Below are 72,089 nucleotides of genomic sequence, written 5' to 3'. Positions count from 1 at the left end.
AGATAATGGTCTACGCCAATTCTTAACCGCTTCAATTTTCTTAGGATCAACCATAATCCATTCACCGGACATAATGTGACCAAGGAAGGCCACCTCCCTTAACCAAAACTCACATTTGTTAAACTTTGCAAATAGTTGTTTGTCTCTTAGAGTTTGCAACACAATCCTCAAGTGACTTGCATGATTCTCCTCATTTCGAGAGTAAATTAAAATGTCATTGATGAATACAATAACAAACATATCTAGTTATTGCTTGAACACCCTATTCATTAAGTCCATGAAAGCCGCAGGAGCATTGGTCAAACCAAATGACATGACTAGAAATTCATAATGGCCATACCTTGTTCAAAATGCCTTTTTAAGAATGTCATACTCCCTCACCCTTAATTGGTGATAACTGGAATAAAGGTCTATCTTGGAGAAGTAACTTTCCCCTTGCAATTGATCAAACAAGTCATCTTTTCTCAGAATTGGATACTTATTATTGATGGTTACCTTATTCAATTGTCGATAATCAATGCACATACGTAGTGAACCATCCTTCTTCCTAACAAATAATATAGGAGCACCCCATAGAGAAATACTTGGCCTCATGAACCCCTTGTCTAACAAGTCCTTCAATTGATACTTCAACTCTTTTAACTCTTTCGGAGCCATCCGGTAAGGAGGGATAGAAATAGGTTGAGTATCCGAAAGATGGTCTATACCAAAATCGATCTCCCTTTTGGGAGAAACACTGGTAAATCATCAGGAAACACATCTAGAAACTCATTTACAATGAGGACCGACTTTAGGATAGGGGCTTAGGAATTCTCATCACTAACCCTCACAAGATGATAAATACAACCCTTGGAAATCATCTTCCGAGCTTTAAGGCACGAAATGAATTGAGCTTTAAACACGGAGTTACTACCCTTCCATTCTATGACCGACTCATTTAGGAATTGAAACTTAACCACTCGGGTTCTACAATCAATAGAAGCAAAACATGCATATAGTCAATCCATTCCAAGGATAACATCAAAATTGGTCATCTCAAGCTCAACTAGGTCACATAGGGTAAATTTATGGAAAACTATACTCAGACAACTTTTATAGATTCTTTTGCCACAATCGACTCACCAATAGGAGTATAAATTATCACGACCCAACCCCGTAGGCCCGCCCAACCCCGTAGGCCCGCCGATTTTTTAGTGTTAGGCCATTTCTAGCAAAGTCTAAAGGACATATTCGTCCAACCTGAACCCCTGTATACATGTCTATCAGGTGTGGCCAAATCAAACTATAAATAACATGATACCATACATCAGAACCCTATTGGGTGATAAAATTTTCATAAACATGTAGCCTCTTTAATTTGTATCACATCATGAAAGGGAACGCAAGCCGACAAGGCTGTCATAACATAATAACACGTATGATACATCATATAGACCCAGTTGAACCAAACTGACGTACACAACCCACAAATACATGTTTGCAGACCTCTAAAAATATTAATGACAATATATGGTGGGATAGGGCCCCCGTCATACCCCTGAATAAGCAAATATATACATCTAATACTGAGTAACAAAAACTCAGCTCCGGTTTAATAGAGCTTCTTCCACACTGGCTGAGCGGAATCCTAAGCTGGCAGACTCCCAAAACCTGTATCTGTAGCTACGGGCATGAACGCAGCCCCCCAAAGAAAGGAGGGTCAGTACGACATATGTACTGAGTATGTAAAGTACAAAACATCATAAGGAAATTACAGTTACCACAGGGTGCAGGGGACAAGTATAAAATTTAACAGAGTATTATACCTGCACCTTACAAAATAAGGTCATGTATTTCATTATCACATACCGTATCCGGCCCACTTGGGGACTCGGTGTAATAAATGCATCATTTTATCATCATAGGCATATGCATACTATTAGCGCTGTGGAATATACAACCCGATCCATATATATAACAGGTTAGTGCCGAGGAGCATTCGGCCCTATCCATATATATAACAAGTTAGTGCTGAGGAGCGTTCGGACCGATCCATATATATAACACATTAGTACTGAGGAACGTACATCCCAATCCCTAAAGATATAATACGTTAGTGCCGAGGAACGTACGGCCCGATCCCTATACATATAACATGTTAGTGCCGAGGAATGTACAGCTCGATCCTTATACATATAATAATACATATACGTGCATGTAAGCCTTGGTAATATATCAGACATCTCCCGAATATCATCATAAGATATGTCAAGGAGCCTCTAGGTATAGGAGTTACACATCTAATCATTATTCAACATATAGAAGGCTTGAGGAATAGGAGTTTAACCACTTTAAGAATCCTGACCTCAAGAAGTGAATACGAGTCATGAGTTATATCCGGAACCTATAAATGGAATCACCTCTAAGTCATACCATATATTGGTTCACTTACCTTAAACTATTTCAAGAGAAGGAAGGGATAGGCTTCACGTGTACTACTTTTTGTCATATAGAAGACTTACAAGTCCATAACTCAACTATCGCAAGAGTTCTAATATCGAGAAGTGAATAAGATTGACGAACCCTACACGGGGTTCTATGAATGGAATTATTCCCACAGTACATACCCAATCCACTTAAGACTAAGACATGCCAAAAGAAAAGAAAGATAAGCTTAACATACTTATGCCTAAAACATGCCAAGAGAAAGCTTCACATACCTCTAATGGGTTACTCTTTGTCACATTTGCCTCATCGTTCTTTGAACCTATTCAATATGGAAGAAATACGAATATCAACAACCCTTGACTTTTCAGCATCTTAAGTTGCACCCAAGTATTCATAGAACTCATTTTCTCACTCGTCTTCTCAACTAGTTCTTTAGTTAGTTAAAGCGTTAATGAAAATCGAGCAGCACCTCTCCTATAACATGCCCTATCCAGATTTCTAATTACACTCCTAATCACTATAGCAAACCAACAACAACAACCTGCAGCATATATACAAGCAATTCACATCAACATTATATAATACAAACTCCAATGACTCACTCAAAATTACGATATCCAAAGTAGGGTTTCTAGTCTCTATTTTGTAAAACCTTTAACCGTACGAAGTAAAGGGTCGTGTGGCTGCAATCAGAAGCTCCCACACCTATTTTAGAATACTTTTTAGCCCTACAACACACCACCACACCACCTACAGCCGCAGCACCACAGCACAACACCTTACTCGACTTCAATTTAACTATAACGACTTCCATTTTAGATTGTTTCCAACATCAAGCATCTTTATAAGATTTTCATATTTAAAGCACACACAAGACATGTAATACACTTCATAATAACACCATAACCTCCAATTTGAAAGGAAAATCCTTACCTTACCCAAAATTGGCCAAAACTCGCCTCGAAAATCTCTTGACGTACTGAAATGAAGTGGACTATTTGTGTCACTTATTTGCTGCCCCAAATTGTGATTTTATGCTATTAAACACTGTTATATAACCTTGGTATACCTTAAATAATTAATTCACGGAACAAAAGTCGGAGGCTTACCTTTTGGAGACCAAACCCATAGCCTCTCTCCTTTGCTCTTTAGGTGCTTCTCTCAACTTCCTTCTTATTTTTCTAAGTATAAAGCTGGATAAATGACTCTGTAGTCATCATACGATACATATATACATCTCCACATGATTGAGTAACATCTTAGATAATTAATTCACAGAGAGAAAATTGGAAAGTTACCTTAGTTTCCTCTAAGATGTGGCTGCCTTTTTTTTCTCCAACGTTTTCTCTCTTTTGTTGGCTAAAGTTTTGGATAAAGAATGAGGGTCTTCTTCACATAACATACATATATATGTTGGCTTAGGAGGTGACATATGTCATACCCTTAGGATGACTCGTGTCCAGCCCTTATTGGGCCAATACATCTATGCAGCCAATTAGGGGTTGCCATATGGAAGTGGGGTCCACCCCCACCCCAAGAAGGAAGGTGAGTCAGCTGCTTGCTTCAGCTTCTGCCACGTGTCACTCCCTCCTTGCTTCCATGTTTCATTCTCTCCTCTTCCTCGTGGGTTCGTAATCTCATCTTATTTTAAGAACTGATGTAACCCTTGCTACATAAGATCGACTTGCATTCAAGTAGTTTAACTTTGTAAGACTTCTAAGTTAATAGCTTACATAGATAAATCGAGTCCTACGACTCATTACTTGGCCTCCAACTCCTTCTGACTTCTCATGACCCTATTTCCAACCTTCCCTACTATGGGGTAGTCATTCTCCCTTCCTTAGAGTTGTGTGATAGTGTAGTAGATTATCCGACTCACTTGATAACTTCTAAGAAGCTTAAGAGACATTCCGGGCTCAAGTGTGTGGGGTTTAACATAAATGGAGAAAGGTTCTAGCAATATCTCAGGATTAACATCAAATCCCATGGACATAAGGGGAAACAAAAGATAAATTTGCACCTGAATCAAGCAAAGCATAAACATCATAGTGAAAGATTCGTAACATATCAGTAACAACATCAGGTGTCTCCTCCACCTCTTGCCTACTATGGAGGACATAGAACCTATTATTACGTTGACCACTCTTTGGTTGCCATTGGACACCTTGAGCAACTTGTCCTTAAGGATGACCATCTTTCACCTTGCATTCCCTATCATGATGACCCGGCTTACCACACAGATAGCACATATTCGATGTGGCTAGATATTCACCCTTGTGGTTCCTAATACTTATTGCATACGGGAGTAACTTGGCCTATAGGAACACCTCCTTGAGGTTTAGGGTTGGCACCCTATCTTTGTCAAATCTTGGAGTAGTAGCACTAGAAAACTCTTGGCCGGAATACTTTTGGTAAAAACGAGGACGTCCATTATTTTTGGACTTAGCATGGGAGAATTCACTATCACCGGTCCTTGGCCTCTTAGACTCTCTATTCTTCACCTTTATCTTCTCACTTTACTTTCTCCGCATAGGTCATGAGTCTAGATATATCCATCTCTCGAATCAACATCATTATTTTGCATTCCGTTACAACCATGTCCGACACACCCTATACAAAATTGCTCATATGAGCTCTTGAGTCGGTGATCATGAATGGAGTATATTTTGACAATTGAGAAAACTTGAGGGAATACTCCCTCACACTCATACCACCTTGCTTAAGGTTGATAAAATCTTGAACTTTGGCCTCCCTCAACTCTAATTGGAAGAAGCGATCAAGAAATACCCTTTTGAACTCATCCCGAGTCATGGTCTCTACCTCTCTAAGCCTATCACTTTTCCATTGATCAAACCAAATTTGAGAAATACCCCTTAATTGGTACGTAGCCAACTCTGCCCTTTCAACTGGGCTAATTACCATGATCACAACAATCTTATGAATGCTATCAATAAACGCTTAGGGATCCTCATCAACTTTAGAACCCCAAAACTCCGGAGGATTCATCCTCATGAAATCTGGAACTCTTTTTGCCGTTATACTAGCATTCGGATTCATGGGAGCAACCACCTCACGATTTACTTGAGCCGTAACGGCTTGAGAAAGCACTTGAAAGGTCATTCAGAACTCGGCATTAGAAACTTTATCATCCATAGGGTCATTAGGAGCTTGTTGCTCCTCTTCAACCACGTTCCTTCTAATGGGGTATCTTCATGGAGGCATATTCTGAAAATTGCAAAGAACAAGCATTAGAGGGAAAAGACTAAACCACTCTACTGCACGACACAGATCACGAAAGAAGTGAGACTATTTCCTTAGACGTTTCGTAGCCTCCTTGTGCTCTAATACCAAGTTTGTCATGATCCGACCTAGGGCCTAGTAGTAACACGACGATCGGAATGTGAGGGATCCCAAGCATAAGCGATATTAGCTACATCACACATATAAGGTAAAGAACAACATAAACATGAGCAGAACTAAATCAACTCTATAAACGTCCAACCGGACTACACCATAATATCGTCTAAACATGCCTCTAGTTTATTCTTTGACGGGGGCTTAGGACAAGCTCCTATCTCACCTTAACAATAGAAAAAACTGTAAACAATAGTAACATGAATAAAAATCTTATCCTCGGTAGAATGAGGACTCACCAATTTCTTTGAAATCTAAAGCAAATCTCTAGCCACGAGTGGGGTGATCGTGAGTGTTGTTCGTCCCTACATTATGAGACAATGTAGGCAAAATATACATTAGTACATCTAAATGTACTAAGTATGTGAGGTATGCATGAACAATTAAATAACGTAATCAATATGTCATAGAATGCATGACCAATCATAAGGAACATGAGCATAGTTTAAAAGCAACTTAAATCACAAGAAACTCTTGGTCAATGCATATCATAAAACTTTATCATAAAATCATAACTTGACATCTCATAATTTCAACTTCAACTTGTATAGGATAGGACCTTTAACCGACAACTATGACCATGCGAGCTATTACATGGAATCCAATGACTCTTGCATTGAAACAAGTCGATGACTCCTGCATCAAAACAGGGGAGGCTACCTTTCTAGGCCATACTCCAAAAATAACTCAACTCAACTTTGCTATATGTGAATTCAGTAGCTAAGCTATAAAGGCAACCGACATAGGCATCATAATTTGGGACTTTAGATTGCTACTAGGATTCCTTTGGTAACTAACTGCATTATCGGACCAAACCCTACCTAGAAGCCCTCTTAGTTCTTAGTCAATATCCCAATATAAACTAATAAAAATGATCATAACATAGTAGAGAAAGATAGTAACTGCCTATCAATCCATCTTTAAAACATAATAGGAATAGCTCATCTCTTGAGTGATTCATAGGAATCCATAACTTCGTGAGAATTGTCCTTATCACCATCTATAGAAAGATAGTAACGGCCTATCAATCCATCTTTAAACATCTTTTGATCTTAACGTTGATCATCATCATAACTAACTTTAGAATCATAAATCACAATTTTAACTCATATTCACTGTTGATAAGTTCGAGGTGTGTATTTCAGGCGGCCCATTGATAACTATTTTGGATTATTACCTTGATATTGATGAGCTAGAGGTTATTCTGGGTGTTGTAATATTTTTGGGATTATTGTTACATCTTTGCTTAGTTATATATATACTTTCTCTCTCGGTATTCTATGAGTTGAGGCAATGGTGATTATTTGTGTTATTGGTTTATTTAGCCTTAGTATTATCACCCTGTACCCCGATACACTGGTAGTTGTAGTTTATGACTCATTTATGTTATTGTTAGTATCACCATGTTGCTTATATATATATATATATATATATATATATATATATATATATATATATATATATATATATATATATATATGAAAGGGCAGCCCGGTGCACTAAAGCTCTCGCTATGCGCAGGGTTTGGGGAAGAGTATCAAAACACGGGTACCTAGTAGGCATCTTAGGCCGACCCCATGTTTTGATACTCATACTATACTTCTACATCTTTTTGATGCAGCTCCCAATTCGAGCCACCTCCAGCACGCACCTAATCATCCGTAGTTGTGTAAAGTCTGACTTGTGGTGAGCTCCCGGCATTCAGAGACGTACCGCTTTCCCTCTTTTGTATTGACTCACATTTATATTTTTGGACAGCCAGCTCTGTATTATAAATATTTTGTCAGCTTCTGTACTTAGTAGCTCCTGTATAGGTGACACCAGGTCCGGGGTTTGGTCTAGTGTTAGTTCATCATTTTTTGTCACTTTCAAACCTTTTTGTATATTTATTATCGTATTTACATATCTATACCTTGGACCGATTTCTTTTGTTATATTGTTCTTACTTTCGTCTTCTTATGTTATTACTTATTATTTTAAATTGATGTTTGACTTTCGCTTTTGAGTTGGGTTTGTCCAACCTACTCAGCGGTTATATTAGGCTCTATCATGGCCCAAATTCGGGTCATGACATTAGTCTAGCATCTGATTCATAAAAAGCAGCAGAAAATGGTCCTTCAAAGTCCACATATTTAACTTTCTATAGTCCATGCACACCCGCCATCCTGTGACATACCTAAGAGGAATCAACTCATTTTTTGCATTTGTGACCACAATCATACCTCCCTTCTTAGGAACACACTATACTGGACTTACCCAATTGTTGTCAGAACTAGGATACAGTACACCATATCTAGCCATTTGATGATCTTCTTTTTCACCACCTCTTGCATAGGTGGGTTTAGTCTTCGCTGGTGCTTTATACACTGGTTGCAATCTTCTTCTAGATGAATCTTGTGTATGCAAATTCCAGGAGGTATACCAATGATGTCAACAATTGTCCAACCAATCGCTCTCTTAAATATGTTCAGCACAGACATAAGTATACGTTCTCATTCTCTTCAAAACATTCACTATCTCTTCATACTTTTCAATGAATTCATCATCAAAGTTCATGATAACATCAACTAGAGTCTCAAATTCAAATCTCTCTCCTCCAAAGATACCTCAATAACTTCTTCCTCAGCTACATCAATCATCGATACAACACTAATATCATGTGGTTGTTTCATAGATTAATACACATTGAATTTTACCTCCTTGTTATTCAACCTAAATTTAAGCTTATCACTTTCCATATCTACTAGAGCTCTGCCTATGAACCAAATAGCCTTCCAAAATTATGGAAACTTTGAAATCCACCTTGCAATCTAGAATCACAAAGTCTACAAAAAATAAAACTTTTCATTCTTATCAATATATCATAAATAATACTTGCTGGCCTCTTAACTGATCGATCAGTCATCAACAACTGCATCATAGTTGGTTTGAGGGCTCCTAAGCCCAATTGTCTATAAATGGCAAGTGGTATAAGGTTAATATTAGCCCCCAAGTCACACAGCGCCTTGTCAAAATTAAATGCACTAATGATGCAAGGAATAGTGAAAGCGCCCAAGTCTTCCTTCTTCTGAACTAAGGATTTTATAACAATAGTACTATAATGATGTAGGTTATAAACTAACTCAAAATATTGTCCTCTATTTTGTTACCAAGTCTTTCAAATGAACTTGGAATAACCTGTATCTGCTCTAAAGCCTAAACCAGTGGAATATTTACTGAAAGTTGTTTAAACATTGAGATAGATTTCAGAAACTTACCATCTTCGGCTTTTTTTTCAACCTTTATGAGAATGGAGGTGGTGGTCTAGGAATCGGGGTTAAAGGTTATACATCCTCTATTTATGGCCCATGTGAACCTCCTCTGGTATGACCTCCATCCTTTTTGGCTATCTTGAATCAGCAAAGACCTTGTCCAGCCTCATCATCAGCCCTAGATTTAGATTAAGAATTAACATCCTTTGCCTACTCAATACTTATAGGTACTGGTTTTACAAGTATTTTTCACCTACGCATTGTGATAGACATACACTGGCCATTATTCCTTGAGTACTGAACAATATCACTGGGCAATGTCCATTTTTCCTCTGGTTCAAAGCTAGGGGCAATTGCCCAATCTAATGCTCTAACTCCTTGATAAATGTGGAGTGTGAATCTACCAGTTCACTCATGTTTGAGAGATCATCCTTCATCTCCTTAAGTCTCACTTACTGCAACACCTTAGCTAGCATATCCTCAACTCTGGAGCTATTAACCCTATTTTATATCCTAACATAATCTCCATAAGTCACATAAACTCCACTGTCATTACTCTTAAAGTTTTCATTATTCTTTTAATTGCCTTGATCACGGTACCCAAACATATCATAGTAGTTATCTTTTTGGTAGTTCAGACCCTGATTTTCGGAAATCCCCCTGATTATTAAATACTTTACTCCTTCATCATAGTCAAATTTTAGCCCACCCTGCCTAAAAGATGTTTGGTTGTCCATTTGTGTCTTCATGTGTGTTATATCCTTATGTCGCACCTATTCTCTCCCGCACTATTCAGCCGATAAGCAAATTCCATAGCTATTTTCCATGACCTCAGAATCTTGAGTATATCAGGCCCTGTTGGTCTTTGTCACTCAATCAAATATAGATAATGTATTTGTATAAGTATTCTATATGACTGACCCCCCCCCCCCCGGCCACTTTGTCAGCTTAGATGCAGAGTTCAGTGATCTGTAGAAGGTTTCCATCAGATATTCATCAAACAACTTGTGATTTGGACATTGCTTCAACTTCTTATTGAACCTTAATCATGTCATATGCAGTGCCTCGGTAGGAAGTTTCCTAAAGTTATTGATCTCATCTCTCAACTACAATATTTTAGACAGTGGGAAAAACCTCTGAAGGAAAGCTTTCTTCAGCTCTCTCTAAGTAGTGATTGAGTCATGTGGCATGTCATTCAGCCACATTGTTGCCTCTCTAGATAGAGACAAGTAGAACAACCTCAAATGAATAGATGTTTGACTAACTCCAGGGACCTAGAATAACTTGCAGGTACCAACATAGTTCATCAAGTGAAGGTTTGGGTCATCTACAGTTACTCCTCTAAACAATCCTTTCAAGTTCAATAGTTGGATCATGGTACATGTGATGTTAAACTAGCTCCCTGAGCTAAAGGTGAGGGAATAATATTCTAGTGGCTCCAGCCCCATGTTGACACCCAATTTTGACCCTCCACAATGCAAATTAGCTATCGAGTTTCTTTGAATTTCAAACATTTTTTGAAATAATTAACTTTTATAAAAACAAAGATATTTTCATGTTATTATTAACTATTTTATTTTTTTTTATAAATTTTAGTATAATATACATATCTCTATAAGCTATATCTTTGATTAATATTTGTATAGTTATTCGAAAATCCTCTCAAAAAGATTTCATTTTTAACTAAATATAATGTTAGTTAGGTTAGTTTAATTATAGTTTGCATTTGTGAAAATTTTTGTTTTTCTTAAAAAAAAACTCAAACTCCCACATCGAAAATTGTATGAAAATTTGAAGTTTTTGGAGCCTATATAAAGGCTCATATTCTTATTAAGAAGAGAGAAGAAGTAGGAGGTTTTTTTAGCCACCCCAAAGTTAGAAATTTTCTTAACTTGGCTAGGATTTTGGACTCTTGTCCCTAGCCTAAAAGTTGTGAAAATTTCTAGCTTTCAATCTATATTTTTCTTCAAGGAAAATAGGAGATTGAAGTCGAAATTTAGGCTAAAAACAGTGTTTTTATAACGTCGAACCCACGAAGGTTCGAGTCTAAATTTTTAATCTTTTTCTTTGTTTGTTTTGTAGATTGGAGTTCCATCAAGCTCTTGGGTGGTGGTGAAGTTGTCTTCCGCTCACCGTCTTCAGTCTTGTTGCCCGAAAAGAGGTAAAAAAAATTCTCAACTTTATTTTATTTAATTATTTATGTTTTATATTTAGTTGATTTGTAGTCTTATTTTTTTTAGTTGGCATGTATTAATAATAATTAGATTAATGATATAATTTTTTTATAGTTAGCATGTGTTAGAATTAATTAGTTATCATGTGTTAGGATTATTTTATGAAAGATCTTAGGTTTGTTCATTATTTTTTTCAAATAGTTTCCTTTGACAATATAGATTTTTATGTTTTTAATTTTTTCTTTTAACATGATTTAGATAACAAAAATATGCTTAAAGTTATTATTCAATTAGAACTTTCATGGCCTAATTGATTTGATTTTTTCTTTAAAATTGAGCTAGTATAGCGTATACATCAAATCCGTATTCCTTAGTTACTTGAATATATTTCTTCTTTCCTTTCTTTTGTCCACATATATGCATGTTGTTAGTCACTTCTAAGATGCTTATCCATTTGATAACTTAAAATATCATGATATGTTTCTTGGTTTAGCTTAAAATAAGTAAATGCTTATGTAATTTTATTTTGGTGCATGTGATATCAATTTGAGTACATCTTTGGATCTCATCGTTGCACATCGTTGAGTTTTGAGTCTCCCATCATCTTGTTTGAATTGCTGAAAAGTTGATAAATGAAAAAAGAAGGTAATATTCATGATTTATATATTGATATTGGGTTGTATACATGGAATACAGGTGAAAATAATATCGTATACACTGATATACAATATCTATATAGTCTGATATACAAGAAAACAATATTGTATACACTGTATATATACATTCCAATATACAATGTATATACATTCCGATATACAGTGTGTATACAGCTGCGATATATAGTAAAATTATGCTTAAGGCCCAAAACGCAGATGGCCCAATAGCTTAGTCCAGACGTACAGAAACTAAGTATCGGGCAATATTTTCATGTGTTATTTATTTATTTATTTATATTAATTCGGATTGTAATAATTTATTCACTTATGTTATTTATGCTTGCTTAGATATTAATTTTAATTTGTTCTAACTTAATTAGATTCCCTTAAAGATAAACCAATTCATGTTAATTTATTCTTTAGATGATTTTCCACCTTTACTTAGGCATTTGGTAAACTTTACTCTTTTTTATACATGTATATTATTTTTAATATTTAAGTTTGATCTTTTTTTTCAAAAAAAATATTTTAAAGTCTTCGTTTCCTTTTAAATTAATATTTTTAAAACTTAGTCAAATAATTTTCAAATCGTCGGATAACCGCGCGTTTAGCGGCCACTTTGAATGCTTAACACCTTCTCAAAGTGAAAATAAGAACCTCGTACATTTTTCTCTGAATTTTTAAGACTTAAATCTGTTAGGGTCTTTTAAATTAAGTCTTCTTAATTTCTTTAAAAAATTAAGTGGTGACTCCTCTTTTTTCTAAAATTGATTTTCTCTCTATAAAGTTGAAATTAATTTTAAACCGTCTTTTCCGACATAACAGAAATAGCGACTACACTGGAGAATTTAATAGGTTCTAACCATTAGACTTGATTGTTTATTTGACTAGCTATTTCAGTTTGTAATAATTAGTTATTCTTGATTTCCATAATTGTACAATTATGTGTTTAATTTACATATTAAATTGTCATTTGCATTTCATGGCATCTTTCTATTGAATGTATAGTATATTAAAAAATAGTTTTGTGGAACCGCAGCTGGGCTTTTTATACTTGACCCTTTTTTGGAACGATCGATAATTTATTGATACGTCATGCGTCCAATGGTTGTGGTAAGTTTCAGTCTGAGTTGTCCGCTTGAGTTACCAGTTTTGCAAAAGCCACTCTTAGTCAACCTAACGAAGAGCATTACCAAAATCTTGATTTAGCGCATTGGCCTAAGACGACTCAATACCCAAGGCGTATTGGGCTCATTAGAAAGACCACCTTGAGTCCAAAAGGGCCCTCAACCTAAATGGACGATCATACCTATATGTTTAAATTTAAAGGTTTTAGGCGTCGTTTGAACAACCATTGTCCCTCGGGGTTGGAAGTTTATTTTAATAGATTAGTCTAGTCAAAGAAGGATCTTCACAAGTTGTTACTTCATCCAAAAGGCGTTGGCATTCGAAGATGTCAAGAATGAAAGATTTTCCACGAATCCTTAGTTTAGGATTGTACCCCTGCGTGGGATCGATTATTTATATTCCATTTTCCTATTATATATCTCCATTCAGTTTATTTATAAATCTTGTATAAATATGGTTTTGGGGGAAATGGAATGTTTCAAATAACGTTACACATCTTTCAAATCATTAGGTCTATCATTGGCGCAATAAGGTCACATATTTGTTTATGTGCTATATGCTATAAAAATTTTTTGTGAATATGTTGCTTCATTTGGATACATACTAGTGCACTCTTTTACAATTTTTTCTAGAGCCTCATAGGCATAAATATCGAGTCACTATCGATAGTGCATCCATATACTCCATGAGTCTTTAGTTTCCCAATAAAATTTGAACTTTACTCTTAAATCATAAACCTTGCTCTCTGATATCCAAAAAAAGGGTTGATATTTCATTAAAAAAAATCAAGCTGGTCGAACTACGTAGAACTTGAATTCTTCTTTGTGAGATTTATCGGTAACCTTTCAAGGCTCGGTCCTATCTTTGAAGTTTTCAGTTTTTTATCATTCTTTCAAAGAAATTGAGAACTTCTTATGCATCTAAGAAGAATGAGGGTACAAAAGTTGAAGCGCAAGAAATTCGTAATTCAACACAAGTCAGCCTTTCTCACGCATCAATCGTAAAATTAAAATGGATCAATTTCAGTCTATTTAGTCTTTCTTCACCCATTGATTAGTTTGTCTTCAAACAAAGCAATATTTATATGTTTAGTTATTTGTGTGATATTTTATATTAATTATTAAAAACACGGACTAATACTTTGGCTTTTGAGTTATTCTTCTTTCTCAAGGAGAGACTGATTTATGTCGGAAATCAAACTTGCTTACTTCTCAAAGATCGGGGATTCAACAAAGTTGATTCTTTTTTCCTTTGTAGAGGTTGTTATCAAAGGAGAGACGACATTATTTCAAGAGAGGAAATCACGGCAATCCCAAATCGACGACAACATTCAACCACAAACTTTAACCCTAATCTCTTTCAATTCTTTAATCTAAGAAAAATCATAAGCCTTTCTCTTATGGACCTTGTAGGGATAAATAGTTCATGAAAAATAACGATGACCTTAAATTTCACAAGACACCAATACACAGCCTGGAAGATAAATTGGGGGAGTCTTTGACTATGAAGTCTTACTCTTATATTTTTTACTTATTTTTTAATAGCCCCACTTTCACACTTTTCTCATATCTTTGCAGAAAAACTATACCCGACTATTACAATAGTCGGAGATGGTTATAACAATGTAAGGTTCTCGTGGATATTTGAAAGAACTCAAGTCATAAGAGACAATCTCAAAAAAAAGAAACACAACAACAAGTGATTCCTTCAGGATATTGGAAGAACACATCAATGTATAATCTATGAGGAATATCTGAAAAATAATACAATGATAGTTGTCCTCACTGATGGTTGAGAGGACACAAAACGTGTTGGTATAAATAGGCAAAAGACACTCCCCGACTGAAGATGTCAACGAGCACTAAACTTACGAGACGTCACTCTGAGTTTGTCTAAATCTTTAAATTATTTTATATATCATATCTGCAAGAACTACGCACACCTGATTCTCATCTCGGTGAGATATGTAGGCAGCCCTTCTTGGGTTCGATATTTCCTTTTTTAACTAAAAAATAAATAAATAGAAAATAAATATAATAATAAATTGTGTACATATTTTAAGAGTCATATCTTCTTGATTAGGACGAATATAGTTAGGAGCATGCGAAATATTCTGTATGATGAAAAACTTGGCTTTGTGGTAAATCATAATTTCTGTTGATATCTTTCATTTGTACTTTTGTGATGCTTAAAAATTCTCTTGCAGTCATTCAAGGTAAGAATAAAACCAACCTCATGGCTTCATGTGCATTGTGTGGTGAGATTTAGACTAAAACTCAATTGCATCGCACTGTTGATCTAGAACTTGGCCTGAATATTTGTTGAAGTGAAATCCTGAGTTATGTTTGGTTTGAGAAAGGATTGTAGGCCTTTTTTGACCTGATTGTGCCTTTCAAAGCCTACCAAATAACATTAATCCTTAGTTTTCCCACTTTGAGCCTAAAGCCTTTTCTTTGGACAACCACTTCTTAGTCATTTCCTTTCAAAGTGCTTATATGCACTATTCTTCTCTTGGCCCAACCTCCTTAAGTGCACCGAAGACATGCAAATTATAGAAGAAGATCCAACTTTGAAATTGCCGAAGGCAAAAAACGTAAAGTATCCAAAGTCAAAAAAGCAAAGATGACTTTAAAAAAAAACTCCTTCATGGTTGATGTAAGACAAAAAGGAAACTACTCCAACAAAAGAGAATAAACCTCAAAAGGAAGGGGTGAAAAGAGAAAAATCTCCAAAAATAAAGACTAAAAAGAAGTCGAAATCTAAGAAGGAGATAACAAAGAGGATCGGACGCCAAAAGGCGTAACAATCATCAAAAATACAAATTCAGTGTGACGCTCAAACAGAGATTAGTCACTTTTATCCCAAATAAATATCCTACCCGTCCCTAAGCCTACATTACAAGCTAATAAATAAGCCCTACATTATCTCATTCCAAATATTCTCACATTAGTGGAAACTTACATGCAGGCCAAGCATATGGTATCACAGTTGCATGCGTTGAACTTTCTTGAGAGTGTGAGTGCACTTTGCAAAATGTCCTCAAATCAAACACTTCAGATATGTGCGAAATAAGACTTTCTTTATTGTGAGGGCACTTGAAACATGAGGATTGGTATAATTCTAAACCTTTATTTGAAGAAAGATGAAAAATCTTCTCGACATTTAAGTATGTTTGAGGTACTACTTGAAGTTGTAGGAATTACCTTGAAGTCAATCTCAGTTATAAGAAAGGAAATGATAAATATTTCTATGCAATCCTAATTATTGGTATCAATTGTAGTCAAACTTTGACTATCTCCTTAAATTCTCTAAAAAAAATGCATTTTTCCTTTGAAATTGGATGGTTTACTTTAAATAATGTGACATTAGGCTAATCTCATCGGAGTGAGATGCCTATTTGACTTCATTGGATTGTCCATCTCAAATGGACGGCATATCTCTTGTTTATAAGCTATAAATATTGCAAGGAATACAATTTTCCATATCATTATGCTCATATTACACATGTGTCTACTAATTATCTTGTCTCAAATTTTGCAGCATTCATCATCTAGAGGATTTGGAACTACATTTGACCTGATTTCTGCACCAACAGGATATGTAGGCGCCACAATAGTTCGGTCATGTTCCCCGTAAGATTTTTATTTCTCTCTTACAATGAAAACTAGGATATAATTTTTTAGAAGATCTCAAAAATTTACAAGAAAATACTATCTCCAGCAAGTCAAGATTGGAAATCATGTTAATATATGCAACTGGGACAGAATTTTTGAGAAGATCTCAAAAATTCCACAAGAATGTCAAAATCCTTTTTCAACAGCTCGACATTTGTCAAGAGATCTAACTGGGATAGAATTTTTGAGGAAGATCTCAAAAATTCCGTCAAGAATCGTCAGAAGTTCGAAGTCAACCTCAAATGATCTCCAACATTGTTAGAATGGAGCGAACACAAATTCAAGATACCAGCCACTGAGGCCTCGTATAAACTTTTATCAAAGACATGAGTCTTGGGGCAGATATATATGATGATATAATGTCGTATACGATGGTGTGATGCCGTATATGATGGTATGATGTCATATACAATGATATGATGCTGTATATGATGATATGATACCTTATATGATGATATGATATCGTATACAATGATATGATACCTTATATGATGATATGATATCGTATACAATGATATGATGTCGTATATGATGATATGATGCCGTATACAATGATATGATGCCATATACGATGAAATGATGTTGTATATGATGATATGATGTCGTATACAATGATATGATATCATATACAATGATATGATGCTGTATACGATGATATGATACCATATACGATGATATGATGTCGTATACGATGATATGATGCATTTGTCTTATCGATGGACACACATTTATATCCTACCAATGTATCTTCATTCGTCCTACCGATGGACAGACAGTTATTTTGCCAAAATATCCTACCGAAGGATCACCTTTATTCGTCCTACCAATGGACATGCATCATATCCTGTCGATGGATTATCTTCATTCGTCCTACCAATGGACACACATTTATATCCTATCAATGGATCTTCATTCGTCCTACCGATGGACAGACAATTATTTTGTCAAAATATCCTACCAATAGATCATATTTATTCGTCCTACAATGGACATACATCATCCTACCGATGGATCACCTTCATTCGTCCTATCGATGGACTTGCAACATCATCCTACCGATGGATCACCTTCATTCGTCCTACCAATGGACATGCAACATATCCTACCAATGGATCTTCATTCGTCCTACCGATGGACAGATAATTATTTTGCCAAAATATCCTACCGATGGATCACTTTTATTCGTCTTACCAACGAACATGCATATATCCTATCAATGCATTATCATCCTACCGATTGAGCAACATTATCCTATCGATGGATACGTATTTATATCCTATCAATGGATTTTTATTTGTCCTACTGATGGACATGCATTTATTTTGCCAAGTATCCTATCAATGGATCACCATCCTACCAATAGAGCAAAATTATCCTACTAATGGATCAATGAAGATTTTCGACATGCAAAGAAGATGAAAGAAAGTGCGAACGACATCAAAGAGGATGCAGCACAATGTGGAATCTTTTCTTAGCAGCGAATTGGGACACAGTCCGAAGAGGAATATCAAACTCGTAGGGCGCAAGCTGAGAAACGACTTTCACCACAGTAAACCACATTCCTATCAAAAGGCATGTGTTTGTTTCAAGGTCCAACCATAATTCCAAAATCCGTACCAACCTCTTTTCAGAAAAATGAAGATGGAATCGGTCAAAATGGGATTTGTCAATTTTCTTTGTCGAAGATCTCTTTTATCGATCCTATCCAAAGAAAGGGACAGCTGTTGACACCCAATTTTGATCCTCCACAATGCAAATTAGCTATCGAGTTTCTTTGAATTTCAAACATTTTTTGAAATAATTAATTTTTATAAAAACAAAGATATTTTCATGTTATTCTTAACTATTTTTATTTTTTTTATAAATTTAAGTATAATATACATATTTCTATAAGCTATATCTTTGATTAATATTTGTATAGTTATTCGAAAATCCTCTCAAAAAGATTTCATTTTTAACTAAATATAATGTTAGTTAGGTTAGTTTAATTATAGTTTGCATTTGTGAAAGTTTTTGTTTTTCTTAAAAAAAAAAACTCAAACTCCCACATCGAAAATTGTATGAAAATTTGAAATTTTTGGAGCCTATATAAAGGCTCATATTCTTATTAAGAAGAGAGAAGAAGTAGGAGGTTTTTTTAGCCACCCCAAAGTTAGAAATTTTCTTAACTTGGTTAGGATTTTGGACTCTTGTCCCTAGCCTAAAAGTTGTGAAAATTTCTAGCTTTCAATCTATATTTTTCTTCAAGGAAAATAGGAGATTGAAGTCGAAATTTAGGCTAAGAACAGTGTTTTTATAACGTCGAACCCACGAAGGTTCGAGTCTAAATTTTTAATCTCTTTCTTTGTTTGTTTTGTAGATTGGAGTTCCATCAAGCTCTTGGGTGGTGGTGAAGTTGTCTTCCGCTCACGAAGGTTAGAGTCTAAATTTATTCACTTATGTTATTTATGCTTGCTTAGATATTAATTTTAATTTGTTTTAACATAATTAGATTTCCCTAAAGATAAACCAATTTATGTTAATTTATTCTTTAGATGATTTTCCACCTTTACTTAGGCATTTGGTAAATTTTACTCTTTTTTTATACATGTATATTATTTTCAATGTTTAAGTTTGATCTTTTTTTCCAAAATAAAATATTTTAAAGTCTTCGTTTTCTTTTAAATTAATATTTTTAAAACTTAGTCAAATAATTTTCAAATCGTCGGATAACCGCGCGTTAGCGGCCACTTTGAATGCTTAACACCTTCTCAAAGTGGAAATAAAAACCTCGTACCTTTTTCTCTGAATTTTTAAGATTTAAATCTGTTAGAGTCTTTTAAATTAAGTTTTCTTAATTTCTTTAAAAAATTAAGTGGCGACTCCTCTTTTTTCTAAAATTGATTTTCTATCTATAAAGTTGAAATTAATTTTAAACCGTCTTTTCCGACATAACACCCCATACAAATTGGCTTCATCATCTTCATCAATGTCAAAATCAATGGGGTCAACATGTCTTTGTTGTCCCATATCTCTTGAAACTTGACAAGGATTCATAGGAGCCACTTTATCTTCCTCACTACAGAGAACATTCTCGGGGTTGTTGTTATTACCATTGTTACCATTTTTTCTAGAAGAGCTTCAACAATCTATCTCAACCTTTGTACTTCACGCTATTGTCCATTCATGAGTAGGAAATTTCTACACGTTTAATAATATTGGTCGACCAAAATATTCATTAAATATTAAACTACTTTTATATCCTTAAGGAGTAAATATTTAATAGTTATAACTTTAATTAATTTCAAAGTTCTACATATTTGCATAATAATTAAATAATAATTATTTAAAGAAAATAGTAAATGACAATTTTGTCTATTGTAGAAAAATAGTAAATGATAATTATATATATTATAGAGTCTTTCAATAAATGCAATGTTCAATCAATAATTCAATGAGATACAAGCTTCCGTCATTAACCTCTTTTTTCTAAATTCAAGATGATTTGAAACCCAACTCTTGAATCCGGGGTCGGATCTCCATTTCAGTGTTGGATCTCGAGTGAGAAATCGAGGTAAGATTTTGAGGTGTTAGGGTTGGGTCCCAAGTTAGAAATTGATGTAAGACTTCCATCGCTTTTTTGCTCGATGCTTTTGAAAAAACGACGGATTGCGTCGCAAAAAGAGATGAACAATGTCACCTCGCCTTTTTTAAAAATAAAAAATCTCCAAAACGACGAACCACGTCGTCTAAATTTTTTAATTTTTTTAAAAAAAAACATGCCGACGGACAACATCGCTACGTTTTTAATTTTTTAATTATTTTATTTTAGAAATGCGATGGCAAGAGTTCCCATCCGTCGCTTTTGTTCTTGGTGTTCTTGAAAAAGCGACGGACTTAGGATCCCTGTCTGTCGCTCTTTTGAAAATTTTTTTTAAAAAAATCCAGAAATGTGATGGACTAAAGGACATTGTACGTCGCTTTTCTTAATTTGTTTTTTTAAAAAAAAATTAAAAAAGTGACAGACTAAAGGACCCTGTCCGTCGCTTTTTCTATAACTTTTATGACAGCAGAAACCTGCAATTTCTGCTGCCCACCTGCAAGTAAAATTCAATTCAATTCTGCTCATTCCAACATAACTAACAATAAATAAAATACGCAAAATACATAATAACAAACATATATAATTAATCACTCAAAACGAATAAATTCATAATTTACAACGATTTAAAGTATTTCAAACTTAACCAAAAAAATTAAAATGTTCATAAACTAACATAGGAACCTAAGGACTATTTGCTATGTATTCACCACTCTATTCTTCCTCGATTGTTTCATTTTCGCCATCCTCCCATTCTTCCTCCTCAGTTGTTTCATATTCATTGTCCTCTCATTCATTCTCCTCAAATAATTCTTATTCCTCGTTTACATCTTCCTCAATATTTGGCATTATAAGCTCATCATCAGAAATCTCTTCTAGTATGTGTTGAGGATGTTCTAATGTGGTTTCCAACTCAACATCAACTTGTTGTTGAACAAGTACAACATCATTTTGATATGCCACATCTAATACATTCTCAATTTCAATTTTTCCCACAAGTTTTGTCTTAATAAAAACCCACCAATTAGTCTTATCTCTGCGCAATGGATATGGAGCGTAATAGACTTGATTAGCATTTTGAGCAATGATAAAAGGATCATAACTTTCGTATTGTCTAGTGTGTTTAATTTCAATTATATTATGTTGTTGGTCCATCATTGTGCCTCTATGTGATGGGTCAAACCACTTACACCGAAACAATACTATTTTGTTTTGGGCCAACCTAAATATCTTACTTCAATAATCTCTTGAATGACACCATAATAATCAACAGTTTGGTCATTACCTTCAATATCACCTTGAACGCACACACCACTATTATTGGTTTTCTTGTACATAGAAACTTCTTCTATTTGAAACTTAAAATCATTCACACAATATTTATTCATTGTATGTACTGAAGATTCAGGCCTGAATGTGATCTCTCTCACTAATGGTGAATGTTGGACATTTGAGTATTCATCATAAACCTACAAATTAATTTTAAAATATTACAATTTACTAAAAAATGAATACATTAAATGATTATTGATTCAATATATTTTTTACACCTACATAATTCTTTAGCCATTTGAAAAAACTCGTATATATAGCTTCATTGCCCCATGTGTTTACGAACAAGATGATATTGACATGTACAACTTTGTTAGTTAGTAAACACTTATTACTATGTAAATTGATAATATAATTTAACACTTACTTAATATATGGCAGAATTTCTAGATAATTAAGAAGAATATGGATCAGAGCTGGTTGTCTTTCCGTAGTAGTGAAGCCTCATCTTTCACGCCTTTTAGATCCTCGACCACTTTGATTAAAAATTGAAATCAGTGGGAACATTGAATCACTATCACCCTCGTCATTGCGATTAGGCCTATTACTCCAACATGGCACTTCATACCCAAAGTAATAGAAATAAAAGTCATTAGTTTCTCTCGCAATATGAGCTTGAACAATTGATCCTTCGATCTTTTCTCTCTGCTTAATTGTTTGTTTGCAGCTTTTAATTTTTCTGTTATATATATATAACTTAATTACTTATATAAGAAAATCATTACCTCTCAAATTGATACATCCACCTTGTTTGAATTGGACTTCCAAGGCGAGCTTCTTGTACAAGATAAATCGGAAAATGCTACATCACATCAAAGAAATTGCATGAAAAGATCTTCTCCAGCTATGTAATAATAACATGAATATTTTTCTCCATCATGTCTAAACTACTTTCCAATAACTTTTCTGAATAGAATCTCTAAAGAAAAGACTTATCTCTGTGATTGGCTTCCATATCCTATCAGGTAGATGGCTAAAAGCGGTAGAAATCAAAGTTTCCATTAATACATTACAATCATGACTTTTCATACCTCAACTTTCCTTCATTCAGATTTACCTGCTTACCCAAATTCGAAGCATATCCCTCCGGCATCCTCAAATTTTTAATCCATTCACATATTTCACGTTTCTCATCCAATGTGAATGAAAAACTGGCTGAAGGCTTGACAATTTTACCATTTTGTAGTTCTTGCAACCACAATTCTTTTCTCTTATAGTATTTCTTTAAGTTCATTCTAGCTCTTGGGTTGTCTTTTGTCTTGCCCTTAAGATTCATTATTGTGTTAAATAAATTATCAAAATAATTTTTCTCAATGTGCATCACATCAAGATTATGTCGTAGAAGATTATCCTTTCAATACGACAACTGCCAGATTATGCTCTGTTTGGTCCAATTATGTTCAATACCCTATTCAAAAATTCTAGAAGGTGGAGCTTCTGTAACTTTAGGCAATTGAGAAACTCTCTCCCTAATTTGATGTCTTGTCAGGTATGGCGGTGGAGGGTCATTTTCAACCTTATATTTTCTGAATGCATGTTTCATCTTTCTTAACTCGTGGTACATTGGCAAGAACTAGCGATGACAATCAAACCATGAACTTTTTCTGCCATGTTTTAAGGCGAATGTCTTACTATTTTTCATGTAATGAGGAAAAGCAAACTTTTCAGCAGTCATCCAATCAGACAACATTCAGTATGTAAAAAAATTATTAATAATCCACATTAAAGAAGCACGCATAACAAAATTCTGCTTAGTTGATATATCATAAGTCATTACGCCTTCAAACCACAATTGTTTAAGCTCATCTATCAATGATGGTAGATAGACATTAATTAAACTTTTTGGATTACGACAAACCGAAATAACACAACTTAGAAAAATATATGAACTTGTCATGCATATTTCAGGAGAAAGATTGTATGGGGTAAGAAATACAGGCCAGTAAAAATAAGGTGAGACAACACTAGAGAATGGTGTGAAGACATCTCAACACAACCCCAATCTAACATTTTTTGATTCACTAGCAAAATCAAGATACATGTTATCAAAATGCTTCCATGCTTTTCCATCAGATGGTTGAGACAAGACACCCGGCGGTATTCTATATTCACGTCGCCATCTCATATGTGGGGCAGACCTCATCGATGCGTGCAACCTCTTTAATCTAGGAATAAGAGGTAAATAATGTATCGCCTTAATTGAGACCATTTTTTCTATAGGAGTCCTCTTATAATGAGCATGTCCACAAAACCTACAATTTTCTAATTCACTATCAGTCTTGTAGAACAACATGAAACTATTAATACAACAATGAATTCTATCATACGACAATCCTAACTTAGAAACTAATTTCTTTACCTGATAGAAGTTCTTAGGTATGTTAAACTCTGGATTAACTAATTTGCCCAAAAGATCAATCATTGAGTCCATAGCCGCATGAGGAACACTCCAATCTAATTTAATATTCATTAATCTAACTACAACTGACAAAGCAGAATGCGGACTCCCTTCACATAGTGGACGACTAGCCTCTTCTAATTGTTGGTAGAAGTGTGTTGCTTCTTCATTAGGAGTTTCATCAAAATATTGCTCGGGTTCCATCCACCTTGAACCCTGAAAGCATCATTGACCATTTGATGAACTCTATTATGTTGAAATGTATCATGTTGAATTCCATCATGTGGAACCCTATCATGTTCAACCATAATTTGATCATGTGCTGCAAGCACATTATATTCATCCACGGACAATAAATTATAAAATATATTATTCAATCCATCTATTTCTCCATGATCAATCCATACAAAATATCTTGGCTTAAATCCATTACCATACAAATGAACCATAACTATATCTAGCTTAAAAAATTTCAAGCACCTACACTCACGACAAGGACACCTAACCACCACCAACTTCATAATGCATGTTATACATCCACAAACGATGATCCATCTACAAAATTATGTATATTTAAGCTTAATTAGTTCATAAAAACTACAATTCATATATTAAAACACAAACTAATTTCAACAACTAAACCAAATCAAAGTCAAATGTCAACACTAGATGAACACAAATCGATCTTGCAAGAAAATCAATTTTGTCATCAATAATATCAACAAGTGTTGTCATTTATGCTAAACTAATACATTATCACTAAACCACACTCTAAAAATTCAAACATTCTAAAGTTCAACATTCTAACTTCAAAAAAAATACCCAAATTTACAAATTATTCAAAAAACCTAATTCAAACTACAACCCAAAAATCTTCATTCACTAAATCACAATTAAATATACAAACTAACAATGTTAATAACATTATAACTTCAAAAAATCTTCAATTCCAACTCAAAAAAAATCACAAACTAATTCAAGTTCTAAAGTTCAAGTTCATAACTTTGAATATCTTCCAAACATCAAAAATCATACAACTCAATATTTTTCTAAGTTCAACTTTCAAACATCCTATATTCAACTATTTTCTAAGTTCAAGATTTCTAATAACATTCTAACTTCAAAAACACTTCTATTCCAACACAAAAATACCCAATTCAGAATCTAATTTAAAAAATTCCTAATTCAAGTATCTAAGTTCAAAAATTCAACTAGTTCTAACTTCTAACTTCTAATTCACAATCATTTCAATTCCAACTCAAAAATACCCAATTCACATCTAATTAAAAAAAAATCAATTCTAATTACTAAAACCCTAAAATCAAAACTAGTACCTCATTCACAATCAAATATACAAATTAACATGTTAATAATGTAAATTCAAAAAACTAAATACAATAACCTAAAAACAAATCAAAAATTACTCAAATTGTAAAAAACCAACATAAACATACAAAATCCTAACCTTAACTTGATGTGAAAAAAGCTAGGGGTTGGTGGCAGGGGAAGGCGGCGGCGGCAGCAACTCGACGGGCGACGAAGATGGATAGCGGTGATGAGCGGGAGAGGTTGGGTCGTAGTGGTTGGAAAATTTTAGAGAGAATAAGAGAGGAGAAGAGAGAAGAAGAAAAGAGGAAAATGAAAGAAATTCTGCATCTGCTTCTGAAATATTTTACAAAAAGCGACGAACTGCGTCTCTTAGTTCATCGCTTTTTTGATCAAATTTGGTCAAATATTTTTTTAAAAAAGCGACGGACTAGGAGACATTGTCCGTCGCAAAGTTAAAATGTTTGACAATATATTTTGACATGAAGCGACGGACTAAGCGACTCAGTCTGTCGCAATCATTAAAAAAATATTTATAAATTAAAATTAATTAAAAGCGACGTTGTCTATCGCTCTTAATTAATTTATAAATAATTATTTTTAATTAAAAGCGATGGAAAGCGTCACTACTTATATTAAATAATTATTTATTAATTATGGCGCAAAAAACAGCCAAAAAGAGATGGATTAAGCGACGTTGTCCATCGTTTTTTTCAAAAAAATAAATAATAAAATATATAAACGACGGACAGGATCGCTTTGTCCGTCGCTTTTTACTTGTGAGTGTGGGATCGAGAGTTAGGGTCAAGTCTTGGTTCGAAAATAAAGTCTCGATTCAAGTGTCGAGTGTCGAGGTCAAATTTCGAGTCGGGTGTCGGAATAGAACTCTGAATTAGTCATCAAAGATTTTTTTATGATAATTGATAGAGAGTAACGTTCATAGACACTATTTTAAATATATAAATAGAATGAATTAAAGGAGAAGGGCAAATCGGTCAAATGACCGACTGACCCTAAGCTCCTCTATCCGCTTCTATAATATAATTAAATTTTATTTTTTTTTAATTTTTATTATTCTAATGTTTCCTAAAAATATATCTTTTTATTTTATATTTTATTTTTTTCTCATTCTCAATCTTTAATTCATGTGATTTTATGCAATTTTTCGTCTTATCTATTTTTTAAAAATTTTATGTTTATTTTTTTTCATTAGCATAATTTTGATAGTATTTTAATTTTTAAATTAAAGTAGAATTCATTATTGAATAAGGTTATACCAGTTTAGACTTACATTTTCCTTTACTTTTAAATCATATTTATGTACGTTATGTTGAAATTTAAAATAAGAGTATTATGTTAATTTTTTTATTTTGAATTTAGAACTTATGTTATATTATCAATGTCATTTGTTTTAGGAGTATTGACTCGATATTTCACATTGCAAGCTATTTTTTTTAGTTAGACTTGATATATTATTTTTTTGTCAAATGTTTTAATAATTTTAAGACATTATATTTATAATGTTAATCTTTTTTTCAAACATGCATTTCATGATGTTCATAGAAATATTGAACTTTTAGGTTTTATGATTAATTTAATTAAACTATACTAATTTAAAAAATATAAATCAATTCATTTTTATACTATTAATTAAGAACATATATTTATTAATTAATATATTTTCAAAACACAATATATATCTTAAATATTTAACTAAATATCATTTATAAAAGCCCTTATTTGTCTAATATTATTTTTTAATTTTAGATAATTAACTTTTATTTTAAAAATTTAATATAACCTTATATTTACATTTGTGCAACCAAACAATACACTTATAATTACATTGTGATAACTAAATAGATCATCATAATTATTATATTGTGTAATTACTATCCTAATAATTACACCAATTCTAATTATTGGGTGGCTTTCCAAACAAACCCTAAATAAATAATTTCCTTTTAACCCCAAAAAACATGAACAAGTCGGTCACAACACTCTCCAGATCTTGGGGAATCCTTCAGGACACCAGCCCCCTGAGAAGCATCCTGATGAAGTGGTGGACATCCAAATACAATAATGATGTTCATAAGCTCATGCTGCAGGTCACTCCTATTCTTGTTTGTTGGCATATATGAAAGAATAGATGTGCAAGTAAATATGGAGGAAAGAAATCTAGTGCTACTAGAGTTAAGTTCTCCATTGTAAAGGATCTATATATGCTTATAAGCACTTCTTATCCCTAAATTAAGTGGCCAAAGGACTGGAAGGAGCTGATTATTATGGTAGAGAACTGTCAACATGACATGAGAGTGATCAAAGTTAAATGGCTCAGACCCCCACCTTCCATAGTGAATACTGATGGGAGTGCATTAGATAACCCTGGGAAAATAGGAGCAGGGGGAATATTAAGAGACCACAATGGTAACTTAATATATGCCTTTGCAACCCCTTTAGGACATGGCTCCAACAACCTAGCAGAAGTGCAGGCAGCAGCTATTGGCATCATTTGGTGTCTCCAAAATGGCTACAGTAGAGTGATATTAGAGGTTGATTCAGATCTATTGACCAAGTGGCTGAACCAAGGCATCAAACCTCCATGGAGCATACACAAATACATAGCAGAATTTCAGAAGTTGGTCCAGGTTTTAGACTTCTTCCACTGCAGACATGTATTCAGAGAAGCAAACTTTCCTGCAGATACATTGTCCAAATGCAGTCATATGCTTGAACACACACAACACTTCTACAACCTTCAGCAACTACCTCAAGATACTAAAGGCTACATCAAGTTGGACAAGCTAGGGATGGCAAGTTTTAGAAGAAGAAAGCTAAAGAGGATCAAACAACCTCCTTGACTGGTTACTCTTCTATAGAGACTGATTTTAATTTCTCTATGAATAATGTAGTTTACTCTTTTTTAGTTATTTCTTATTGTAAGGGGAGAGTCTCCCTCTTTTATTGCTTTCATAGATTAACCAATTCACCATTAACGGTAAAGACTAGAGTAGCTGTTTCTTCTTTGTTTTGTTGTGCAGCCACAGGGATGACCTACAACAACTTGCAGACCTGCAACACTGGATCCAACAACAACAACTCATATACAGTTTGCAGCCTTATATGTTTGTCATCTGAGCTGCAACAACCTATAGAGCTGCAACAGGAGGGCTTCAATGAAAGCTGCAACTTTCTTGGAGGTCCTTTCTTGTTTGTGTGTTTGTTTACTTATTTGTGCAGGTACAATAAGGAGCTGATCCAGCACATAGTGTTTATAGTTCTCAACAAAAAGACCTGCAACACTATTAGCTATCAGAAACTGAAGCTGCAGTTAGGCCATCCATGTTGTATCAACATCTTCAACACTCACTCCTGGCACTCTTTAACATCCATTGGAGCTCTTTACCATCACCAACAAATTTCCAACATGCTGCATCACAAGGACTCCAGAGTGTGCAGGACTACAGCAAATACAATATTTGCAAAGTCCAAGAAGTTTCAGCTCAAACGGATAATTGGAGACGTTAGTCGAGCGACCTCGAAAAAGTTAGCCGACTTAGGTCTCAAGATGGAGCACTTCACAAATTGGAGCTTCCAGCTTGTGGAAAAGGCCTCCATATGTTGCAGGACTACAGAGAATACAGTATTTGCAAAGCCCGAGAAGTTTCAGCTCAAACGGGTAATTGGAGACGTTAGTCGAGCGAACTTGAAAAAGTTAGCCGACTTAAACCTAATTAGGGAGCAATTTGCAATTTAGAGCTTCCAGCTTGTGGAAAAGGCCTCCAAATGTTGCAGGACTACAGAAAATACAGTATTTGCAAAGATCAAGAAGTTTCAACTCAAACAAATGATTGGAGACGTTAGTCGAGCGACCTTGAAAAAGTTAGCCGATAAGCTGTCTACAGGAAGGATCTTTGATCTTTTTGCAGGTCCACAGAGATCCAAACAAAGAGAGACAACTGCCAGAGATGCAGGAGCCTCACCAGCCCTCACCAACATTCCAACCATGCCAGATTCCATCCTTTACTACCTGCAACAGCCCCATTGCATCCAAGCTACTTGGAACTCCTTGTTTGTTTATTTGTTGGTGTGCAGGCACATAAGTCAGCAGCAATGGAACCTTCCAAAATGCAAGGCACCATGAGTTAAACATCTAAGCCAGGGCTACATCACCTACAGGGTGCAATATACAACAGCAAAGGCATAGTGCAACAGGTTACACATGGGACCTTGCCTATATCCTACAACAAAAGCACCCTCCAGCAATAACTATACCAACCTGCAGCACACATTAATAGTACTAACTACAGCAGCTTGCAGATTGGTTTGGTTGTGTTTTGTATTGTTTTTGTTTCTCTGTACAGGTTCACAGAGCCTCAAACAAAGGAAGACAGCAGCCTGGTATGCTGGGACCTCATCAACACTCCATCCATACCAATTTCCATGCTTCAACATCTGCAGTAACACTCTTGCACCACAGCTGCAGCTCCAACCAAGAGAATGCATTGCTTCTCAATTTATCAACTGCCAACATCATCCATCATCCTCTCCACCAATATGCAGCACACAAGGAACAACTACAAGTCATCTTACCTCAGAGCTGCAGCACCTTCAAGGTACAACATGCAACAATCCAGTTCCAAATTCTCAACAACAACTCCAATGCTGCTGGCTACTACAGCCCAATATATTTCCTCTCCTTTCATCCTCCTTAGATGATATAACCATGCTTTTGATGAGGATGCAACCCTTACTTTGGATTTACTTGGTAAGACAAGACTAAAAAGGGCAAAGATGAAAAGAACTTTCTCATCCCATGCGAGATAGAAGTTTTGTATACTTGTTCTGCTTCAATTTAGCTATGTATGATATGTAGCGTAATTGAATAAGACTAGTGTAGGTTACTTTCTTGTTTTTCTCATGGAAGGGGAGAGTCTCCCTCATTTATGCTTTCTTAGTCGACTTGTACCGGGAGGAGTCCTCTCATAGGTTTACTGCTTTCTAGTTATAGTTAGCCCCTTTTTTGTACCGGGGATGAGTTAGCCGACCTTAGTAGGTTAGCCGACTTATGAACCAACATAGGATCGGAGGTAAGGTTTATGTCCCCTCCTTGTATTTTTCTATTTTGTTATTTATGTTAAGGCTTGGGGGTGATGCTCAACCCCTGACTGTGCACGAGAGGTGGGAGCCTCGTGTAGGGTCGGTTTCCATAAAAAAAAAAGTCGGTCACGACACGTTTTTTTCCAGAAAAGAGCCTAAAATGCCTTCAAACTATTGAAAATGGTACAAAATGCCCCTCATCCATCTATTGGGCCTAAAATGCCCTTGACATCCACCTTTACGTCTAAAAATGATCTTTTTCTTTAACGGAAAGGGGCATGAAGGGCATTTTTATACCATTTACAATAATTCGAGGGCATTTTAGGCCTTTTTTTTCCTAATTAAAATTATATTACCCTTTTTCATAATTAAAATTATGTTAAATAAATTTTGATTTATAATTAATTTTAAATAATTAAATTATAACCAATAGATGGCCGTCACGTGTTTAAAAAAAAAATATTCAAATTATTTAATTAAAATTATGTTATAGAAATTTTGATTTATAATTAATTTTAAATAATTAAATTGTAACCAAAAGATGGGCACCACGTGTTTAAAAAAATTATTTAATTAAAATTATGTTATAGAAATTTGATTTATAGTTAATTTTTGTAACCAATAAATAGCTGCCACGTATTTAAAAAATTATTTAATTAAATTTATGTTAAAGAAATTTTGATTTATAATTAATTTTAAATAATTAAATTATAACCAATAGATGAACGCCACGTATTTAAAAAAATTATTCAAATTATTTAATTAAAATTATATTAAAGAAAAAGTCATTTTTGGAACTAAAAGTGGATGATTATCATATAAAATTCTGAAAATTAATGCCCTTGTCATTCATATTTAGGTACAAAAATAACATTTTCTTTAACATAATTTTAATTAAATAATTTGAATATTTTTTTTAAGCATGTGACGACAATCTATTGATTATAATTTAATTATTTAAAATTAATTATAAATTATTTAACAAAATTTTAATCAAATAATTTAATTTTTTTAAAACACATGGCGGTCATCTATTGGTTACAATTTAATTATTTAAAATTATAAATTAAAATTTATTTAATAAAATTTTAATTAAGGAAAGAGAATATTTTTTTTATCATTTTCAATATATATATATATATATTTTGACATCAGGTGTCACCGAACCTGGTTCTCTATAAATATCCAATCTCTGTGATATCTCAACCTCCCTTTTAATCTCCTCACGCTTTTCATTATTTCTCTCTCTGGGGTCTCGTAAACCCTAACAACAGAGAAAAAGGGTGATATCCTTGGAGGTGTGCGGCCACTTATTTTATTTTATTTATTTAAGGTCTTAATTTTTTTTCCTAACACCGACATCGTCAGGTATGATTATCTTTCAAATTTTTGATTATCTTATTGTTCAGTTCTGGATTTACTTTATGATTTTTCCCCATTCAATCGCTTTTATGTTTTACCAAATCATTATGATCTAGGGTTTCAGATGAGTTTGATTGATGATTGGCATCATTTTTTCCATTTTAGGCCGTTATTTTGACAAGTATTTTATCGAGGGTTAAAGACTACTGCAGATCCTTTGAATTAGCTTTCATGCGTGTGCATATATCTTTTCTCTTAGTTTTCTGGAGAATTGGCAACATAGTTTTAGTACTGCAACTAATTTGGATTGAGATATATACTTGATTAATAGATACTTCCCTACTTGTCTAGTGTTCCCCCAGCAATGAGAGGACAAGGAAAAAATGAGAAAAAAAGACAAGTAATAGAAGCCTTAAAAGGTTCCATAGAAATTATTTTGGCTTTTTAGTTTATCTTTTGGCTGTCTGTAGACATCCAAGAGTTGTTCTAAGTTGTACCAAGTTGCAGCTGTGATATGTGTATACTAATTATTGAAGTGATTAAGTTATCTACCGTTGGGTGCTTTTACTGGCAGCTCGTTAATTGACATTTGCTTGGCTGTAGCATGCTTGCTTTGACTTGACTTACCAACTAGTACCACATTTTCGTTAGTTGTGACTCTCATTGATGAGAGAGCATAAAAGAAGCACATTCTCAACTTCTTTTTCAGCATATTTTTTCATTTCACTCCAATTCACATTTCACACTCTTTGCATTTGATGTTATACAGTTCCAGTGAGGTTATTGGAGACGGAAGTTTGAGATGGCTGCTATTTTAACTGCATCTTCTGGTCCAAGCTATGCTCCAGAAGACCCTAGCCTCCCCAAACCTTGGAAAGGCCTTGTTGATGGTACAACGGGATATATCTACTTCTGGAATCCAGAGACCAATGATACCCAATATGAGAGGCCTGTTCCCTCTTCCAATGGAGTGTCTGCTCCAGCACATAAGTCAGCTGTATTTGTAAATTCATCCATTCAAAAGCCTTCTCAAGGTCAACAACATTATGATCCAGACGGTAGGCATAGCAGAGGTAGCAATAACAAGGTTACATCCCTGAAGGGAGATCAGGTATCTTGTTACAATGTATCCCTATAAGTTTAGTCCTCCCTCTATCCATCTCCTTAAAAAAAATGAAATTGACTGTATAAAGTTTAAACATATTTGCAACAAAGGGAATATGCTAACTTTTTGTTGTTTTAAATTTTCGTATTGTATTTTCATATTCTTTTGTTCTTAAAACCATTTGACATTATTGACATTAGCTAGATTAAGTCAATGACTCAATGGATAGTCCATTTCTGTGTTTGGGATCTTTTAAAAAAATCTTCATTGATGATTATCATCAAAGAACCAAGTATTGAGTGTAATAATGAGTTTTGGAGGTTGAATTATCTACTGAAGTTGCAGACGTTTATGAGCCATTATGTTTTACCAGGAATTCATGTATATTGTATGCAATTATAGTTGTATTCACCACAATTTATGAGGAAAAAGCGCTTATGGCTACCAAAAAATGCTGCCTCAACATCTCTTGGTTTGCATTTTGTTGAAACCAATTTTCCCTCTCATTTCCTTATTTTAGTCTTCATTAAGAAATGTGCAAAAATATTCACATGTGGTTAGTATTAGGATCAGTTATTTGAGAGGAAAGGCAAGATCTGTTTCCATGTCATCAGAAAAGAAAGATCTATTCCCTGTAGTACTCTGATGGGCAATGGTGACGCCAAAAGGCTCTAGAGACTTCAGGGGGAGTACAATGATTTATTTTATTTTTTAAAAAAGATCTGTTCCTTTAAGTAGTTATCTGTGGGTGTGGTCAACACTAGACTGCTCTAGACCCTTGAACTTTAGTAATCTAATGTTTGAGTTTAGTCTCAGTTTCTGTGTTGCCCTCTAGACTTAGTTCATTATATATCTCTCTGTGCGCGCTAATACAAGTTTCATTTTCCTATTTTTTAATTTGTGTATAGAATGCGAGAAGCAGTTCTGATCATTCTTGTGATCCTGAAGGATATGATTCTCTAGGTGTAGGAACTGACATATCTCAGGAATCCTATTGCCGCCACAATGAAATCTCTGTTACGGTAAGAAGCTAATCAACTTATCTTCTAGATTGATGTGAAGAAACTGTTTCAGTTCTTTTTCAGTTTCAAAATGTTAGTTCTGATGAGGAAGTGGGATAAAAAAGAGTGTTGATTTGATCTCGTGTAGGATGATTTTTGTTTGCCATGATTTTGACAGTTGCGAAATGAGCCCATCTCATTTCTTGCATATTAGCAACTGTCTATCAAAGATGCAATATATATTCATGAAAAAATTGGAACTAATGTAGACGCACATTTAATAATATGAAGAACTGCACAAATGTATTCTAATTGCATTTGATTTTTTCATCATGTTTAATGAGATAGCACCAAATGGTCACTTGAATAATATAGACATAATAATACATATGAACAAAGAGATGAGATAAAACTCTTATTTTAGGAAATACAATTTTTAATAAAGATTTAACTTTTGAAAAGAACAACAAATAGAACTGTCAAAACAGAAGGCATAGAAACACCCCCCATTAAAATTTATAGATAATAGATTGCAAGTCTTTCAGCATCACAAAAAAGGTTTCAAAGAATTTTATATCCTAGCTAAGTTGGAACAAAAACATTGAAACACAACACTAAAAGTATAAATGTAAAATTTTTACTGAATATTACATCATCAGCAGTTAAGAGTTCACTTGACACTCATTGAACATCATAATCCTCGTCATTAGCATCTAGCCCAACTGTTTTTGGTAGATAGCTGGACAATTCATGGAATTTGACAAAAAACCACAATACTGAAAAAAAGTGAATGAACTAGATAAGAGAAACCATGTATGAGAAAGCAAATAGGGTGGAGACTAGTGTCATTGCACAGAATAGTATCCTGACGTCCAATTGACTGAACCCAATTTTAAGAAATGTGGGGTCTTCATATTTGAAAATATGAAAGAAAAACTGGACACAATTTTTGTTTTTGGACTAACTAGAGACGGTATTGGACTTTGCTATGACAAATACCCTAGTGCAATGTTCAGTTCTACATCCCAACAGCGTAATAATTTTTAAAAAGTCTTCTTATCTATATGAGCTACCACTTCCCTTTGGTGAGAGTTGTATGGGTTTGGACGACAAAGTAAAGAGAGGTTGTCTTATCTTTTCTAAATAAAGGTTGTCTTACCTCATTCTAGTTGTCAATTCTGTATGAGCTACCCCCTCTTAGCTTTTGGTGAGAGTTGTATGGGGTTGGACAAAGTGAAAGGTTATCTGATCTTATCCTAGTTGGCAATTATCTTACATTATTATCTACAATATTGCAGTGTTTGGATGACTTGTTTCTTTATATTGTCTTCACTTGGCTACAGTTGCACCAAGTCTCTGAATTATCTCTCATCTGTTTACTTTACCTATCCAAAAAATGAGTGGTCTGAACTACTTTCATTTTGGATGATGAGGTTTTAGAGTTTATTGATTCGGTTTGTGTACCTTAGAGCACCGGAAAAGCACAAAAAATGCAACTCAGACTACATTTTATCTTGGTTCATCATCTTGAAGATGAACATTTTTGGTCTCTTTTATCTAATAATGATAATGTATTTCAAGTCAAATTTATGTCTTGTGATATTCTGGTTCTGTGTGTTTGCTACCTGCTGTAGTACTCTGTTCTCTAAATTCTATTGTCAATAACTTCTTCGATAAGTCATGCTTTTTAAAAGAGTTTCATCTTCCTCTTTCATGTTAATTGTTTTTTTACTGTTATACTCTCTCCATCCCCCAACCTCGGACAAAAGGTTGTTAGTCAATACTCATGTTTACTCATAATTTTTGTTCCATTTGACAGGGAGGTGATGTTCCTGCGCCTTTGACATCATTTGAAGCGACTGGGTTTCCTTCAGAGATTGTGAGGGAGGTATGGATAAACCCATTTTAGTTTGTATTTTAAATGCTCTTCAGGAGAAATGTAATCAAAGAATTTACGGTAGAATCAAGTGTGTTCTTTCTAAATTTGAATGGTTGCTGGAGGTCCACTGTTGAGCTTCAGTACTCATCCTTTTTCCCCCTCTGTACTTCCACGCAGGTGCGATATTTGCTCCAAGGAGGAGCTAAATGTCGTACGCTGTTCAACCATCCTTTGGGGGCTTCCATATATGTGGAGCACCCTTATTTGGTGGACCAAATTTTATGAAGGCTTTCCGAATCATCCATGTTCGTGGCTGGGGCTGCTGTCGGTGATGATTCAGACTGCCACATGGTCCAAACCGAAGAAGAGGCGTCTCCTGCTCTTGTTTGCATTAGCAAGTATTGGCTGCCTACTTAAGGGGGATGATGCTTCTTCTTGTGTTGGCCATTCCAATTAGTCAAATAAGTGATAATTTGTGTATGTGCTGAATGATATTCCCAACATTTTCAGATGCATCAAGCTGGGTTTGCTGCTCCTACTCCAATTCAGGCACAATCTTGGCCTATTGCCCTTCAGGGCCGTGACATAGTAGCTATTGCAAAGACTGGGTCTGGGAAAACTCTTGGTTACTTGATTCCTGGCTTTATTCATCTAAAAAATCGCCGCAGTAATCCTCAATTAGGCCCAACTATTTTGGTACTCTCACCAACAAGAGAGTTAGCCACGCAGATACAAGCTGAAGCTGTGAAGTTTGGGAAATCCTCTAGGATATCTTGCACGGTATGTTTGAGAGAACAGGTCCTATATTTCCTTTGTTTTCTAAATCTGATCCGCAACTCTTTCTTCTTGACTTGCTCTGGTTCTTTTGCTTCTTAAATTCGGTTCTTTATCTTTGCTAGTTGATGGTAGATTTTTTCTTTTTGATGCTTGTGATTTATGAATGTCATAGTTTTGGTTCCATTACTAGATATTCTACTTTCATTTTAAATTACCGATGCTTAGGCATCAATATTACAATTAGATTTCTATTTGACTCTCTTTTTGCAATGAATCTTTTGGAAGATTGCGATTCTTGAATACCCACACTATATAATAGCAATTTGTGGTTATACACCTAAAAACTTGAACTCAGAGGTTAAATATTGCATTGCTTGTTTTGAGCTGTGAATCACGCATTTGCTAAATTCTAATGATGATTATTCCAGCTGCATATTCACCTGCACATAGAAAAGTTGAATAGTTGCTATTAAACATTGCAATTCTAATGTCAATTACAGTTGTTGATGAACTTGAATCATGAGCTTAAATTTTGCTTGAGAAACTGATTATGATTTATGTTTTTATGGTTAGTGCCTGTATGGAGGTGCTCCAAAAGGTCCTCAACTCCGAGAGCTGAGTAGGGGTGTAGATATTGTTGTTGCCACTCCTGGTCGTTTGAACGACATATTGGAAATGAGAAGACTTAGTCTTGGTCAAGTTTCTTACCTCGTGTTAGATGAAGCAGATCGTATGCTGGACATGGGATTTGAACCTCAGATAAGGAAGATTGTGAAGGAGGTGCCTATGCAGAGGCAGACATTGATGTATACAGCTACATGGCCGAAGGGGGTCCGTAAGATTGCAGCTGATCTATTGGTTAATTCAGTTCAGGTTAATATTGGTAATGTTGACGAGCTTGTTGCAAACAAGTCTATAACACAGGTGTGTTTCTTTATCATTTTCCTGTTCAGTTTTTGTTAATATCTTCAAGTTCTTCACCTCTCCCTGTCGTGGTAGATGGCTGGTATCATAGTGGTATCTATATTATGCATGTCTAACACATAGAGGGAAGATAAAGCCGAACTGGTTGGTTGCAATTAATTCAAGTACTTCTCACTTTCAGCACATTGAAGTCTTGTCTCCGATGGAGAAACAACGGCGACTAGAACAAATTTTGAGATCCAAAGAACCAGGGTCAAAGATCATTATTTTCTGTTCAACAAAGAAAATGTGTGACCAACTATCTCGCAATCTTACTCGCCACTTTGGAGCAGCTGCAATTCATGGGGATAAATCTCAGGGTGAGAGGGATTATGTATTAAGTCAGTTTCGCACTGGCAGGTCTCCTGTGCTTGTGGCTACTGATGTTGCTGCGCGGGGTTTAGACATCAAAGATATCAGGTTGGTGCCATTAAAACATAATATGATTTGATTATTCATTGTTCAGGTGCACTTTTTATGGCTAATTAGAGAAGAAAGTGTTTGTTGGTCATACTTTCTTGTGGGATTAGGTTTGGATGGGCATATACTTTCCATTTTCATATATGGTGGTGCTAGACTGGACATTTAGTTTTAAGAGAAAGAAAGTACTTTTTAATAAATAAGCTAAATATGTATTCTTCCAAAAATGTCTTTTCTATCTACTGGTATTTAACGTGCCATGTTAATTTCTAGAAAGCATGTATTTGCCAAAAATATTCTATAAGAGCATGTCATGAAGGACAACTTGGAAATGTTAAAATGACTTGCCATTTATGAAAATGTTTTGATCTTTTCGGAGTGGACATAAAGAGAAGACTGACATAAAAATGGAGTGGAAGTGGCATTATTTATTATACTGATTGTGTCCCCTTTGCTCTTAAGTCGCTTTGGTGTGTGTTTGTTGGTTTTCCCTTAACATCAGCATAACTTGCTTGAAATCGAGTTGGTGGTGAATGCATTGTACATTGTTTGTGGATGAGAAGTTGGCAATTTACAACATTATGTCGTAGAAATTTAACATGAGGAATACACCTAAGTAGTCAAGTTTCTTTCCACGTTTCTGTCTCTTGGCGTGGGATGTGAATAATTGCTATGGCCTTCCATAAGTACATACAGCTTGAACTTAGATCATGGTCTTGGTCCAAGACCTCTTAGGAATATCGTGGCGTAAGCTTACTTGCCTTTTGAGTTTCTCTTCTTATGTGCATAACTGCATATACTACATATGTCTACGCATCCATATGCATATTTCCTTTTTGAATAGAAAACAAGTGAGATTTTTGGGTAATGGCAGTTAATGAAAACACTTTGTCACAGGGTGGTGGTAAACTTTGACTTTCCAACTGGAATAGAGGATTATGTCCACAGAATTGGTAGGACAGGTCGGGCAGGGGCATCTGGTCTGGCCTATACATTTTTCTCCGATCAGGATGCTAAGCATGCGTTAGATCTTGTTAAAGTTTTAGAAGGTGCAAATCAATCTGTGCCAACTGAACTGCGTGATATGGTTTCACGAGGTGGTGGTATGGGAAAGGCTAGGCATCAGTGGGGTTCAGGTGGACGTGGCGGGCGCTTTAATGGAAGCTATGTTAGTCGGAATGGAGGAAGGGGAGGTTGGAATAATTCATCATCAGAAAGAGGTGGAGGACGTGGTTATGATCGTGGATCACGTGATAGGTATTCCACTATCCATATGTTCTCTTTGAATTTTCTTTTTTCCCCTTTTCATGGTTTTGACTAGTTTCTAATCATGTAGTGACAGATATGGTCATGGTACCCTCGATGTGGATGCATCACGGAAACGTAGTCACAGCAGAAGCCCCAATAAGGGTTCAGGATGGAGTGATAAAAAGAGCCGGTTTACCTGATGATTTGATCAGGCTCTCCGTGTAATACGATTTGCAAATGGATGCTTGCTTATAAGAGGAGGAAGAGGGCATGCATGATTCGTTAGGATATTGTGTACTTCAAAGTAAACTAAAGGAGTAATGTTTTATCATAATTATCCATGAAATTTGTCCATTTGGCTCTTAGTGCCTGCTGGCCGTACCCAATCTGACGTTGAACCATCAATAGGACTTCATATCTATCTAATATTTTTTTTTTGTTCTGAACATGTTAAAGAGTGTGTATGTGTTCTTGGAAGAAATATAGCACAATCAAATGTGGAATGTTACATTGGCATTCCGTTTTCTTTCCGTCAGCTTGCCTATTGGGACAAGAATAGTGAGCAACCAAAGAGGGGCTGCGATTCCTACAGCTAATAATATTGATGGGATACAGAAGTGTAGCTCATTTTTCTTTGATACTCTGTACATCTGAATATGTTGCATATTGAAGTTTATTGTGATAGTTTAGCTACTCATTTCCCTATTGAAGTTTTCTGGCTCTTGAACAATAATAGAACTTTGGAGTTAAACCCACATGACATAATGTATTATTAGCGTCAAGGTGCAACGCAAGCAAATTATTTCGAAGAGGCTGCAAGGCATATGCCTCGAGTCGTGCAACATTTTAAAGAAGGAAATTATGAGTGGCCAGAATTTTATTAATTGGAGTTTGCACCTTCAACAGTCTCTTTTTGAGCGATTGGGCAGGTCTTTAGGAGATCAGCACGGGCTACAAGTAGCAGTGTGCATGAAAAAATAAAACCAACCTGAAAATTAAATCAAATCGAAGAAAAAACCCACACACTACTTGGTTTTATTTGATTTTGATTTTTAATTTTGAGGATTAATAAAATTTGGGTTTTAAGCAAAAAAGAATTGAAATAACCAAATCAAATTAAGTTTCAAAATCATAACTTCTGGGGTTGCTTGGTTTGAATACAAATTATGATAAGATTAATTATGATATGATAAGTTATGTTGAGATCAGTTATGATATAATAAGTTATGCTTCTTATTAACTATTTGGTTTGTTGTATTCAAAATAATATATATTGCATAAATTTTAAGAACAAATATCTTGTTTACAAAAATATTTTTCACTTTATTTAGTTTTTTTATATTTTCTTTTCAAGCTTTAGTTATTCATTCTTAAAAATAAAACTTTTATCTTATTTTAGATTAAATATTTTTGTGTGTGCATTCCATGATGGCACCGTATGTACTTAAAAATAAGATTTTCATTTTATTTACCTTAAAAAAGAAAGAACTTCCATCTTAAAGTTGTTAAAGTAAAACCGATTTATTATTTATATCACTTCATTTAAGCACAAATCAATCTTAAATTGTAAAATATTAAAGTCATCTTTATTTTAATTGTTATATAAAATACAAGCTTTCAAGTCTCTCTCTCTCTCTCTCTCTCTCTCTCTCTATATATATATATATATATATATATATATATATATATATATATATATATATAAATATGTAATTCAGTAGTAGAAAATCAAAATATAAATAAACATAAGAATTAGTCAAATAAATTAATAAATAAAAATTATATCTATATAGATAGGAGAGTGTGGAGGACCCACATTAGGGTAGAAGGTTAGTACATAGTCTTGTTATTCTTCCCTATTAGTAGGCGCTTTAGCACATTATGATTTCTTGTGCTCTGATTTCTGTTATTATCTATTACTTTCGGTACTTCTATACTCAAATACTCTATTTTATCCGTAAAGCTTTCGTTATTTGTTTTTTAAATCGCTTTGAATTTTTTAGCCTTATCTGACCTCTTTTTATGCTTTTATTGAGCTTAGTGTCTTTCGGTAACAACCGTCCTACCTTGATAGGAGTAAGGTCTGCGTACACTTTACCCTCCCACACCCATGTTGTGGGATTTCACTGGGTTGTTGTTGTTGTTGTTGTTGTTGTGTAATCTTTTTCTATAGAAAGATATGAAGAATTATTATAAAAATAAGTAATGAAGGTTGTGAATGTTATTATACATGGTATTAAAAATAATGTGAATATACATGAATGTGAAAAGTGAGGTATAAAAAGGGTTTAAAGGGATATCTTTGCCATTTCACCTATTTTTTCTCCGGATAAATTATCTAAGTATTACTATTCCATCCAAAGGTTGGGATAATTTATCCCAGTACTAATTATTAATCATGGGATAAAGACTAAAGTCATCCCAAACTTTGTAACCAAAAAAAGGGATTAAAAGCTACTCAAAATTTATCACAGAATTAGCTCTCCTTATCTGTCGCACCAAATGATCCCTAAGGAATTTTAAAAAGGGTATTATTTAAAAATCAAAATTTCGTTAAGGGTTCAAGTGATTTTTTAAGAAAGGTTTTAGTCACCTTAATGAATTTGCTAAATACGGTGGATCCGTGGATTAAATATATTTGACTAATTTTAAAAATTCTTGTTGAATCACTCGTGAGAAATATTACTTATAAATGAATAGAATTTATTTTATGCTTATGTATTTCTTTATATTCTTTCAAGTAATGAAATAAATTAAATGTCAAAAGTTTCAAACTGATTCATTTGCAAATCTCTTTCTCTGAAGTTGAGAACAACCAAATATATGTTAGAATATACTTATGGAATATGCGCAACTACGGTTGTGCCACCGATTCAAAGTTTAGAATAAGAGCCTATTTGGATTGACTTATAAGTTGTTGATAAACTGTTTTTAATTTTTTTGAGTATTTGACTGACCAACTTAAAACCATTTTGTGCTTAAAATAAACCCCAAAAAATAATTGGGTCTGTTTGAATTAGCTTATCTAAAACAACTTATAAGCTGAAAATAAATTATAAGCAGTTTAAAATAAATTAAGTCAAACAGGCACTAAATCATGGTCTGGCATGTAACATGAGGCTGATGGGAGATTGGAACTTTAAATTAATTCACTAGTGTAATATTGTCACAATCCGATTCCTCGAGTGACGCCTACTATAACTCTCCAGTCAACCCGATATTCCAGAACTACAAGTAATGGGATGTAAGGGCAAAAGACCAACATTCAGCTAAAAATAATAACATAACAACAGGAACACAAATGAAAGAGCGAAAGCAAACCAAAACTATATACCTGGAAGTCACATGTACAGAGCTAGGTCCCAACTTCACCTAGATGGTTAGGCCATCGAGTACAAGCCCCAAAAGTGGACTACATAAATTAGACTGTTTAAAAAAGCAAAAGACAAGTCAATATATATATACAGAAGGAGGATAAATCCAGGACGTTGTGTGCTCAACCTCACCTCCAAGTCTGACTGCAGCTGACTCGAGATCAATGCTGATAGTTGGTGTTCGGACCTGCATCACGAAAACAGATGTAGAGTGTAGTACGAGTACCAAAATAATAGGTACCTAGTAGGCATCATAAATCGACTAAGCAAGAAAAGCAAAAGTAATATGAAATGCGAGTATCTACAACGCTACCAGAGGCAAGAATGAGAAAATCAACTAGGTATATACACGAGCATATTCACACATAAAAAGAGAGTAGCTAACTAAATCCGATCAGGCTCCCATAAACCCAACAGGTACGCTCGTGCACAAGGCTAAATTAAACCCGAGCAGACTCCCATAAGTTCGACAGGTGCAAAGAAGAGTCGAGGTGAAATAGGAGAAAATGACGAAATACCCATCAATGCCATAACTTCCCGCGGACTTGAACTGAACCAAACCGTGAGATTGAGGCTTTAATCGAAGATGAACAGAGTTAAGAACTTGAACCGGATGAAGATGAAGGAATCAAGAATTTGAACCGAGATTTGGAGTAACCAAGGACTTGAACTAAGGATAAGGATAATTGTGGACTTGAACCATATATAAATATCATCAAAGACTTGAACCGAGGCAGGGCTAAAAGGTAGTTATGGACTTGAACCACAGTTGCAAGCGGCAGTGGACTTGAACCACGATTGAAGAAGGCTAGGGTCTTGAACCGAGGCTATAATACCAAGGCAAATACTTGAACCACACCTGATGGAGTGAATTGGGGACTTGAACCATGAATAGAGGTGAATCAATCAAAATCAGGATCAACGACTAACCAAGCATCACGGGGAGTACTCCAAATTCGAGTGCCATCAATAAATCACTCCAGTCCGAACCACATCCAACAAGAATCGACGAGTAGCTTTCAGAATTAAGAATCGAGTGTACCGCAACCGACGAAAATAGGGGAATTATGGATATATGGTTCCAAGAGTGTGTTACTACCTAGCTAAGGTCTAGACTATCAAACTTAAGTCTGCTATATCAGTCTATAGGAAGTTAAGCCGTTCGAAACGATGTTAGAGAGATTTCAAGGTCTAACGACTCCAAAAGTGCGCAAGTCTTTGTCAATCACTAGTCTAAACCTAGACTAAGACCAAGAATGCTTCCAATAGTATAAACAAACCACACAAGAGCATACCGCAAGGTATGGATGGTTAACAATTATAATAGACATGATTCAATAATCCAAAATACCTGAAAATAGAGCTTACGACATGGATTCTAGGAATTTAACATACTTAACCACCAAACACCCCTAAATCCCCACAATTCTACATACAAATGCTTAGTCATGCTCAGTTTAAGGAGAGGGAAGCCGTAGCCTACCTGTGGACCGACTACGCAGCGGCGCTTCAAATCACGTTGTTGGAGCTTTTCCCTTCTATATGGTCTCAAAATGCTGCCTCGCTATCACAAATAGAATCACAACGTCAATACGATTGTTTTAACGCTAAAATTATCAAAATCGGAGACAGATCAATTTCGAAGTCAAAAACAGAAATATGGGACCCACTTCGATAATTCCAGAATTGACTCTGTGAAAAGGTCCTAAATACCACCCCTAATTTATGTTCCAAAATAAAACAAAATCGAAGCTCGGAACAAGCCCAAACAAGACATGCAAGAATTTCACAATTAAAGCTAAGAATTACACCAATCCAACAGCTATAACTAATAATTTACCTCCAACAACTCCTCCTCGACACTTTTCGATCACTAACCCACATAGCCACAACAATCCCGGACACCTGGACTTAGAAACACTCAATTCAGACTTGAATCGAGTAAGAAATCAAAGTTTGAAAAGCTGAAAAGTGAGCTTATCCCGTCTTTGATCTGAATTAAAAGACAATGATTCTCTCCGCGAATGAGGATATTAAGAAGTCAAACCTCCGTAACCGCGAAGGACATCCTGCGAATGAGGAGGGAAAGGAGACATAGCTCCGCGAAAGTGACCCCAGGCCCGCGAGCTCAGAGTTTTACCCAACAAACCTCCGCGAATGCAGCTAGGGCACCGCAAAATGCGGAGACCATATCACCTGGCCTCCACGAATGCAACCCTCCATCCACGATTACGGAGAACAAATGGGACCTGCAACATATTTGCTGCAACATCAAATTTTTGCCAAGTCCAAGATCTTCAACGGGATGCTTGATATTCGTTCGGAATTCCGTGCGCGTAAATGGACTATGCTACCCCATCAAATTCGACTTTCCAGACTCACGCATTCAAAATCTTCATAAGAGGTCATTTTAATAAAAAAATGGTTCCACACCCAAGTGTCATTTTTATCAATTTTCACAACAGGCCTCGAGATTAGATCGGAAGCTTCGGCCAGCGAACGAAAGGTCATTCTATATTGAATTTGACATTTTGGAACTAATTGTGCTGACGAAATTTTCATCCGAGCGCGTTTTTCAAAAATATTGACCAAAGTCAACCTTAGACAAAATTTGAAAGGCTAAATGCCAAATGACCCCAAACTCGTATCGAATGCCTTGATACTCGTGCCGACCATGCTGCTAGCCTAATTTGGCCAATTTCGGAGCTGATGAAACCGTCAAAATTCTGTTCTAAGGTCGTTTACCTGATGTTTGACCGAAATCAACTTTTCAAGTTTCAAAAGCTTCAAAACAGGGAAACGGACCTAAAACCCAAACGAACGATCAGGCTACCGAACAGTCAGTGCCAGCAAGTCATAAATGATTTGGAATCACTATAGAAATGCTCTAAATGCCGAATTGAATGCATTAACTAAAAAATGACCAGGAGGGTCATTACAAATATAAAAAGAGTGCATGGTTATAATTAGGGATGTACATAGGTCGGTTTGGTTTGGTTTTTCATTAAAAAATAACTAAACCAACTATTCAAGTTTATTAAATCTATAAACCAAATCATACTAACATAAAGTCAGTTTTTCGATTTTTCCTTTTTTTCAATTTTGATACAATTACACAATAATTAAAAAGGAGATCAAATATATTTTTACTTTACCTGTATGATGGACTAGAACTTAAAAACGTTAACTTAATAGAAAAATATTCAAAAAGACTGTAAAATTCATGAGTACAAGATACTTTCATTGAAATTTAAACGTGAAGAATGATAAATTTTTAAAATTAAAAGCTACAGTCAAACTAAATAAAAAATAAAATATTTACAAAGTACATTGTTAACTGTTAACTTTGATCTGAAATCTATAACAATATAATTGTTATTTTCGATTTGAATACAAAACAACATATAACAACAACAACCCAGTGAAATCCTACACCGTAGGGTCTGAGGAGGATAAAGTATATGCAGACCTGACTCCTACCATGGTAGGACGGTTGTTTCCGAAAGACCTTCGGCTCAATAAAAGCATAAAAGCATAAAAGAGGTTAGATAAACATATATGAGAAAGCAAATAACGAGAACGATAGGGATAAAATAGAGTAATCAAAGTACAGAAAGTAATAGATAATAACAGAAATCAGAGCACAAGAAATAATAATGCGCTAATGCGCCTACTAATAAGGAAGAATAACGAGACTATGTACTAGCCTTCTACCCTCCTATCTAGGGTCATGTCCTGGATAAGCTGTAGTTGCGCTATGTCCTGTTTAATCACCTCTCCCCAATATTTCTTTGGCTTACCCCTACCTCTCCTGAAGCCATCCATGGCCAACCTCTCACACCTCCGCACTGCGGCATATGTGTCTCTCCTCTTCACATGCCCAAACCATCTCAGTCGCATTTTCCGCATCCTTGAAATACAAAACAACATATTTACAAGCTCAAATTTGAAATAACATATCTAAACATTGACAACTATAAACTAATTTAAAATATATTAACAAAGTAGATTATAATTAGTATTTTTTATGTATTAAAAAATTAAAATTATATATATATATATATATTATATCAGTTTGGTTTGTGGTCAATTTGATTTTTTTCTATCAATATCAAACCAAATCAAGAGTGGTCAATTTTTTTTTCTCAACACCAAATCAACCAAATTAAACCAAATCAAATCATAAGTCAATTTTTTTTTCAATTTAATTTGATTCGTCGTTCAATTTAACTTGATGGTTTGACTTGTACACTACTAATAGTAATTAGGAAGGTTGAGCAGGTGGGGGTACATTGAATTGATTTCATATTTTTGGGTAGTTGGGAGTGGTATCCAAATCCAAATGCATTTATGGTTTAGACCAGATAAATAAACTAGTTCATCTCACATCCTTTACTAACAACAACAATGGCGGTGTTTGGAGTCTTTACCCTCACCCCCATTGTTTTTTCCTACAAAATTTCCCATTTGCAAACTCAAAAATATAGGAGATTGAATTGTGTAGCCACTCATTTGCATTTGCCTCCCTCTCCTTCTCCACTACACCTTCCTATTTTATCATCTAACCAGGTTAGCATTCAATCTCATTTTTACTTTACTAATGTTACCTTACATATCTTGTGTGGTGGAACTGTTCTACTTTTAATTAGAAGTTTTGATAACTAAAAATTTTGAGTTCAAGCTCTGGCTATGAAAAAAATCTTTTATTGAGAGCACAATCCCAAATGAATTCTGCAATGCACAATTTTACATTACATACGTATTACTATAACATCACAAAACTTCATCATTATAACAATAAAGTCATCTTGATGGATATGCTTTATCGTTATAGTGTTGTTAAAATGGTAAAGTTCAATTACCATTTTAAAATGTTAGAATGGTAACACCAAATGTGTGCACATGATTTTGACAAGTTCTTCTTGTGGATATTTATTTCCCCCCTTCTTCTTCCCCCTTCCACCACTCTCCATCACCACACAAGTTTTGAAAAAAGTTACAATATTTTGCTACTTGATTTTTTTTTCCATCTAGTCAGGTTTGAGTCTGGATATTAAGAAAATTTTATTGAAAACATCATTTGATCAAATGAATCTGCGTGATTCAAATTTAGTGTAACTACAATGTGGACACCCGGGCAAAAAATCAATTTTTTTTCTTCTTTTTCGTTGAAATTCGAATTTACTTTTTTATCTATCATTCAACACTAATACAAAACAGAGTATTTTCAATTTATATTTTTGCCCATCGCTTCTTTTGCATTTCATACTTGTACCCATAATATTCTCTATAAATAATTATTCAAAATTGACGGTATGATTAATTTTTAAATTTATAATTAACCTTCTCTGTCACTACAATGAAGATGAACATTTTAAGGAATAGAAATTCTTGCATTTTCCCTTCTTTTCAACTATAGTGACTTGTCATAAAAATATAAAGAAAGGAAAGGAAAAGTACATAATAGAAGAAGAAAGAAGAAGACAGAGGAAATGGACAAAATATATAAAGATTGAAGAGGAAGAAAAACAATATTTTCCAATGCACAAAATAAGAACATTTTCCTCTTGCAGAAGGAAAAAGTAAAAGTTCATGTGTCACATACGGATTCATTTATTTTTCCACGTAGGAGACATTTGTCAATACGAGCTAAATGTGAGAATATAAAAAAAAGTGTCAAAATGAAAAAATCTTGTTTAAAATGAACAAGGGATTCTGCCGATGGGTTTCGCCTGCTGCTGTAGAGGGTTATTGGCTTCTTTTTTTCTTAACTTTTTGCAGTTGATGGAGCGGTTGTTGAATAAGGAGGACTTGAATGAAGCAGAAGCAGAGGCATCACTGGATTTCTTGCTAAAAGATGGCAGTGAAGCTCTCATTAGCGCTTTTCTTGTTCTCTTAAGAGCTAAAGGCGAAACCTTTCGAGAAGTATGTATATTAACCTAACATGTCATCAATTAATGTATGTAGAATGAGTAAATCTTTCACCTTTTCATGCTTAATAAATAATGCAGGTTGTAGGGCTGGCAAGATCAATGATCAAATGTTGCAGAAAGGTTGAAGGCCTGAACGATTCCGTGGACATAGTTGGAACGGGGGGCGATGGTGCCAATACAGTGAATATTTCTACGGGAGCAGCTATTCTTGCTGCAGCTTCTGGTGCTAAAGTTGCTAAGGTTAGATTGACAACCTTAATTAATTATTGGGAGTTTTTCACCTGTAATGAGATAAGTTATGCAGCAAGGGAATAGGTCCAGTTCTTCTGCTTGTGGAAGTGCTGATGTTTTGGAAGCCCTTGGAGTTGCCATTGAATTAAATCCTGAGGTGAGTGAAAGGTCATTCAGTTGAATGAGTTTATGTAATCTATTAAATTAATATTTACACAATCAGGTTAGTAAAAGGCAATTATGGCTAAGGGAAATGAGGGAGGGGATTACAAGGTGGGGAATCGAACCTTCACCAACAAGCTGAAAATTTAGGTAGCCAATCAACGGAGCTACTAAGATTCCCTTCTTTCTGATCTCTTATGAAAGGGTGCCAATTTTTTTTGGACTTTGGTTAAAAGTTAGGTTAGTTTTGTCTACCCGATACACAACACACAACATCATCCCAAATAAGCACTTGTGGTTCGGCATGTTAATTTCTTCTTGTTGATTATGAATCTGCCAAGGAACAGGGTGGGGTTGGGTGAGTGGGGGGGGGGATTCATGACCAGTTTTCTTTAGACTATGTTTGTGTCACCTGATTAATGTGATGCATTTCAGTTTCAAGAATATTAGAGGACTTAAAGGTGACTAGCTCTAGATAGTAGTCACTGCGCTTTAAAACTCTTAAATTTCTCATCAGAAAGAAAATTGACTTGATTTTATATGCAATAGGGGGTCAAGAAATGCGTGGAAGAAGTTGGGATAGGTTTCATGATGTCGCCGCACTACCATCCAGCAATGAGGATAGTCACACCTGTGAGGAGGAAGCTTAGAGTGAAGACTATTTTTAACATCCTAGGGCCTTTGCTGAACCCTGCTTGGGTACCTTTTGCTGTTGTTGGAGTGTACAAAGAAGATATAGTAAGCTTTCTTCATTGAACAAAAGAAGACTCTGTGTGTGTGCGTGTTTTCTGTTGTATGATTTAGTGCATACATTCATATATATGTCAAAACTTTCAACCTATAGATTTAAACGTTTGATGGTTTAAGAACCTTAAAGGTTGAACTCATCATCTTATTCTGCATCTGCAGGTCAGCAGGATGGCCAAAGCACTACAAAGTTATGGCATGGAGAGAGCGTTAGTTGTTCATTCTGAAGGTTTAGATGAAATGAGTCCTCTTGGTAAGCGTTTTTTTTCCTGGTGTATAGGAATATAATCTTCCACTAGGTTTTATCAATCATGCAATGGGAATGGACATGCAGGACCTGGAATAGTCTTTGATGTTACACCTGAAAAGATAGAGAAATTCTCTTTCGACCCACGTAAGAATCCTTTTTCTCTTATTCAAGCACAGGGGCGAGCTAGGATTTTAAGTTTATGGGTTCTGGATCTAGCTCCGCTCCTGTTCAAGCATAATGATTGGCACCCTTTTTGACATATTCTAATTCAAAGTAATGTTTTGCAAGAGATCTGGTCTGCACATTCTCTAATCTGTTTTGTATATTGGGAGAGACTGTACAGTGACTTGACTACACCTGCTGTCCTGGTAGACCTGCTATTGATGTTCTGCGATGAACATTTATGTTTAACAAGATGGTAATTTTGGCTACCACGAGTTTAGAAAAAATAATATATAGGATAACATTGGTCCATACTAAAATATGTCAGAGTAGAGATGACCCATCACCAATAGTAAACGTTTACTTGATTAGAACTTCAATTGGCTCTGCAACTGCACAATTTCTTTTGATTACTGTGCAGTAATTACTGCTGATTGCAATACAAAAGAAAATGAGGTAACATTCTGAGGCACATTTCAGTTGTTGCATTTTGACTCCAAAAGAAGAATTTGTTGTGGAAATATCGTGGATTAACTAGCACACAATCACAAACAAAGAAAATAGAGAAGAAAAATTACACAAAGATTTAACGAGGTTTGGCTAGGCCTAATCCTCCAAGCAAAAGCAGAGAGAGTTTTCCACTATGAAAGAAAAAGAAGAAGTTTACAATGCTCTCAAGCCCTTAGGACTACTTTGTGTATCCTGTACAATACTTTAAAATCCCCAGCTATATCCCCTATATATAGATCCCAAGTATTCCCAGACCTATAAGGAAAAGGTTCTCCCAATCCTAAAAGGACAATATATTCCTTTCCCAAATCTATTAGGACAAAGGGTCTCCTAAATCAATAGGGATTATGAGTTTTCTAAAATATACAAGGAAAAAATTCAAGACATAATCAACAGAATCATTAGCTTTCTCAGTATCAAATTCTATAACTAACATTCGTGTATCATTGCAGTTGATTTTGGTATACCTCGCTGCACTTTAAGGAACCTTAAAGGGGGAGGGCCGGAGTACAATGCAGAGGTACTAAGGCGTGTGCTTTCAGGTGAAAGAGGGCCAATTGCAGATGCATTGGTAAGTCATTGTATTCCTCTTGGATCATTTCATGCTAAGTGTTTTCCGTAGTGGTTATTTGTGACACTACATAGATTATATACCTTTTCCTCTCATATGCTATACCTGGACCTCACATAATATCTTAGGATGTAGCAATATTAGTTAAGACTTGTGATACATAAGGTCATCACTCATCAGCTAGTAGATGGTGAAGAAAAATTCTGCTGATGTACTGTTCATCGATTGCTTAAATTGGTAAGTATCCTCGTGCAAAGTCTTGCTTTATCCTAGCCAACAAAGATTTGGTTCAGAATACCTTTTATAGTCACAGTAGTGGTGGAGTGCCTTAAATCACATCGTTTTGTTGACAGAGGAAATAGTAAAATTTAGAAAGTCTATCTCTCTACTACCACAAGTGTTTTGCTATATATAGGTATGGAAAATGGGGCGGGGCGGGGCGGTTGCGGGGCAAACCCGCATAAACCAGCAAAGACTTCAATCTGCCCCGCAAAGACTGATTTATTGTTTTAGCCCGCCCCGCCCCTCTCCGCTTAAACCTGCCCCACATAGTTTACTATTTTTTTATAAACTGAAAATAGAAACTCCAAATTAGAGTATTTTTTTTTTCAACTGATCACATCCTCTTTGTCACACAATGAGGTAAATATTCCAGGCGTTATTTTCCTTTACTCATGGATGCGTAATGACATTTATGTGTATAATCGATTGTTGTGTGGATATATTTATTGAGACTGAGAAAGAAAGAGATTAGTTTTAGGTCAATGAAGAATGAAAAGATTGAGTTGTTGATGTTTGGTAAAATATTAAAAGTCTTTGTACGAAGTTTGTTAGAATATGAATAGGTATATACAATCCTGCTTAGAATAGAAATAGGATTGAAATAGTAATAAGAATAGAAATAGTAAATAGTTTCCTACTTGGCAAAGGATTGTATATATTGTCTATAAATAAGGTCTCTGTGTAATAATGTAGAGACACAATTCAACAATATTTTTCTTATATATTTCTCACATGGTATCAGCGCTTCTATGATCTTAGTAGAAAACCAAAAAAGCTTCCGCTTTCGTTTGGCTATTGATTATGTTAACAAAAGTAGAGCTAATGATATATACATGAACCCCATATTCAGGGAAAGAAAACTCAGTCAGACAGGTCACCATGCGTCAATTTTTGGTGACTTTCTAGGGTTGTTTTGTATCAACCCCATATCCATCAGTGTTTGTGTAGCACTGTGTCATCTTTTTAGTGATTACTTTCTTATATCTAATTTGTGTAGCACCGTGTCATCTTTCCGGTGACTACTTTTTCATATTTAGTTTGTGTAGCACCGTGACATCTTTCCAATGACATCTTTCCAATGACTACTTTCTTATATATTATTTGTGTAGCACCGTGCCATCTTTCCGATACTACTTTCTCATATCTGATTTGCACAACACTGTGCATCTCTTCGAACTACTTTTCATATTTAATTTGCGTAGTACTGTGAATTTCTCCGAACTACTTTCTCATATCTGACTTGCATAGCACCATGTGTCTTTTCGGTGATTCCTCAAATTTGATTTTCGTAGTTCCATGCATCTTTTCGGTGACTCCTCAAATTTGTTTGCATAGGGTCGTGTCATTATTCAGATCCTACCCATATAATTCTCTTTTTAGTAGGGTTGTGCCGTCTATCCTACCCTATCCATATAATTTTCTTTCTCAGTAAGGCCGTGCCATCATTCTAACCGTACCCATATAATTTTATTTTTAAGATTGTGACTACTTTCAGCCATCAAATCTAATAATTCGGTGTATAAGCATGTTCTGACAAGTTTTATGTCGATTGTGTTAGTCTTGGTAGCCTTGTATGTCGATTGTGTTAGTCACTCTATGGTCTGAAACAGTCTTCTTGAGCTTGCTTTGAAAAGTTCAACTCTTCAATTCAGAAATTTATCACTCTGTGCTTTATCGACATTATGCATCAAATCCAGTATTTCAGGAGAAGACTGAGCACATTAAGATTGACTGGCATATGCATCAAATCTAGTATTTCATGAGAAGACTAATCACATTGAGATTGACTGTCAATTTTTTGAAGTCGTGATCAACTTGCAGATATCTCTCCAAGTCCCTCATCAGCCCTTGTATTAGTTGCATTTGTATCAAGCTTGGTACATATGACTTGTATGCACTAGCTTGAGGAGGAGTGTTAGAATAGGAATAGGTATATACAATCCTACTTAGAATAGGAATAGGAATAGTATAAGAATAGAAATAGTAAATACTATCCTACTTGGTAAAGGATTGTATTGTAGTGTCTATCAATAGGGTCTCTGTGTAATAACGTAGAGACACAATTCAATAATATTTTTCTCATATATTTCTCACAAAGTTAACAGGGTATCTTTCATATTTTTACAATCTGTGTATTGCTTGCATATATTTTTACACTATATTTGTAAAGTTACTGTGTTTGTATGAATAACATGCTGATCAATGCAAGAGTAAGAACATAGCTTTTGTGTGAAGAAGAAGGAATAGAGAATGCTTGCATTAAGAGTGAACTGAAGCAGTGAGCTCTGCTTATATACAAGTGTACAACTGTATCAATTCTAACTAATTCTGTAACCAACTAATTCTACTGCTAACTAATTTTACTGCTAACAATCACGTGCATAGCTGCTAACAAGCTAACAGCCTTCTAACAGAATAATTAGCTTAACCACTAACTATAGCTAATTACAAGGACTACATCTTCAAGGTACATCAACACATTTACTGATTTCCTTCACACTCCCCCTCAAACTAGGAGCTATGAAGATATTCTTCATTCATAGTTTGGACATCAAATGTATGTGCAATGACCTACCAAGTCCTTTAGTAAGGAGATCAGCAGGTTATTCTGTTGAAGGTATGTAGGAAGTGACAATCAGGTCTTCTTGAATCTTTTCCCAGGAACCTTGACCTCCACACCAAGCTCTCTGAACAAACCAGTCAGCCATATTACTTCTGCTACTAAAGATGCCATAGCCCTGTATTCAGCTTCTGCTGAACTTCTAGATACAGTGGCTTGTTTCTTTGACTTCCAAGAAATAGGTGAATCCCCATAGTGCACTAGATAACCAGTAATTGACCTTCTTCTGTTGACACATGCTCCTCAATCAGCATCACATTCTATCTTTAAAAGATCATCACCTGTAGTGGACATCAGTATTCCCAGTCCTGATGCATGCTTCACATATCTAACCAATCTTAAAGCTGCCTCCATATGGGACTTCTTTGGGGAATGCATGAACTGGCTAAGACATTGCACAACAAATGCAATGTCTGGTATTGTTGTTGTGAGATATAACAATCTCCCAATAAGCTTCTGGTAGCCAGTAGGATCACTAAGTGCAGAATCTGCATGAGTTGGTGGTATGTGTTGATCAAACTCCACTGTGGTGAGTTTCTGGTTCTGGTCCATGGGTGTTGTAACAGGCTTGGCACCTGCAAGTCCCATGTCTGCCACTAGTTCCAATGCATATTTTCTTTGATGCTTTAGGATCCCATCTTCACTCCTAGCAAACTCAATTCCAAGGAAGTATCTAAGTTCTCCCAAATCTTTTATCTTGAAAGTTGTATGCAATACATCTTTAGTGTGTTGAATCATGGAGTGGCCATTTCCTCTAAGCATCTACATAAACCAAGACTATAGCTATCTCCTTCCTTCTTTGTAAACAAAGAATAGTCTAATGTACTTTGGTGAAATCCAGATGAAGTCAAGGCTGGAGTAAGCTTTATATTTCATTGTCTGGAAGCCTGCTTTAGTCCATATAAGGACTTCAAAAGCCTGCACACCTGACCATCTTTCCTTTCCTTACCAGAGAAACCTTCTGGAATAGTCATATACACTTCCTCATATAGATCTCCTTGCAAAAATGCATTGTAAACATCCATTTGGTACAACTTCCATCTTGTTGTTGCTGCTACTGAGATTACAGCCCTTACAGTGGCCATTTTAACCACTGGGGAGAAGGTTTCCTGGTAATCCAGTCCTTCCTTTTGGCGATATTCCTTTCCTACTAATCTAGCTTTAAATCTCTCAACTTCTCTACCTGCTTTATATTTAATCTTATACACCCATCTGCATCCTATTGCCTTCTTCCCCTTGGGAAGTGGCATAATTTTCCATGTATTCTTGTCCTCCAATGCCTATATTTCAGCTTTCATAGCTTGCACCCATCTTTGATCTTTTGCAGCATGAGTAACTGGTAGGTTCAACCTCTGTTGAGAACTTGGACACAAAGCTTTGATACTTAGCTGATAGACCAGTATAGTCTATATTATTAGCAATGGAATACAAACAAGTGGTAGAACCTGTTTTAATCAAAGTCCTTGTGCCATATAGGAGGTTTGGATCCCCTCATTGAACTTCTGACCACAATATCATCAGTGGTGTCTACTGTTGTGACCACTGGTGGATTCAAGTTAGCAACCTCTTCAGGAGTTACCACATTATTGTTATTATTGTCATCAAGAGCAGCTATATCAAGAGGAGCAAATTCATTAATAGGAGGAACTACTGTATCAGTTTGGGAAGTAGTGTGAACTGGGATCATAAGCAGATCATCATAATAAAAGTGTTGGTGTGGCATGAATTGAGTTTGCTGATCCTCCACACTTCCTTTGAATGGAAAAACAGTCTCCATGAATGCCACATCCCTACTCACAAAGAATGTCCTATTTTCAAGATCATACAACCTCTATCCTTTCCGATAGACACTATATCCAACCAGCACAACTCTCACTGCCCTAGGACTGAACTTGTCCTTTTGGGTAAGATTGTGGCAAAGCATAAGCACCCTATAACTCTCAAATGCTGTAGTGAAGGGAGTTTACTGTATAGCATCTCAAAAGGTGACTTCTCACTCAGCACAGTAGAGGGTACTCTATTCAGAATATACACAGCTGGTTCAATACATAATCCCCAGAATCTATTTGGCAAACCACCTTGAAACTTGATTGCTCTAGCAGTTTCAAGTATGTGCCTATGTCTTCTTTCCACCACACCATTTTGCTGTGGTGTGTATGGACAAGAGCTTTTGATGCACTATACCATGCCCTTGAAACAATTCTCTGCAAGCATGACTGAAGAAGTCACCACCATTATCAGATCTCTGTCTTTGAACCTTCTTTCCAAACTGTGTTTCTATGTTAGCAAAGAAATTTTTCAACAACATCAATACATCTGATTTAAGTCTCATCAAGAAGACCCAAGTCCATCTTGAATAGTCATCTACAACAGCTAGAAAGAACCTCATTCCATCAAATGTTTCCCATTTATATGGTCCCCAAACATCTACATGTATCAGCTGAAAACTAGAAGTAGATTTACTCGGACTATGTGGGAATGGTAGTCTAGTTTGTCTAGCAAGTAGACATATCTCACAATGATGCAAAGTAAAAGTATTACTCTTACTAAAATTCTGAAACATAGGAATCTTCTTAAGGACATTTATCGGAACATGACACATTCTTTGATGCCAATAAGAACATCTGCCTCTTGTGTTGCTGCAAAACACCTGCCAATCCCAGATTTCTTGTTCCCTGCTGGTGAGAATAGAGTTTAGAGACCTTCCTCTTCCTTACCAATCTCCCTCACCCTCCCAGATGAGAGATTCTGAAACACACAACAATTTGGAAAAAAAGTAGCACTGCAATTCAAGTCTTTTGTCATTTTGGAAACTGACATGAGATTGAACTTAAAAGCTGGCACACACAAGACATTTTTAAGAACATCACCTCCTCCAATGTGACAATTCCCTACATGTGAGACTCTAGCAGAATCCCTGTGGGCAACTGGACTTGTCCTGCATTTTCTATCAATCCTTCATCAAGTGTGTATGGTCACTTATCATATGGTTAGTAGCTCCTGTGTCTACTATCCATTTTATAAATTCTGCCTGACTTGGAAAGAAAGTTGTACATGCCATGTTAGCACTACCACTAATAGTGCCACTTCCACCAGCATGAACATCTCTATTGCCAGAGGTGTTTGATGCAAACATAGGTTGCTGCTGCGTTGCACATACTGTTGAGGATATGAGTTAGATCTGGGCTGCATTTGTTGATGATAGTACTGAGACAAACTTCCTTGTTGTTGAGGATACAACATTTGTTGGTTGGAGTATACCATCTCCTGTGAACCTGCAGGGTTAGTGCCACGCATGGGATTCCTACCTAACATATTGCTACCTGTCATAGGTGCTGTTACCACATTGGCTCTTCTCTTCCCCTTGAAGTCAGCTGGATATCCAATGAGTTTGTAACAATCTCCTTTCACATGTCCAGTTAGATGGCAAAAGTCACACTTCTTCAGTTTGTTACAATCTCCCCTGGTATGTCCTTTCATATGACAATGATCACAAAAAATGTTTCCATTATGGCCTCTTTTCTGCTTGTAATCATCACCACCAGTCCTAGAAGTATACATAGCTGTGGGATTAGAATGTTCCTGCACCATTCTACTTGTTCCTGCCACAATCCTCTGACTCTCATCTTGATTTACCATAGCATAGACTTGGTTAACAGAAGGAACTTGTGGCATCATTAGGATCTGACTTCTAGCTTGACTGTAACTATCATTCAGTGCCATTAAGAATTGTAAAACTCTCTGATATTGTAAATGCTCAATGAATTCTCTAGACTTAGGACAATCAAAGGAAGGAGGAGGCATAATCGAATCATACTCATCCCATAGATCTTTGAGCTTAGAGTAATAGACAGATACTGAAGAAGTTCCTTGAACAGAAGTGAAAATTTCCTTATGCAACTGAAAAGTTCTGGAACTATTGATCTTATCAAATCGTTCCTTCAAATCCTCCCAAATCAAATGACTATTTGAACAAAACAGAACTCCACTTAAGAGATCCTTACATTGCACATAATCCATGATACGACAATAACATTACAACGATCCCAAAGCCTCGCTAAATCTCCACTGAATTGACTTCGCTTGACTGATCCATCGATGAAGCCAAGCTTTTTCCTGCCTAGCAATGCAAGTTTTACTGCTCTGCTCCATAAAGTGTAATTATCCCATCAAGTCAACATGATTCCAATTGATAGTGAACCAGGAACATCAGATGGATACAAAAATAAAGGATGATGATAATCGATAGGAGTTGTAGTCGCAGTAACAGAAGCAGCATTTCCCTTTAAATCTCCTGAATTCTCCATGGAAATGAACTGGAAAAGCAAAAAATTGAAAGACGAGTACATAATCTCTCAAATCCTTCACTGCATGTGATAGAATTTCCCTCGATTTGTACTCGCAAAGCTCTGATACCATGTAAAGTTACTGTGTTTGTATGAATAACATGCTGATCAATGCAAGAGTAAAAACATAGCTTTTGTGTGAAGAAGAAGGAATAGAGAATGCTTCCATTAAGAGAGAACTGAGGCAGTGAGCTGCTTATATACAAGTGTACAGCTGTATCAATTCTAACTAACTCTGTAACCAACTAATTCTACTGCTAACAATCACGTGCATAGCTGCTAACAAGCTAACAACCTTCTAACAGAATAATTAGCTTAATCACTTACTATAGCTAATTACAAGGACTACATCTTCAAGGTACATCAACACATTTACTGATTTCCTTCATAATATTTAGCAGTTCTTTAGTTTAGATTCCTTGGTTATATTTTAATCGCATAATATACATACAACTCTCTGTACTATGCACTTTATCAAATCTTTTAACTTTTTACAGTAGTATTTTTTTTGTTTAAACCCACAACCTGCCTCGCCCCGCATAATTTTTGAAAATATTATTTGAACCCGCCCTGCACCCGCACAGCCTTGACCCACCCCGCCCCACACCCACCCTGCCCCATTGCCATCCCTAGTTATATATGATTAGCCTTTTATAGATTAAAAGTTTTATATATTGACAGTATAAAAAATTAATGCCTTAACTGGATATTTTAAGTTACCATATCGAACTTGCTATGAAAGATTACTTGTTATTGTATATTTGTAAGTTAAGCTGATTTCCTATACATGATTGTCAATGTATAGAACTTGAACTCTTACTGATCATGTCACGCCTCTGTGTAAATGAAAATTTAGATACTGAATGCTGCAGCAGCACTATTAGTCATTGGGCGAGTTGGTAACTTAGGTGAAGGAGTAGCAGTGGCCCGTAAGACACATCAATCAGGGAAAGCTCTCAATACTCTTAACCATTGGATTGCTGTTTCGACGGTAAGTCAAAATCAGAAATTGTTTTACAACTTAAATTTCACCGTGTAATGGTCATTGAACTCATACTGCTGAAATACAGATTTCAGAATTATGAGCTCTTTTTGCTGGAGTAGAGAACAAAGAGATGACGTCTTCTGATCCTGGAATTTTTTAAAGTATTAATTAGGATTTTTCAGCATATCTCATTTTCGAAAACTGCTGAATTTTTTACTCATATTTTGTTTTTCATATTATTAGTCTGACATGTGCGTTTAGATTTTCTCTATTTGGCTTATCTTTGAATTTATGTTTATTATGTATAACGTCAGCTTGCCTTTGTTTATCGCAGTACTTTGTTATATTTATTGTTCTTGTCTTGTAAATTTTGCATTTTATTTTATTTTATTTTTTTAATTTTATTTATTTATTTATTTATTATTATATATTATTTTTTTTCTCCCACTTGGAACTGTGACTTTTGAGCCGAGGGTCTTTCGGAAGCAGCCTCTCTACCTCCATGAGGTAGTGGTAAGGTCTGCGTACATCCTACTCTTTCCAGACTCCACTTGTGGGATTTCACTGGGTAAGTTGTTATGTATAACGTCGGCCTAAGATGAGTTCAAATAGCTACACACATCCACCCAACTTGTTTTGGCTGAGCCACAATTCCTGCTTTTTATGTGTTAGTTACATGTATGGTCATGAACTTTATAATTATCTGTCTTTCTTAGCCTTAAAGTCCAAATGTTTTACTAAACTATTCAAATTTATTTCCCAGCCGTAGTTCTCTTTTTGTTTTGTTGGGAAAATATTCTGACATAAGATGACTCATGAGAATCTAATATAACTAAGATGACTCATGATAATCTAATATAATTTCCAAAGCAGAACAGGTTAAGGTAAAAAAGAGGAGAAAATAGAGTTCAATTGATGGTGTGACTATCTTCTTTTGGCAGAACAGTCGAGTTTGAACACATGAATAATATTTTTCTAAAATATTTTTGTTGGTTTGGAGATTTCTTGTTTAATGTAGAAATGCAAATGGCAGAAGAGACTAATGTTGGAAAAAAAGGCAGAATTAATTTTAATGATAAAAAATAATAATTTTGTGATTTTACTACTGATGAAAATTCAATGACTTTAGAAAAAAAAATAGTTTTATAACTTTCTTTACAAATACGATGAATATTAAAATTTAGCGATCATACATGAAATTAACATTTTATACTAATTGTGATTGTTTTCTGATGTAAGGGATATTATATTACATTTATAACAAAAGAGACATACAAGGAGCGAGATGTTGCGGAAATACTCACAGATCAGTGTTATTTATCATACATGTGGTGGGTATTTGTAGAGCCTAGCCTAGGGAGACTCATAAGCAGTCATTACAAAAAGAGATGTTCTGGGAAGCGTTATAGCATGTGACACGTCTTGATTCAGTAGTGTTAGACTGATCTTTTTCCAGCGGAGTATTGACAAAAAGAGAGGGTTGCTCCAACACAAAGGAAGGTGAAGTTGTAAGACGACATCCTTGTTTAGCAAGTACATTAGCCACAACATTTTGCTCCCAGTATGCATGTTGGATGGTTGGATTAGCGGAAGTGCCTGCAATCAGTGATGAGATTAGCATATAGTTGATTGTTCTTATTTACTAGTAGTGCAAGTACTTGTTTGCATCAGTATTGATATGTAAAGCTTGAAGCCCATTCTGTCTGCTATTCCTAAACCCATGTAGTAAAGCATGGAGCGTCTCGATTGAGTTGGCATTCATAATAAAGCCATAGAAATCCGAAACCCAGTTTCCTAAATGATAGAATTCAACTGCTTGTTGAACTACAAGAGCTGCATTAGCACACGTTGGTTAGAGTTTCTCAAGACATTGTGATTAGGAATGTTCCATAATTTCCAAAGGCGCACAGGAATCAGACTCTTTCAAGGGATATGGAAATTGAGATGTACTCATTAAAATGGCGACTCCATTTCAACCTTGGTCTTCCCAAACTTATATTGCAAGTCAGAGATGTATTCATTAAAATGACGACTCCATGGTCTTCCATTTCCACTGTTGATCCTGATGAGATGAATTGCACCATCTCGAAATAGATATTGGACTTCCTCTATGATGTCTGGTCTATTTTTAAAGATATGCAAGCTGAGGAAGATATCCAGGAACTTGAGTCCATTCAGTGAGTGAAGCCAGTTACTTTCCTGAGAGCAAACTGGATAAACCACATTCCTCTTCAATCCACTGCACTGTTTCAAGGGGATGAGATCCCTCTGAGACATTTTCCAAAAAATATATGGAATGAACGACATTCCAATCTGGAGCATAGTTTCAAGGAAATTAGATTCTTTGATCTAAATGTCTGAATACGTACGGAATCTAAATATGCTGCAGAGTGTGAAGGAGATCAGATTCACCTATAATTTGATATTTATTTAAGAACATATGAAATGAAGTGCATTCTTCTTCAGTCCGCTGCAGAGTTTGATGTAGATGAGATAACTTCTATAGATACTCATCTGAAAACAACAGAGGATGAACCACAATCCTCTTCAATCGGGGATGAGATTTATCTGGAAAATGATATCCGTCTAAAAAGCTAAGGAATGAACGGCTTTTCTCTAAAGACCAATATTTGTCAAACTCTGAAAATGGACCATCTTGCTCGTCGATTCAGGAGATGATCATGTTGAAAACATATGGAATGAACCATATTTCTCTTCATCCCACTGCAGTGCATGTATGAAATAATATAATTTCGTCTGTAATCACACAGATTGAACTGTATTCCTTTTCAATCCACTGCAGAGTGTCAATGAGACGAGCATCCTCTAAAAAAGAACAGCAAATTGCTTTTCAAGAAGCTGCAGTGTTTCAAGGGGATAAGACATATTTGAAGGCAGATATTCCTTACTTGAAAACATATCCAGTCTCTTAAAGCGAAAATATATACATATAAAAAACAAGAAGGAATAACTCCTCGAATTCATTGCATTAAGCCATGAAGTCATCGCTTTTAGTAACACAGCAAGCAGAGTTAAACTTGAGATAGCCAAACTCCCATCAATTTAAATATGCCTCTTGCCATGAAGATAGGGGCAGAGACCACCGACAGCTGACCTTAGCTTACAATTTTGCACTTAAGAATAGATGATGCCTCTTGCCATGAAGTTATGGGCAAAGACCACCAACTCCCCAGAATTCCAACAAAAGTTAACTCCTGATCTTTTAGCTCAACCTTTGCCAGAGAGAGAAACAGATAATCTGCAACTTCAACTTTCTTTGCATATAAAGACTGCAAGAAAATGTTTAACAAGAGAAGCTACTAGTATCAGTAAGTCACACTCTATAAGAAAACGAGCATATGTTTTCTAACTGGTAGGTGCCAAATCCTATTCACGATTTGATATACTATCCAGTATCCACTGCATGAATGCAAATAATTGGCTGTTTCGACTACATGAACTCGAAATAAAATTCCAGCAGCATCCATTCTCACACTACACTGAGCAGCTAAATCATGAAACTAACCTTGAACTTATAGATGAATGGTTGTTGGCGAATTGCTTGATTTCGCAACTGAAATATTTTACACCAAGTGTGAGTAAATGATGTCAGATATCCCCTCTTGAATGTGACATTGCTACGCGCACACCAAAATAGGAACTCCATTCACAATTTTTATGGAATAGACAGAGCAAATATATAACGGGAAACATTTTAATTAATCCATCCAACCACAAAATGATGATGACCCCAGTTATTCTGCACTGCTCTAATGCAGATGAAGAACTTGGATTTAATGTAAAGATGATGGTCCTTACCTGTTCGACAAGGACATACACTGATAAAGGGCTTGGCTTTGCTGTAAGAAGGATAAGAGTGACTTTAGCTGCAATAGTTATTGGTTGGCCCCAGTTCATCACCACAGTAATGACAAGCAAAAGAGGAACCACCAATTTCCCTAAAGACATTAAAAGAGATCTACGATCTTCTTCAGAATCTGAATCACTGAACAAGCCCAAATGGTGGCCATCCAATAGACCATCAGAACCTAGAATGCCATAAGAAAAGAGTAAATATTTGCATAAAAGTAATTAAAGCACACTTTCTTAAGCAGGAATAACATGCTGCAGTTGGAAAAGAGAACTGGTACATTTATAGTATGTATACTTCAAATTCTCATAACAATGAACTTCTCACCATCATAAGAATATGCAATGTGTGGAAAAAGCTTAATAGATCCAAGGAAAGGTGACAAACCAAATGTACTCCATAAAGTGTAATTATGCCCTACAAGTATAGCAACAATGAAACAAAGATCTTCATTAACAAATTATGAGTGTTTGGAATGGCTAACTAACAATATAGAACAAAAAGTACTAGCAATGTTTTGTATCTTTAAATGCACAACTTAATAAGCAAAAAAACAAATATAGCTCTTTGGTCTCATCCTCAATACTGAGATATGCCATAGACCAATAAGTTGATGAAAAGATTGAATTTTAAACAAAAAAATTTGATTCAACCATCTCTATGTCTACTTGAATCACATATTTTGAATACCAACTAAGATTTAGAAAACTAATAAATCACAAATAAAAGTTGTAAAATCAGGTTCATTCATTGGTAGAGCTATTTACTCTATCTCAGACATTTCTGGAACACCTCACAAGGGGAATTGTACTCTATAACTATCAATTGCAACCTACTCAATGATGCAAAAGGACAAAGATAAGCTCATTAAGTTATGTCCTCAATTCAGAATCTTTTATCAACAGGATGGGTGCAACCAAAACAAAACATTTTAATTAGTGAAACATTTGATTTACATAACATACCAATTCAACTTTAATAAGGTACAAAGATATAGAGACTATCCAAAAATTGCCTGAATTGTGAAATTTTCTGAATTAATGGTAGAATGTGTCAAAATTAGATCCCCGACAGTAGACCAGAGGCTTTAGGCATTTGATCAATGTCTTAAAATTTGCATCAACTGCAACAAATTTATGAAGAAAAAACAGGTATCTGAATTTGCTACAGAATTAAAAGGGACTAAGAAATAAACAAATTATTAAGAGAATGGGAAGATACGATACGTGGAATTCTGGAACGAGAGAGATGTATGGAGAAATCCCAAATGGCTGTAAATATCTTAGTGCATACATTATTGAAAGTGGAGCCTAGTAAATCACTACTTCAAATGGGGACACTCTTATTTTACCACGAGTAGTAGTAAACTTTAAACCCTCGCTTCTTCCGGTAGATTTAAGGGATCGTTTGTGTAAAAGATAAGGAAGTTAATCCCACCATAAAATTTTACCAAAGTGTAGGTATTAATAATGTACAGATTAGTAATGCAAAAATTAGTAATGTAGGATTATTTTTATTAAGTGTTTGGTTCGTTGTTTCTCATCTAATCTTGTATTGGTTTAAAATTATACAAAACGCTTCTTTCCGATTGTACCCTTGAATTACTATTCATGTAATTAGATCAAGGTAGATGTAATAATCCGTTAGGTCATTTTGTGAACTAGTCCTTTATCTTTCATAAAAGATTCATTCCGTAAATTTTAAATGGAAATTTTGAACTATTCATTTAACTACGATTTTTTTATTAATGAATAATTTAAAATTATTAATTTAGTTGGTGGTTAATGGGCCAAGCCCATATATAATATAATTTAAGTTAATACCCTATATAATTTTAGGTAAACTTTACCTAAATTCCATAATGGAAAAGTCTAATTACTATACATCCCTCATTGTATCAAAATTACCCGATATCCCCTTTTTTTTCAACTTTTCTGATACATTAGTTTTGTATCTGATACATCAATTATCTAATGAGTAATTAATGAAGATCATCTATTTATGGATAATATCTTAATATAAGGGATGATTGGTTCTCTAAATCAATTACTGATCTAATTAATGGGATTAATTTGGTTAAAAAAATAACGGTTGTGTAGTTGAAGATTCAAGCCAAAAAAACAGAGCATAAATTCAAACCAACTTCGATTTCAATTTTTTTTCAGTTTTGGTGATACATAAGTTATGTATCTGATACATCAATTGTTAAAAAAATCAATTGTTATGTCCATGAAGATTCAAGCCAAAAAACAGAGCGTCGTCTCGAATGGAAAAAACGGAGCATCAATTCATACCGAAGTTGATTTCAATTATTTTTTCACTTTTGCTGATACATAAGTTATGTATCTGATACATAACTTTAGCTATAGAATAGTTAATGCACATCAGCTATTTATGGATAAAAGATTGGCTCTTAATATCAATTACTGATCTATTAAAGAAGGCGACAGTTATGTACATGAATTTTGAAGCCAAAATTTAGAGCATCGACTCCAAGGAAAACAACAGAGCATCAATTCAAAGAAAACTTCGCGTTTCATCAAATAATCGATATGAATATCCCGATACTACTGAGATATTCTGGAGTTTGGCAATCCGATATTACTTATGAACAATACAAAAGTGATGGAATCGTTGTCGGTGACAATGTATCTTACTCAAATCTAAAAGCAGCAATCGCCGCTGAATTGAGTGTGGATGAATCAGAGAAAAAAATTAAAATCCGATACATAGTTGAAGGTAACTCGTCGCCAATATATATCCGTAATGATATGGGTGTTAATCTTTACATAGAGTTGAAGAAGAAAGAGCCTGGTTTCGTGAATTATCCCCTGTGCATATCAAGCTTTGATATAAAAAGATGTGAGATAAAATCATTCGACAGTACATCTGGAGCAATCGTTTGTGCCGAATCAAATGCGAATGAGTCCCACATTTTTGGTTTAGAAGAATTTGATAATATTGCAAATTGTTATATAGCAGAATTGGAGTTGACGAACTACATAGATGATACAAATGGTGCGGAAGTGAAGGAGAATCAATTCTATAAGGATAAAGCAACTCTAGTTGATGTAATGGCCAAATACAAAATCAATAATGAATTTAATTTCAAGGTTAAAAGATCCGACAGTAAAAGGTATGCGCATATTCTGCATTTGGAATTTTTGATGTTGGATATTATCCAACAGTATGTATCAGATACATATGAATGTGTGTATCTGATATATTCTTAAAATAAAATAATTTTTCCTGTCATGATACATCAAAACTCCATTTCTGTAACTCAGTTAAAAAATGATAATAATGCTGTCAGTATGTATCAGATTCATATGACTCTATGTATCAAATGCTTTTTTTTAATAATACATACAAAGAAGCATGTATCAAGTACATGGGTTGACACACTTCCTATCAGTATGTCACTTTATTTGTTGATATTATATATGAAAAAATATTGGTATGATACATGTCATTTTTTTATACAAATGCAGTTATGTGTTAGTATGCCTTTCAGACGACTGTTGTTGGAGAATGAAAGCTTCATGTTGGAAAAAAACAGATATATTCAAAGTTAGATATTTCAATAGTGAACATTCATGTGCACTGAGAGATAGGATTTTCAACAAAGTTCATGCTACAAAGGCTTTTGTTAGTGCATTCACAACACCTAAATTGGTTAATCATAAGAGAATTGTCACCCCTAATGATATACGAGAGGATATTAAATCAGCGTATGGAATTGATATTACCTATCAATAGGCATAGCGTTCAAAAGAGCATGCTTTGGAGATGTTAAGAGGAAAACCTGCTGATGGATATAGACAACTGCCTCTATACATACATATTCTAAAAACCGTATATCCAAATTCGTACATAAGTATGCACAAGTCATCAACTGAAGAGTTCATGTATTTGTTCATAGCGTTAAGGCCCTTGATGAGGGGGTTTCAGTTTTGTCGACCAGTAGTTGTTGTTGACGGTGCACATCTTGATAGACCTTATAAAGGGACGTTTGTATCAGCTAGCACACTTGATGGGGCAGGTATTACTTTCTTATACTGTTTCTTATTGAATAACAGTGCGTCATCTCATTTTTCACGTTTGTTATGATTCTGATGAATTCTAATAACTATTGTATCACTACTATTGATTTATTAGGTTGCATATTGCCGTTGGCGTATGGTATTGTTGATACGGAAAATGATGCATCATGGACGTGGATTTTTCAGAATTTCAAGAATGCATTTGGTGAGAGGGACAATATGTGTGTTGTATCAGATAGGAATGAAAGCATAATCAAGAGTGTAAGCATGGTATTTCCCAATGTTCCTCATTTTGCATGCATATGGCATATATGGAAAAATATGTGTATTAAATACAGAAGGAGCAAAGCTGTACTAAGTAACATCTTCTATTCAATGGCAAAGGCATACCGAAAAGATGAAGTCGATAAGTTAATGGGCAAAGTTGAGAGAATTGATCAACGGGTGGCACAATATTTAAAAAATGCAGGATACAAAAAGTGGTCAAGGGTTCATGCCACTGTCAACAGGGGTAGAATGATGACTTCTAACATCGCAGAATGTATCAATGGATGTCTTGTTGAAACACGAGAGCTGTCTATAATTGACTTTTTGGAGCAAACGAGAATGCTATTTGGTTCTTGGAACTGCAAAAATAGGGAAATAGCATCTTATACAAAATATACTTTGGGTAGAAAATTCAAAGATATCCTAGTTTCAAACACGATCAAGTGTTCGAGAATGAAGGTACACGATACATACTTTCTGATACATATATACTGATACATCAGTTCTGGTACATGATACATACTTTCTGCTACATACTTTCTGATACATATATATTGATACATCAGTTCTGATACATCATTTCTGTAATTGATACATACTTTCTGATACATATATGTGAAATTTATTTCTTGGTGGCTGATGATTCATCAGTTATGTATAACATGTGCTAATTAAATAATGAAACATCAATTATGATATATAAGTTCTACATTTGATACATAAGTTCTGATACATATATGTAAAGATTATTTTCTTTCAGGCTGATGATTAATCAGTTATGCATAACATGTTCTAAATATATATTGATACATCAGTGTAGATACATTAGTTGTGTAGATGATACATAAGTACTAATAGATATATGTGAAGTTTATTTATATCAGTTTGTTGCTTCGTCATTCAGGTATAGCCTGTGCTCATTATACACTGATATATCAATTCGGATACATCAAATGTGTAGTTGATACATAAGTACTGACACATATAAACATAACATGTTTAAAATACATACTGATATATCAGTTCTGATACATCATTTCTGTAATTGATACATACTTTCTGATACATATATGTGAAATTTATTTCTTGCTGGCTGTTGATTGTGATAATTATTACCCTTTTACATTAGTTCTGATACATAGTTGTATATGTGAGGAAGCAGTACTGATACATATATTTGAAATATAATTCCTGCAGGTTGTTGCTTCATCAGACTATCTTTATTCTGTTTACGAATTAGGTATAAGATACATTGTGTGTCTAGAGAGAAAAACATGCACTTGTGGTAGATTTCAACTAGATGAGATACCATGTCCACATGCAATTGCAGTGTTGAAGAGCAAAAACATTACTGACCTGCACCCATACTGTTCTGATTACTACAAACCAGAGGCGTTGGCAAATACTTATGAATTACCAATGGTTCCAATGCCAGATAAGAAAGATTGGACTGCTCCGAAGGAAATTTTGGAAGAATTTGTCTTGCCACCAATATACAAAAGGATGCCAGGAAGACCAAAGAAAGGGAGAAAAAAGTTCGCTAGTGAGAAGATAATAAGTAGCACAAATTCTTGTGGACGTTGTGGCCACGAAGGCCACAACAGAAAGACTTGTAAATTCATTCTTAAATAGATATGATGTTTGTTGTATCTCGGTATACATTCTATTTGAATCATATAATAACATCTATTTTTATATTTTATATTTGAGTTTGACACGTGACATAAATATAAAAATCTTTTTTCAGTTGATATGTATCAAGATTAGTACATTTTATTGCTACAATTTTTTTTAAAAATAAAATACAGAACGTCCATCGGTTCGCCTTGACTTGGATTAATAAAATCTCACATGGTTTATTTTTTGGATCGTTATTTTCCCAAACATAAACATTCTTGTCTTTTCGACAACCATAATTACACAAGAGTTGTGGGTGATACATAAGATCTTATTTGATATATGTTGTAGATTATCATATGCAGTAAATCTTGATAAATGCGAATCTGATACATAAGCAAGATGTATCATATACGTTAAATCTTGAGACATATAAATCTTATGCAAAAAATTAATGTATTGGAATCATTAAATGTTGAGAAATGAGAATCTGATACATGTGCATGATGTATCATAATAAATAAATCTTGATTCATGTATCAGAATTCACAAAATGTGACACTTATGAATATTATACTCGATACAAGTTTGATACAGTAGAATATAAAACATAAACTTTGATTTTATATTCAAGTTTGACACCAGAGAAAAACATACTAAATCTGATATATGGAAATATTAAAATATATTAAATCTGATACATTACAGTTTATGTATCAGATACATTAAAAGAAGCAGAAAAACTTAAAATGTTTACTATAAAAAAAAAACTATTGGACATCAATCAGTTCTCCTTGGCTTGGAGAGATATCTCTCCTAGGTTTTTTTGGATCGTCGTTATCGCTAACATAACCATCCATGGCCTTCTGACAACCATATCTCCATAAGAGTGCGACATATCTTGAACGGAAGAATTCAGCGTTTAGTCCGGTATTTGGAATAGAAATTCCATCACTAAGATATTCAGCAAAAATGGCCAGAAAAACTCCACAATCCCTGCAAAGAAAGGAATACACAAGTTTAAAAAAAGTAAAATTGACATATGAATGATTTAGGTATACATAGCCGATGTTAATACTCACAAGCTGTCACTTCCCTGTTGTGCAATTCCTTCAACATACTCAACTGCAAATGGGTGATGTGGTTCAAGCATGTTACCGGTTGATTTGTCCTTGTATGAATCAAGAGACGACCAATCAGTACGTTCGTTGTTGTGAAAGAAACCACTGTTTTGCAGGTATGTTGGTAGCATTGCTGCTATCTTTTGGATCTCTAGGGAAGGGTTGCTACTTCTTCGTCTAGGCGATGAATCATACATACGTATCAACCTCTCTTTCAATACAACTACCGCAAGAACCCAATAAAAATCCCTGTCGCAGTTTACTGGAATGTACACCTCATCTACCAAATGCCAGGGCAAACCGGCTGGTATTGAGAAACCTCTTATTATATTCTTCACGGATCTCTCGTGATGAGCTGTAACAGTGGCCCTTGCCATATCTTCTTGTGTAGAAATGTTAGGTGGAAGGTGATAGTAGCTTGTGTGTGCATATTCGATGTAAATTTTGAAAATACAGTTTGTCGTTGTGTATCGATACTGATTGCTCAACTTCATCTTCGATTTCTTCCGAAGGTAGTAAAATATTACATCGATGTGCTGCACATTTTAAGAAAGTATTAGTTATATAACAACTAGCATCATGTATCAGATTATGTATGTATCAGATACATTTATCTATGTATGTATCAGATACATTAATATGTATGTATCAGGTAGTAAGTATGAGTTGTATCATATTATTTATGATGAAATTTTTACCTCATCGTTCCAGCATCTGTTCGGCTGTGACATTAGGTAGAACCAGTTCTTATATTTAGGAAATGCCACTACAAAGTCCATTTTTTCAAAGCCGAATGAAGAGCACTTAGATCTGTAATGATCCTCCTTCGAATTCCTGAATGGAAGCTTGTAGTTTAATAACATAACAAATATAATACACAACTTGTATGGGTATAAGTTGAATATATCATACTTACTTGTTGCCATGTGATTTTAGTAGTCCTTTATCTATCCATTGAGAGTAGTCTGTGACAAGCTCGGATGGGGGATGATAGCATATACCAAAACCTTTAAAAGGGTGTGTCTGATGCATAACAGCTGACAAATTTTCCTTTCCCTTTTCACTCGAGCCAAAGTTTGAAAGATACGGCGACTGTAAGATCTTCGAAGGAATCCTGCTTCTTCGAAATGGTGTCTTCGCATCGTCAGACAATACATTGGCTTTTGATGGAAGAGTGGTTGGTAGCTGACTATCGCGTAATAGACATTCATCCTGAACTTGTTCATGACTAACAGCTGTCAATGGCTTGGCTGGTAATGGAAGTCCGTATATTAGAGCATCTATCACATTCAGAGTTTCGGTCGAAAATGGTGCTGAAGTATTGGATTCTGATGTGCTTGGTTTGATTTTTTCTTTTTCAATCTCCTCAACTTGCTCTTCTACTTTGTCAGTTTTATCATCGGCTACTCTTCCATCTTTCTTTCCAGTGTTCTACACGTAATGTATAACGTTATTAAAAAACTTAATAATGTTGACTTTATCTCAGTAATGTATCTGATACATTACCTGTAATGTATCAGAATCAGCAATAAGCTGATCAGAATTTGCTCTTTGTGGTTCCATTTGGTGTGCTGATACATCCTTCAATTGTGGTGTAAAAATTAATGTTTTCGGTTCCTACAAATGTTAAAAAAACAATTATTTAATAAAAAACTGCGGATATCATACATTATCTTAAAAAACCAATTACTTAATAAAACAACTGCAGATATCATACATCATCTGCTACAATGTTATGTTGTGATACATCATCCACCTTTTGTATCTTGACGGATGGTTCAT

General features: G+C 35.0%; 3 protein-coding genes and 1 pseudogene across 4 annotated transcripts; 2 read left to right on the top strand and 2 right to left on the bottom strand.

Annotated features, from left to right (window-relative positions):
• Window positions 1–31,661: 31,661 nt before the first annotated feature.
• Window positions 31,662–39,723, top strand: LOC129893831 (ATP-dependent RNA helicase-like protein DB10). The gene is made up of 9 exons (XM_055969248.1): window positions 31,662–31,828; window positions 32,592–32,933; window positions 33,836–33,949; window positions 35,748–35,816; window positions 36,318–36,587; window positions 37,158–37,508; window positions 37,690–37,967; window positions 38,865–39,224; window positions 39,304–39,723. Exons 2-9 carry the CDS (start codon window positions 32,625–32,627, stop codon window positions 39,413–39,415), a joined length of 1,863 nt encoding a protein of 620 aa, XP_055825223.1. The 5' UTR covers window positions 31,662–31,828; window positions 32,592–32,624; the 3' UTR covers window positions 39,416–39,723.
• Window positions 39,724–46,966: 7,243 nt separating this feature from the next.
• Window positions 46,967–61,187, top strand: LOC129896838 (anthranilate phosphoribosyltransferase, chloroplastic-like). Of its 2 annotated transcripts, none has more exons than XM_055972818.1 (10): window positions 46,967–47,158; window positions 48,371–48,514; window positions 48,601–48,762; window positions 48,827–48,910; window positions 49,465–49,653; window positions 49,825–49,915; window positions 49,997–50,056; window positions 51,037–51,155; window positions 59,260–59,394; window positions 60,628–61,187. In XM_055972818.1, the coding sequence occupies exons 1-10, from the start codon at window positions 46,997–46,999 to the stop codon at window positions 60,802–60,804; spliced, it is 1,323 nt and encodes a 440-aa protein (XP_055828793.1). In that variant the 5' UTR covers window positions 46,967–46,996; the 3' UTR covers window positions 60,805–61,187. The 2 variants fall into 2 exon arrangements, with proteins under 2 accessions (XP_055828793.1, XP_055828794.1); XM_055972819.1 differs by lacking the exon at window positions 60,628–61,187 and adding an exon at window positions 59,474–59,738 and having other exon boundaries at window positions 46,968–47,158.
• LOC129896839 (secreted RxLR effector protein 161-like) lies at window positions 52,509–57,143 on the bottom strand (annotated as a pseudogene).
• Window positions 60,579–64,573, bottom strand: LOC129896840 (uncharacterized). Its single transcript, XM_055972820.1, has 5 exons — window positions 64,486–64,573; window positions 63,587–63,676; window positions 63,208–63,437; window positions 62,915–62,962; window positions 60,579–62,678 (listed from the first exon to the last, which is right to left on the bottom strand). The coding sequence occupies exons 3-5, from the start codon at window positions 63,355–63,357 to the stop codon at window positions 62,505–62,507; spliced, it is 372 nt and encodes a 123-aa protein (XP_055828795.1). The 5' UTR covers window positions 63,358–63,437; window positions 63,587–63,676; window positions 64,486–64,573; the 3' UTR covers window positions 60,579–62,504.
• Between the last annotated feature and the right edge of the window lie 7,516 nt (window positions 64,574–72,089).

This window comes from Solanum dulcamara, chromosome 7, assembly GCF_947179165.1.
Source record: "Solanum dulcamara chromosome 7, daSolDulc1.2, whole genome shotgun sequence".
NCBI classification, from domain to species: domain Eukaryota; kingdom Viridiplantae; phylum Streptophyta; class Magnoliopsida; order Solanales; family Solanaceae; genus Solanum; species Solanum dulcamara.
Note: the sequence above shows the minus strand (reverse complement) of the source record. Positions and strands in the feature narration are given on the sequence as shown.

Coding starts and splice junctions, on each gene's coding strand:
- LOC129893831 (XM_055969248.1), top strand. CDS start 32,625: ATGGCTGCTATTTTAACTGCATCTTCTGGTCCAAGCTATGCTCCAGAA. Junction 32,934..33,835: donor CATCCCTGAAGGGAGATCAG/GTATCTTGTTAC, acceptor ATTTGTGTATAG/AATGCGAGAAGCAGTTCTGA. Junction 36,588..37,157: donor CCTCTAGGATATCTTGCACG/GTATGTTTGAGA, acceptor TTTTATGGTTAG/TGCCTGTATGGAGGTGCTCC.
- LOC129896838 (XM_055972818.1), top strand. CDS start 46,997: ATGGCGGTGTTTGGAGTCTTTACCCTCACCCCCATTGTTTTTTCCTAC. Junction 48,763..48,826: donor CTGGTGCTAAAGTTGCTAAG/GTTAGATTGACA, acceptor TAAGTTATGCAG/CAAGGGAATAGGTCCAGTTC. Junction 48,911..49,464: donor CCATTGAATTAAATCCTGAG/GTGAGTGAAAGG, acceptor TATATGCAATAG/GGGGTCAAGAAATGCGTGGA.
- LOC129896840 (XM_055972820.1), bottom strand. CDS start 63,357: ATGTCTTTAGGGAAATTGGTGGTTCCTCTTTTGCTTGTCATTACTGTG. Junction 62,963..63,207: donor TGTATGTCCTTGTCGAACAG/GTAAGGACCATC, acceptor AAAATATTTCAG/TTGCGAAATCAAGCAATTCG. Junction 62,679..62,914: donor CATTCATCTATAAGTTCAAG/GTTAGTTTCATG, acceptor ATTTTCTTGCAG/TCTTTATATGCAAAGAAAGT.